General features: G+C 48.8%; 1 protein-coding gene across 1 annotated transcript; it reads right to left on the bottom strand.

The window, feature by feature from the left end:
- Window positions 1–18,974: 18,974 nt before the first annotated feature.
- On the bottom strand, window positions 18,975–36,043 carry LOC141173594 (astacin-like metalloendopeptidase). The gene is made up of 11 exons (XM_073657893.1): window positions 35,857–36,043; window positions 35,404–35,544; window positions 34,548–34,665; window positions 34,187–34,365; window positions 33,950–34,031; window positions 32,155–32,282; window positions 30,544–30,659; window positions 24,071–24,296; window positions 23,716–23,840; window positions 22,102–22,327; window positions 18,975–19,024 (listed from the first exon to the last, which is right to left on the bottom strand). The coding sequence occupies exons 1-11, from the start codon at window positions 36,041–36,043 to the stop codon at window positions 18,975–18,977; spliced, it is 1,578 nt and encodes a 525-aa protein (XP_073513994.1).
- Between the last annotated feature and the right edge of the window lie 36,046 nt (window positions 36,044–72,089).

Genomic DNA, 72,089 nt, shown 5'->3' with positions numbered 1-72,089 from the left:
TCTATCTATCTATTATCTATCTATCTATCTATCATCTATCTATCTATCATCTATCTATTATCTATCTATCTATCTATTATCTATTATCTATCTATTATCTATCTATCTATCTATCATCTATCTATCATCTATCTATTATCTGTCTATCTATCTATCTATCTATCTATCTAACTATCTATCTATCTATCTATGTATTATCTATCTATCTATTATCTATTATCTATCTATTATCTATCTATCTATCATCTATCTATGTATCATCTATCTATTATCTATCTATCTCATATCTATCTATCTCTCTATCTATCTATCATCTATCTATCATCTATCTATCATCTATCTATATATCTATCTATCTATCTATCTATTATCTATCTATCTATTATCTATCTATCAATCTATCTATTATATATATCTATTATCTATCTATTTATCGATCTATTATCTACCTATCTATTATCTATCTATCTATTATCTATCATCTATTATCTATTATCTATCTATCTATCTATCATCTATCTATTATCTATCTATTATCTATCTATCTATTATCTATCATCTATCTATCATCTATCTATCTATCTATCTATCTATCTAACTATCTATCTATCTATGTATTATCTATCTATCATCTATCTATCTATCTATCATCTATCTATCATCTATCTATATATCTATTTATCTATCTATCTATCTCATATCTATCTATCTATCTCTCTATCTATCTATCATCTATCTATCATCTATCTATCTATCTATCTATCTATCTCTCTATTATCTATCTATTATCTATCAATCTATTATCTATTTATTATCTATTTATTATCTATCTATCGATCTATCTATTATCTATCTATCATCTATCTATTATCTATCTATCTATCTATCTATTATCTATTTATTATCTATCTACAGTACAGACCAAAAGTTTGGACACACCTTCTCATTTAAAGATTTTTCTGTATTTTCATGACTATGAAAATTGTACATTCACACTGAAGGCATCAAAACTATGAATTAACACATGTGGAATTATATACTTAACAAAAAAGTGTGAAACAACTGAAAATATGTCTTATATTCTAGGTTCTTCAAAGTAGCCACCTTTTGCTTTGATGACTGCTTTGCACACTCTTGGCATTCTCTTGATGAACTTCAAGAGGTAGTCACCTGAAATGGTTTTCACTTCACAGGTGTGCCCTGTCAGGTTTAATAAGTGGGATTTCTTGCCTTATAAATGGGGTTGTGACCATCAGTTGTGTTGTGCAGAAGTCTGGTGGATACACAGCTGATAGTCCTACTGAATAGACTGTTAGAATTTGTATTATGGCAAGAAAAAAGCAGCTAAGTAAAGAAAAACGAGTGGCCATCATTGCTTTAAGAAATGAAGGTCAGTCAGTCCGAAAAATTGGGAAAACTTTGAAAGTGTTCCCAAGTGCAGTTGCAAAAACCATCAAGCGCTACAAAGAAACTGGCTCACATGAGGACCGCCCCAGGAAAGGAAGACCAAGAGTCACCTCTGCTTCTGAGGATAAGTTTATCCGAGTCACCAGCCTCAGAAATCGCAGGTTAACAGCAGCTCAGATTAGAGACCAGATCAATGCCACACAGAGTTCTAGCAGCAGACACATCTCTACAACAACTGTTAAGAGGAGACTTTGTGCAGCAGGCCTTCATGGTAAAATAGCTGCTAGGAAACCACAGCTAAGGACAGGCAACAAGCAGAAGAGACTTGTTTGGGCTAAAGAACACAAGGAATGGATATTAGACCAGTGGAAATCTGTGCTTTGGTCTGATGAGTCCAAATTTGAGATCTTTGGTTCGAACCACCGTGTCTTTGTGCGACACAGAAAAGGTGAACGGATGGACTCTACATGCCTGGTTCCCACCGTGTAGCATGGAGGAGGAGGTGTGATGGTGTGGGGGAGCTTTGCTGGTGACACTGTTGGGGATTTATTCAAAACTGAAGGCATACTGAACCAGCATGGCTACCACAGCATCTTGCAGCAGCATGCTATTCCATCCGGTTTGCGTTTAGTTGGACCATCATTTATTTTTCAACAGGACAATGACCCCAAACACACCTCCAGGCTGTGTAAGGGCTATTTGACCAAGAAGGAGAGTGATGGGGTGCTACGCCAGATGACCTGACCTCCACAGTCACCAGACCTGAACCCAATCGAGATGGTTTGGGGTGAGCTGGACCGCAGAGTGAAGGCAAAAGGGCCAACAAGTGCTAAGCATCTCTGGGAACTCCTTCAAGATTGTTGGAAGACCATTTCCGGTGACTACCTCTTAAAACTCATCAAGAGAATGCCAAGAATGTGAAAAGCAGTAATCAAAGCAAAAGGTGGCTACTTTGAAGAACCTAGAATATAAGACATATTTTCAGTTGTTTCACACTTTTTTGTTAAGTATATAATTCCACATGTGATAATTCATAGTTTTGATGCCTTCAGTGTAAATGTACAATTTTCATAGTAATGAAAATACAGAAAAATCTTTAAATGAGAAGGTGTGTCCAAACTTTTGGTCTGTACTGTATCTATTATCTATCTATCTATCTATCTATTATCTATTTATTATCTATCTATCTATTATCTATCTATCTATCTATTATCTATCTATATATTATCTATCATCTATTATCTATCTATTATTTATCAATCTATTATCTATCATCTATCTATCTATTATCTATCTATTATCTATCATCTATCTATTATCTATCATCTATCTATCTATCTATCTATCTAACTATCTATCTATCTATTATCTATCTATCTATTATCTATCTATTATCTATCTATCTATCTATCTATCATCTATCTATGTATCATCTATCTATTATCTATCTATCTCATATCTATCTATCTCTCTATCTATCTATCATCTATCTATCATCTATCTATATATCTATCTATCTATCTCTCTATCTATCTATTATCTATCTATCTATTATCTGTCTATCGATCTATCTATTATATATATCTATTATCTATCTATTTATCGATCTATTATCTACCTATCTATTATCTATTATCTATCTATTATCTATCAATCTATTATCTATTTATTATCTATTTATTATCTATCTATCGATCTATCTATTATCTATCTATTATCTATCTATCTATTATCTATTTATTATCTATCTATCTATTATCTATCTATTATCTATCATCTATTATCTATCTATCTATTATCTATTTATTATCTATCTATCTATTATCTATCTATCTATCTATCTACCATCTATCTATCTATCATCTATCTATCTATTATCTATCTATTATCTATCATCTATCTATCTATTATCTATCAATCTATCTATTATCTATCATCTATCTATCTATCTATCTATCTATCTATTATCTATCTATCTATTATCTATCTATCTATCTATCTATTATCTATCAATCTATCTATTATCTATCTATCTATCATCTATCTATCTATCTATTATCTATTTATTATCTATCACTTTGTGTTTCAATTCTTCGCCAATTTCAAACCTTCTTCTTGCTGACAATGAATGGACACTCTTATTTACACTCACAGACTGTTCTCCCTCCAGTCCTTGGTCCCAATTCATCATCATCTACATTTGTTTTAGGGTTCGCTCACACGAGCGTATAAAAAAAAAATCGGTCCCTTTCTCATGCAGGATAGTCGGCCAATTTTTTCTCACTTGTCAAAAGTATACAATCCACTTTTTTACTCAACAATAGTGATGAGCGAACGAGCTCGCCACTACTCGGTACTCGCCCGAGCATCATGGTGCTCGACAAGCTCGGCACTCGGCGAGTATTTCTGGGTTGCTCGGCGGGAGCTTGGGTCTCCGCCCTGCATGTTTGGCGCTCTTTACAGAGCCAATGAACATGCAGGGATTGCCTGCCACTCACTGCAATGCTGTAGCCATGTTGGTTGTGGCATTACAGTGATTGGCTGGCCGCACAGCGTCATCAGGTGTATATCAGACCTGGCGCCATGCTCGTCACAGTCACTCCGGAATCAGACAGTGTAGGGAAAGGTGCTGCTGAGCGAGGGAGAGATTTGCTTGTGTATTAAGTAGTGGAGGGAGAAAAACCGTACATTACACATATCCATCTTAACAAACAGTCCTTCTGAGGACTAATCCATCTGCAGAGATATCCAGCAGGCAGTGTATATAGGCAGGCAGGGTGTATAGGCAGGCAGTGTATATAGGCAGGCAGGGTGTATAGGCAGGCAGTGTATATAGGCAGGCAGGGTGTATAGGCAGGCAGTGTATATAGGCAGGCAGTGTATATAGCAGACGGCAGTGCACATAACACAAGAGGCTCCATTACAGTTTTGTCTGCTGCTGCTGTTAGATATTTCTATACAAAGGCCCAGGTCTCAGGGGCCAGGAATACTTTTTTTTGCATCTTAATCCTCATAATTTGCAATCCAGAGAACACGGTTTTTCTGCTCCATTTGCTTGTTGGCACTGCAGAATACAGCCAGGTCCTTTCCATATTACAGCGCTAGAAATCCAGCTATTTAAAACTGTGTTTTCTCCATCACATGGATCACATATAATTGCGCTGAAAATACTGCCATTTCTGGCCTCCATTAAAAATTTTTTTCAGTGTGTCAGTGAAGCAATTCACACCAGATTGCTGTTCAAAATAGTTACCTACAGGCCAGGTATTTAAAACTGTGGTTTCTCCATCACACGGCTCACATATAAGTTCGCTCCAAACTCAGTCATTTGTAGTGAGCGTGGAAGATATTGTCCTCCATTTAAAATGGGCAAGGCACGTGGCAATGGACGGGGAACTGGACGTGATGGTAATGGTGCATGCAGAGGCCGAGGACATGGCTGTGGGCAAGCCGAAATTGTGCCACAACAAACACCCACATCGTCTCGCCCGACCTTCCTGTCCCAATTTCTAGGGGACCGCAGCACACCACTATTGAACCCAGAGCAGTGTCAAAAGGTTGTTGGTTGGATAGCGGATAATGCTTCCAGTCACTTAGCCACCACCACCCTGTCTTCCACACGATCAAGTCTCAGTAGCCGTGAGTCGGGACCGCATATTCCTCACCCTGATGCTCCTTCCTCCCACCATGCCGAGTACCCAGAGACAACTGATCCCACACTTGGACACTCTGAAGAACTGTTCACTTTTCCATTTATAGATTCGGGCCTCTCGCCCGGTCCACTTGAAGCGGGGCAAGAGGAGATCGCGGTAGCGATGCCCAAATATTTGAGCAGTCACGGTCACACGAAGGCGACTGTGGGAAAGTGTCACAAGAGGTGGACGATGATGAGACACAATTGCCAGAAAGTCAGGAGGCGGACCAGGGTGCTGAAGTGGAAGACGAGGTGGTGGATGATCTAGTAACTGATCCAACCTGGCAGGAGGACATGCAGAGCGAGGACAGCAGCACACAGGGGGAGGGAGGCATAGCACCCCAACGGGCAGGAAGAAGCAGTGTGGTGGCCGCAGACAGAAGGCAGGCAACCATTCCCCATAACACCAACACGAAGGAAGTTGCCAGTACAACTGTTAGGTCTTCCCGAGTCTGGTTGTTTTTTAAAGACTGACGATAACCCCAAAAAGGCCATTTGCACCACCTGCCAGGCCATCATCAGCAGGTGTGGCAAAACGACCAGCCTGACCACCACCAGCATAATCAGGCACATGGCAGAAAAGCACCCGACTTTGTGGGCCGAACCCCAGGGGCCAGGAACAGTGTCTGCGGGTGGCACCATTGCTTCTTCCGCTGTTGTGCATGGAAGCCAATCCCCTGTCCATGGTGCATGCAAAGATGCCTCCTGCCCTGCACCTGTCGTTGCACACTCTCAAGTAGCAGCATCAGGAAGCACGTCCATGTCCTTGTCCCAGCGCAGCGTTCAGTTGTCCATACCCCAGTCCTTGGAACGCAAGCGCAAATATGCAGCCAACGCCCCACAGGCCACACTACTAAATTCTCACATTTCAAGACTGCTTGCGCTCGAAATGTTGCCTTTTAGGCTCGTGGAGATGGAAGCAATCCGCAACCTGATGACGGCAGCCGTCCCTCGGTACTCGGTCCCCAGCCGCCACTATTTCTCCCCGTGTGCCGTCCCCGCATTACACAAGCATGTGTCCCAAAACATTAGCCATGCTCTCAACAGCGCAGTTACTGGTAAAGTCCACCTAACCATGGACACGTGGACAAGTGCTTGTGGGCAGGGACGGTACATCTCACTGACGGCACACTGGGTTAACATAGTGGAAGCCGGGACCCAGTCGGACCTTGGGACGGAACACGTCCTCCCGACCCCAAGGATTGTGGGCCCTAGGTCAATCAGGGTTGCCCCTGCGGTCTACAGCTCCTGCACCTCATCCTCCTCAGCCTCCTCCTCCTCTTCAGCCTCCATCTCCGAAATGACCACATCAGTCACAAGCTGGAAGCACTGCAGCACTGCCTCGGCCAAGCGGCAACAGGCTGTGCTGAAGCTAATATGCTTAGGTGAAAAACCGCACAATGCTGAAGAGTTGTGGACAGCTCTGAAAGAGCAGACAGATCTGTGGCTCACACCGCTGAGCCTACAGCCAGGCATGGTGGTGTGTGACAATGGCCGGAACCTGGTGGCGGCTCTGAGGTGAGGCGAGCTCACACACGTACCATGCCTGGCCCATGTGCTTAACCTCGTGGTTCAGCGGTTTCTCAAATCCTACCCGGAGCTGCTGGATCTGCTTGTTAAAGTACGCCGCCTGTGTGCCCATTTTAGAAAGTCAGCTACAGCTTCCACCACCCTTGCAGTGTTTCAGCAGCGTTTGCAGCTTCCAGCTCACAGACTGGTGTGTGATGTCCCCATGCGTTGGACCTCTACACTGCAGATGTTGGGAAGGATTTGTGAGCTGAAGAGGGCAGTTGTTGAGTACCAGCATCAACAAGGCCGTCAGTATTCAGTTCAGACTCCACACATAAGACCTCAGGAGTCGACATGGATGTCAGACATATATACCATCCTCCAAAACTTTGAGGACTCCACCAAGATGGTGAGCGGCGATGACGCCAAAATTAGCGTCACCATCCCGCTCCTCTGTCTTCTGAAATACTCTCTGCTCACAATCAAAGAGGATGAATTGCAGGCGGAGCACCATGAGATTGAGCAAGGAACTGTGACGCCCTGCTGCGCTTGGTATCACAGATCCTAGAGGGGTGCATTGGCGGATTCCTCCACAAAAGGCCCTCATAAGCATTCACACACCTCCACCTTCCACCTCAGACCACCAGAGGGAGCCCCGTTAGGGATATATAAAGGGAAGGTGGAGCCAGGCAGCCTAGAAAGAGATTCAGCAGTTTCCTGCTCAGACACAGAAGGACTCAGTGCAGTCGAGCCAGAGCCTAGAAGTTCCTGCAGAAAGAGTTCAGTATAGTGTAGAGTGAGTCCAGACTAGAACTCACAGAGCTCAGGATAGAGAGCGGCGAAGAAGAGCAGTGTCCCGGCTGCAGTGTGTGCATAGCCTAGTGAGGGCCCGAGTAGGCCAAAGGCGAGTGGAGAGTTAGTACATAGGGGGGAGAGGAGCTTAACTAGCTCACCCCGAAACATTTACCGGACACCGGGTCCGAAGTTTACACGGATCTCTAAGACCCAGTAATATATAACTGGAATCCCTGGAGAACTACAAGTCCCAGGATCGCTAAAGTGCTGATACGTAACAGAGCCAGGAGACACATAGGCCCGCAGCTAAGGTGCGTGTTCTCCAAGAAAAGGCCCTACCACAAGGTCAGCCAGTGCAGGACAGAGATAAAGTTAGGCCTAGCTCCAGGCAGGTCAGAAACTTACTACGCAGAAGCCAGAAACAGGAGGCTCAAAACCCGCTCATTGGGGAGGATCCTGACATGCACCCTTCACCCTACAGTGCTCCGGGATGTGCCTGAATTTCCATCAGTAAAAGGTACTGAAGTGAATATCGTGTCTGTCCCTGTTCTTGCTCTGACCCGGCTGGGTCTCGCCTGTCCTGCATCCCCCTTCATACGCTGCCCTGAGGCCTAGCTCCACCTGTGGGGAGCTATACCATCGAGCTGCCTTATCATCGGCCTCAGTGGACGGCGCAGCGCTGGTGATCCTCACCAGAAGCCACAGGTGGCGTCACGAACTCTTTGTTAAAATTAATAAATATCCACCCTTTTAAAGAGAGACCCCAGGGTACGGGCCCGGGAGCCGACCACCGCAACATCTCCAACGCAAAGGCCCGGGTACCGAGTCATCCCCATTTCCCTGGGCTAGTCAGAACCATACAGGGTGATTACACACAGCCAAGCCTCATCTCATCCCAACGTGAATTGGGTGGCAATGAGGAAGAGGAGGAGGAGGAGGAGGAACGAAAGGAGCTAGTTTCATGCACTATAGACGGTACTACCTGCACAGCTGTCATACCGTCTGTTCAGTGTGGATGGCCAGAGGACAGAGAGGAGGAGGAGGAGAGCATGGTAAGTCATCCTCTTGGTGAGGACACGGAAGTCTTGCCTGTTAGTAGTTTGGCACGCATGGCTGAGTTTATGTTACGCTGCCTTTCCCATGACCCTTGCGTTCTCAAAATTTTAGGTGACAGCCATTACTGGTTGGTGACACTTCTAGACCCACGCTACAAGGAGAACTTTATATCTCTTATTCCTGAGACGGACAGGTCTACAAAAATGGGGCTGTACCAGAAGGCCCTTGTTGCGGAACTATTAAAACAATTCCCATCTGAAAACGATGGTGGCAGAGGGCATACTTCGTTGGACAACCAAGGAGTACAGGTGAGAGAGACACAACTTCAATCCAGCAGAGGCAGGGGAACACTGTCAAACTTCTGGGAGAGTTTTGTCAGACCCTCCCATCGGACAGACCCTGAGGCGCGGGGTACTCTCACAAGGAGTGCAAAGTTTGGGAAGATGCTGAGGAAGTACCTTGCCAACCGTACCAACGTCCTCCGTGATTCCGCTGTGCCTTATAATTATTGGGTATCCAAGCTGGATATGTGGAATGAACTGGCTCTCTATGTCTTGGAGGTCCTGGCCTGTCCTGCCGCCAGCGTTTTATCAGAGTGGATTTTTAGTGCTGTTGGTGGAATTATAACTGATAAGAGCATCCGCCTGTCAACTGAAAATGCTGACAGGCTGACTCTTATAAAAATGAACAAGGGCTGGATTGGGCCAGACTTCTCAACACCACCGAATGATAGCAGCGTAACATAAACTCCAATCCAGTGTCTTTTCTTGAGAGGTGTATTCCCATGCACCTTTTCACACCCACACATGGGTATACGCTTCCTGATTTTGGCTATTTGCTCTTGTCCTCATCCTTCTCCTCATCCCCCACCACCATATCACCAGGGTGACCGTGGTCCGTGATGCAACACCTACCAAATTTTTTTAAGGGTGTTTATGATGCCCGTAAAAAAATTTTTGCTACAGTATGTTCATGTATACCCCCCAGGGGTAAATGTTTGTCAGCCCATACACTTAGTGCATGGGCATTACAAGTATAGGAGGCCCGCTCCTTTCTAATGGGAACATTTTTTTATGAGGTACTCTTCCATGTCTCTTCCAAGGGGCATTGAAGTGCCTCCAAATTTTTGGCAGCCCTTGCATTCACTGCATAGGCCAACACTATGGGAGACTCTCTCCTTTCTAATGGGAATTTGTCGTTACTGTGGCCCTGATCTATGTGTCTTTAAATTCTTAGTGAGGTTTTTCCTAAAATTGTCAGCCGTTGGACTCACTGCATACCCTATAACTGTATAGCATACTCTCTCCTTTCTAATGGGAACATGTCGTACCTTGTTACTGTGGCCCTGCTCTGTGTGTCTTTAAATTCTTAGTGGGGTTTTTCCTAAAATTGGTCAGCTGTTGGACTCACTGCATACCCTATAACTGTATAGCAGACTCTCTCCTTTCTAATGGGAACATGTCGTACCTTGTTACTGTGGCCCTGCTCCGAGTGTCTTTAAATTCTTAGTGGGGTTTTTCCTAAAATTGGTCAGCCGTTGGACTCACTGCATAACCTATAACTGTATAGCAGACTCTCTTCTTTCCAATGGGAACATGTCGTACCTTGTTACTGTGGCCCTGCTCTATGTGTCTTTAAATTCTTAGTGGGGTTTTTCCCAAATTTTGGCAGCCCTTGCAGTCACAGCATGGGCAATACCACTTATCGGAGACCCGCTCCTTTATAATGTGAACATTTTTTTTACTGAGACCCTCCTCTATGTCTCTTCAAAGGGGTATTGGGTTGCGTCCAAATTTTTGGCAGCCTTTGCAGTCACTGGATACGCAATAACAGTATAGGAGACCCACTTGTTAATAATGGGAACAACAAAGCATAGCTGGCTGATGGCTCTCTAACAATAGCGAGGGCCGACTGCTGGCCTTTTAAGAATAGTAAGGGCCATCTGATGTCCCTATAAAAATAGGCTTTATGACTTTCAGAGTCCCTGCATCATAAATAAAACAGGATGTGTCTGATGATGTGTCACACACCACATTGTCAGCTAAGGTTGTAAAATGTTAAAATGACATTTCCTGGTGAATGCATTTGTCTTAAAAAAAAACTTAAAAAAAACAAAACAAAAGGATCTTTCTTTAGTATAAAAAACAGCATCACCAATTTAACAACAATGTAATCACATTGCTCAGATAATGCCACTTCCTCCACAATCTCCGAAATGACCACATCAGTCACAAGCTGACATCACTGCAGCACTGCCTTGGCGAAGCGGCAACAGGCTGTGCTGAAGATAACATGCTTAATGCTTAATTGACAAACCGCCCAGCGCTGCAGAGTTGTTGAAAGCTGTAACACAGCAGCCTGATCTATGGCTCTCACCGCTGAACATACAGCCAGGCATGGTCGTGTGTGACAATGGGCAGAACCTGTTGACGGAGAAATGACAGCCGGGGTAGATACGGTTTCCCGCTATGCCAGTCCTTTCACCGAGCTAAAGAATATGGCTGTGGTGAAATGCAACTCCCACTGAGAATCTGTTTCAGATTGAAAAACATTGTGCCCACCAGAGGATTTGATTCTGAGGGTTAACCTTTTTCCCCCGCTCAAGAGCCCCATAGCAGCTGCAAAGTTAGCGCTATCATGAACTTTCCTGAGGTAGAAGCCAAGGCACACCAGAGGATTCTCTGGTGGGACCGTCCAACCCTACCGAGAAGCAGCCCTGGCTAAGAAAAGTGTGTGGAAAGATTCCCGGACACTCTATGGCTGCTTTTTTAAAGTGGATCGGCCATGCTTATACATGTTATTTCTCAAACCGCATTACAGATCAGGCCATTGTCCAACTCTGTATTCAAGAAATTAAATGCGCAAAGAAAGATGTGTGTGTGTCCAAGCCCCACCGACAAGGGCGAGTTGATGTTAGACGGGCTGCCATTGCTTCTGCAACAAACTGCATTACAGGACTTCCTGTGAGAAATGACATGCAGGGTAGATACGGTTTCCCTCTATGCCAGTCCTTTCACCGAGCTAAATACAACTGTCAGCAAAAAAAAGTTGTGGACTGGCTCCGTACCGTCCCTGGCCACATTCACCTCTACACGTGTTTGTGGTTAGGCGGTCCTTCCCAGTAAGTGCACTGGGGAGTGCACGGGTAATGCTGTGGGACCTGTGCTTGTGGAAGGCGGAGGCGATACCGGGAAATATATTGGCGGCTGGGGACCAAGTATGGACACCCGGCCGCCGCCAGCATGAGGTTGTGAAAAGCTTCCGCCTCCACGAGCTTAAAAGGCCATATTTCAAGTGCAAAAAGCTGCCCAGAAATCTGACAGTTTAGTGTTGTAGCCTGTGGGCGGGTGGGTGGGTGGCTGGCTGCATACTTGCGCTTGCATTCCAAGGGATGTGTAGCATCGGCGTCTCTGCCCCCTGCTAGGCAGAGACGCCGTCCCTCTGACCTTCCTGCTCCGGGCGCGGCGTCCTCCAGAGCTCCTTCCCTCGCTGCTGCCGGCGCGCGCTCCTTCCCGGGCACTGTGCTTAGGGCGCGCGCGCGCGCTCCCCCTCTCTGAAAGGGACCGCGCGCGCGGTCCTAAGGAGTCCCCGGCCAGTTGTTGCAAAGCATACTCACCTCTGCTTCAGCCCTCAGGTCCCGTTGCCAGCCTGACTTCCAGTTCTGTCTGCCTGCTTGTCTTCCCTTCAGCCCGACAGTCTGTCTCCTGCATCCGCCAGTCTGTCTATGGGCAAGTCCACCCGCGGAACAGGAAGCACCTGCCAGTTACCTGCCTGCTACCTGCCGTACCTGCTAGCCCGCTCACCTGGGAGCGCTCACCTGCTACCCGCCTGCTAGCCTACCTGGAGGTTCCGCCGTCACTTGCCGTGACCACCTGCCTGCCAGCCAAGAGACTCTTACTCGCTCACCTGGGAGCGCTCACCTGCTACCCGCCTGCTAGCCTACCTGGAGGCTCCGCCGTCACTTGCCGTGACCACCTGCCTGCCTGCCAAGAGACTCTTACCCGCTCAGCCGTCACTTGCTGTGACCACCGGCCTGCCAGCCAAGAGACTCTTACCTGCTCTTCCGTCACTTCCCGTGACCACCCGCCTGCTCACCCAGAGACTGTTGTGTCCACCCGCTACTCCGGTCAGTCCCAGATATCTGACCCGTGGGAGCCACCTGCACTCTACAAGGTCATCCCCAGAGTAACTTCTGGGTCCCCCCTTGCACCGCGGCACAGAGGTTCCACCACCCGGACCCGTTACAGTTTGCTCGGGCCATGGAACCCGGTGGCACACAAGCTCCCTCGCTCTGACTTATTCCATGAAGTCTCCCGTCAGAGATCCCAACAGGAATCCATCCTGAATCACCTGCGTAATGTCAACTCCCGCCTGGACACATTGACTGCTCCTTCGGGACCTGCCTCCAGTCGCATGACCCACGCCTCGGCAGCGCCGCTGCCCATCAATACCATGGTACCCGGCCCTGGTCCCCGGCTTTCTGCACCGCCCCGTTTTGGTGGAGATCCCGCCTTGGCTCGAGGCTTTATTAACCAGTGCACCCTGCACTTTGAACTCTTGGCACATAATTTTACCTCCGACAGGGCCAAAGTGGCCTTCATCATGTCCCATCTCACTGGGGAAGCATTGGCCTGGCTAAATCCCCTGTGGGAGAGAGGGGATCCCCTGGTATCCAACTTGCCGGCTTTCCTCACTGCTTTCCGGAAAGTCTTTGATGAACCGGGAAGAAAGGCCTCATCAGCCTCCTCTCTGCTACGTCTCCGCCAAGGGAGTCTCACCGTGGGCCAATATGCCATACGGTTCCGTACCCTCGCTTCTGAGCTTGCCTGGGATAATGAGGCCCTGGTGTCCGTCTTCTGGGAGGACCTTTCCGGTCGGATTAAAGACGAACTTGCCGGCCGGGACGTTCCTACCACCTTGGATGACTTGGTGACTCTAGCTACCCGGATTGATATCCGGTTCCAGGAACGTACGAGGGAGACCACCCGTGAGAGGAGGTTTCCCCGCCTTGCTCCTACTTTCCAGAGACCTGTCTCCTCATCTGTCCCCGGGCGCACTCACCCGAGCCCATGCAGATCGACCAGACCAAGATGGTCAAAACTCACCAAGAGTCACGCTGAGCCGAGGGGAGCTGTTTCTACTGTGGCAGTAAGGAGCACCTGATCCGTTCCTGCCCAGAGAAGCCGGGAAACTCCAGTGTCTAGGACCGCTCGGAGAGGTCCTCTTAGACAAAAGTAAACCCTCTCCATCTCTAACCTTGTCTCTCTCTATCTCCTGGGGAGAAAATCGGCACTTTGAAATTGCCCACCTGGACTCTGGAGCTGCTGGAAACCTCATCTCCCAGTCTCTGGTAGAGAAATACCGTATTCCCACCAAACCCCTGGCTGAACCATTGTCTGTTGCCTCTGTGGATGGAAGACTCTTTCCAGTGACCATCCTGCTCGTCACTGAACTCTTAACCTTGCAGGTGGGAATGCTGCACTCTGAGAAAATCTCTTTCCATGTGCTGTCCGGACTCTCTCACTCCCTGTTGCTAGGTCTACCCTGGCTCCAGACACATGAACCCGTATTGAACTGGCGATCCGGTGAAGTACTCCGGTGGGGTCCAGACTGCCATAAGACCTGTCTGGTTCCGGTCCGCCCAGCTCGCCCTCCGCCTACTCCAGCTAATTTACCCAGTCTTCCGGCTCCTTACTGGCCCTATGCGGTTGTCTTCGGTAAAAAGGAAGCAGACACGTTGCCACCCCATAGGCCATATGATTGCCCTATCAACCTGGTACCTGGCGCCACTCCACCCTGTGGGCATATTTACCCGTTGTCAGCGGCCGAAACCCGGGCCATGTCTGAGTACATTGAAGAGAATCTGGCTAAGGGGTTTATCCAAAAATCTACCTCCCCGGCTGGGGCCGGATTCTTCTTTGTCAAAAAGAAAGATGGCTCGCTTCGTCCCTGTATTGATTATAGAGTACTTAATCAGATTACGGTAAAAAACAAATACCCCCTGCCACTCATCTCTGAGTTGTTTGATCGCCTCAAAGGCGCCAGGATCTTCTCCAAACTAGATCTTCGTGGTGCATATAACCTGGTCCGTATCCGTCAAGGAGACGAGTGGAAGACAGCATTCAATACTCGGGACGGTCACTATGAGTACCGTGTGATGTCCTTCGGTCTCTGCAATGCTCCCGCCGTCTTCCAAGAACTGGTCAACGACATCTTCCGTGACCTCCTTTACTCCTGCGTGGTGGTATACCTGGACGATATCTTGGTCTTCTCTCCGGATTTGCCCACACACCGGAGGGATGTTCGTCAGGTCCTGCTTAGGCTCAGGCAGAACCACCTTTATGCCAAATACGAGAAGTGCCTCTTCGAACAGACCTCCCTTCTATTCTTGGGCTATGTTATCTCCCGGACAGGCCTGCGAATGGATCCCGAGAAGCTCTCTGCTGTCCTAAAGTGGCCCCGTCCAGAGGGGTTGAAGGCGATACAGCGATTTCTGGGTTTCGCCAATTACTATCGTCTCTTCATCCCACACTTCTCGTCCCGGACTGCTCCCATATCTGCGCTCACCCATAAGGGGGCAAATCCCAAGGTGTGGCCGCCCGAAGCCGAGGAAGCCTTTCTTTCCTTAAAGCAAGCCTTCGCCTCCGCCCCAGTCCTGCACCGTCCAGACTGCAATAAACAATTATACCTGGAGGTTGATGCCTCCTCCTCCGGAGCCGGAGCGGTACATCTTCTTCCGGGAGAATGGTAACCTGTGGCTTCTTCTCCAAAATCTTCTCCTCTTCTGAGCGCAACTACTCCATAGGAGACCGCGAATTGCTAGCCATCAAATTGGCACTGGTGGAGTGGCGCTATCTGCTTGAAGGGGCTCTTTACCCGGTGATCATCTACATGGATCACAAAAATCTGGCATATCTCCAAAATGCCCAGAGACTTAATCCGCGTCAGGCCCGATGGTCCTTGTTTTTTGCCCGCTTCGACTTCATCCTACATTTCCGCCCGGTGGACAAGAATGTCAAAGCTGATGCCTTGTCCCGATCCTTCCTGTTTTCCGATCAAGAGGAGGAGCCTATGCACATCATCGACCCCTCCAAGGTGATGAATGTGGCCCCCTTGGATCTGACTCGTCTTCCACCCGGAAAAACGTTTGTAGCAGTTCCTGATCGTGAGAAGGTTCTTCACTGGGGTCATTCTTCTAAACTAGCTGGCCATGCTGGCTAAATGAAGACCTTCCTGCTCATTACCCGGCATTACTGGTGGCCTACCCTGCATAAGGATGTAGTAGACTTCGTCACGGCCTGTTCTTGTTGTGCCCGCAACAAAGTTCCCAGACATCTACCAGCCGGCCATCTCCTGCCCCTTCCCGTACCTGCAGCTCCATGGCAGCACATAGCAATGGACTTTATCACCGATCTTCCTGTTTCTGCCGGGTGTACGGTCATTTGGGTGGTCGCTGACCGCTTTTCTAAGATGGCCCACTTTATTCCCCTGCCTGGTCTCCCATCTGCACCCGAGCTGGCTAAAGACTTTATCTGTCACATCTTCCGTCTCCATGGCCTACCCCTCCACATCATGTCGGATCGTGGGGTTCAGTTCACCTCTCGCTTCTGGAGAGCCACATGTAAGCTGCTAGATGTCACCCTGGATTTCTCCTCCGCTTACCACCCACAGTCCAATGGTCAAGTGGAGCGGATCAATCAGATTCTTACTAGCTACCTCCGGCACTTCGTTAATGCCCACCATTCCGATTGGGTGGATCTCCTACTATGGGCCGAGTTCTCTTACAATAACCATGAGAGCGAATCCTCTTCCAAATCCCCGTTCTTTATAGTCTGTGGCCAACATCCCCGGATTTCGGTTCCCGTCTCCGCTTCTGAGGACAGCCCTGTCGCGGAGTCTCTTGTCAGCGAATTTTCTACCATTTGGGAGAGTACTAGGTCCACTCTTCTTCAGTCCTCCAAGCGGATGAAGAGATATGTTGATAAGAGGCGCCTGGATCCGCCGCAATTCCGTCCCGGAGACAAGGTTTGGCTCTCCTCCAAACATGTGTGGCTCAAAGTACCCTCCTACAAGTTGGGCCCTCGATTCATTGGACCCTTCGAAGTCCTCAGTCAAATTAACCCTGTAGCCTACAAATTAAAACTCTCGGCCACCCTGCGCATTCCCAACTCCTTCCACGTATCCTTCCTCAAACCCGTTGTCCTTAACATTTTTTCCAACAATCCAGGTACTCCTCCTGCTCCGGTTTCTGCTGAGGACGTCTTTGAGGTAGAGAGTATTCTGGCCACCAAGAGGGTAAGAGGGAGAACCTTTTTTCTGGTGGATTGGAAGGGGTTTGGTCCTGAGGAAAGAACTTGGGAACCCAGGGAGAACATCAACGCCCCACTTCTCCTTGAGAAATTTCTCTCTTGCCTGAAAAAGGGGGGGGCCTAAAGGGGGGGTACTGTAGCATCGGCGTCTCTGCCCCCTGCTAGGCAGAGACACCGTCCCTCTCACCTTCCTGCTCCGGGCGCGGCGTCCTCCAGCGCTCCTTCCCTCGCTGCTGCCGGCGCGCGCTCCTTCCCGGGCACAGTGATTAGGGCGCGCGCGCTCCCCCTCTCTTAAAGGGACCGCACGCGCTGTCCTAAGGAGTCCCCAGCCAATTGCCGGAGGACCTCCCATATTTAAGGCACCTCCTCCAAAATGGAGGTGCCCGAGCAAAGTTGTTGCAAAGCATACTCACCTCTGCTTCAGCCCTCAGGTCCCGTTGCCAGCCAGACTTCCAGTTCTGTCTGCCTGCTTGTCTTCCCTTCAGCCCGACAGTCTGTCTCCTGCATCCGCCAGTCTGTCTATGGGCAAGTCCACCAGCGGAACAGGAAGCACCTGCCATTTACCTGCCTGCTACCTGTCGTACCTGCTAGCCCGCTCACCTGGGAGCGCTCACCTGCTACCCGCCTGCTAGCCTACCTGGAGGCTCCGCCGTCACTTGCCGCGACCACCTGCCTGCCTGCCAAGAGACTCTTACCCGCTCAGCCGTCACTTGCCGTGACCACCTGCCTGCTCACCTAGAGACTGCTACCTACCTGTTGTGTCCACCCGCTACTCCGGTCAGTCCCAGCTATCTGACCCGTGGGAGCCACCTGCACTCTACAAGGTCGTCCCCAGAGTAACTTCAGGGTCCCCCCTTGCACCGCGGCACAGAGGTTCCACCACCCGGACCCGTTACAGGATGGAGTAGGGACAACTAAACGCTGCAGTGGGACAAGGATGTGGACGGTGATTGTTGCAAGTCTGCAACGACAGGTGCATGGCGGGAGGCATCTTCGCATGCGCCAAGGATCACTTATGCTGGGCACACTTTTAGGCAGTGAACTGGGAGTCAGAGATGCTTCCAGAGGTCTTCCCCATGTTGTTCCCATGTCTTTTCAGCACTGTATGCATGTGTCTAATGACGTGTCACACACCACATGGCCAGATAAGGTTGTAAAATGTTAAAATTACATTTCCTGGTGAATGCATTTGTCTTGGTTGAAAGCAATGCAAAAGTTCAAAAAAGCATCAAAAACCAACGTGTGAACATAGTCCAAGGTGTGGAGGAGTATTTTTGGTTTGGTTATTTATTTTGCCTTCTAGACAAGTCATTACCCTGGAAAGGATGTTCCTTAACATATTTCCCAGGAATATCCATTTTGGTTTAGTTTTTGTATGTTTTATTGTGAGTCCGTAAAAGTGGCGTAATACTCTGACAACGTTGTTGACAGCAGTGACCTGGGAGTCAGAAATACTTCCAGGGGTCTTCCCCATGCTGTTCCCATGTAATTTGAGCACTGTTCCCATCGATTTGGGCAATTTTTAGGCCCTCTGCAGACCGCCGGGGGTGCCGCCGCAAAAATGCTCGAGTTTCCCATAGACTTACATTGGGCTCGTTGCTCGGGTCGAGCACCTGAGTATTCCAATATGCTTGACCCGAGCAACGAGTACCCGAGCATTTTAGTGCTCGCTCATCACTCTTCAACAGCTATTAATCTTTTACAGAACCATTTACAGTTTCCTGTGCTACAGAATTATAATGTATCTGTTAAAATCAGACGTTATACTGCATCCTGCAATTTTTTTCTTATGCCAAATATAGCTGAGAAAAAATCCGCAGATCCACACGGCATCGCGGAATAACATTGGTTCCAGTGTTGTCCAATTTTTTATCGGATTGCACTCATCCGAGTTATATACTAGTATGAGCGAGCTCTAAAAGTCATTTTTCTTGTCAAGGTATCTAGGTGAGAGCATCCACATTGTGCCTTAACACTTCCAGCAGGTGGCGCTGTTGGTCAGTGTGTATCTAAAACATTTGGTCCCCAGATCGGTACTGAAAGCGACTAACACCCCAAGAAATCATCCACCAGACAGATCAATATTTATCTAATATTTTATAATCTGCAAGAACAGGTCAATAACGTTCTATAACACAACACGCACAATGTGTAACACTGTCGCTTTAAATAATCAAAATAATAGTTGAATGATAATGATGATATCATTGAATTTCTCTGAAGTTTTCATCTTCATTCACGGACCTAGCTTGAACTGAAACAGAAAAAAAATGAAGGAAAAAATGATTAGGACGATGTATGGTGAAAATGACGCAAATTGTGACAAGTGGATCAACATGGTGCACATGGCCTGAAACATATCACCCAAATCTGCGCACGTCATATGTCTTACATAGCTACTATACATTAGCATATTCTGCAAAAGAATAGACTGGAGCCATCTATCATTTTTGCACTTTGGATTTTAGTTTTATTTGTGTGTTGATACATCCACAAAATATAATGGACGAGTTGTCCTGGAAACTGGGAAAAAATTCCCAGTGCAGGGAAATGATCAAAATATAAATATACTTTATCTAATCTAATCTATCTACCCATCTATAGGCGCAACTAAACTCCGATGGGCCCCGATGCAAAACTTGGACCTGGGCCCCTGCCTGCATATTGGTCAGCTCTATGGGCCCTTGTAGCATTCTAGATCCTATAAAGACATACGCGTTAACCCCTCATGTAATAATGTCCCTTGTCCTGGCCCCTTCTTATAATAATCTCCCCCATCCTAGGCCCCTTCTAGTAATAATGCCCCCCATCCTGGTATATTGTCCCCCATTTTGGGATAATGTCCCTTATTCTGGAATAATGTCCTCATCCTGGTATAATGTCCTCCATCCTGGTATAATGTTCCCCATTCTTGTATAATGTACCCCATCCTGGTATAATATCCCCCATCCTGGTATAATGTTCCCCATCCTGGTATATAGTCTCCCATCCTGGTATATAGTCCCCTTTCTGGTATAATGTCCCCATTCTGGTGTAATGTCCCTTATCCTGGTATAACATCCCCCATCCTGGTATAATGTCCCCCTTTCTGGTATATTGTCCCTCATCCTGGTATAATGCCCCCCATCCTGGTATAATGTCCCCCATTTTTGTATAGTGTCCCCCATCTTGGTATATTGTCCCCCATTCTGGGATAATGTCCCTTATTCTGGTATAATGTCCCTTATCCTGGTATAACATCCCTCATCCTGGTATAATGTCCCCCTTTCTGGTATATTGTCCCCCATCCTGGTATAATGCCCCCCATCCTGGTATAATGTCCCCCATTCTTGTATAATGTCCGCCATCCTGATATATTGTCCCCCATTCTGGGATAATGTCCCTTATTCTGGTATAATGTCCCTTATCCTGGTATAACATCCCCCATCCTGGTATAATGTCCCCTATTCTGTTATAGGTGGGACACTCTTTTTTAATGTATCCCATCCAGGCATAATGTCCGCCATCCAGGTATAATGTCCCTTATTCTGGTATAATGTTCTCATCCTTGGTTATATGTTGTCCTCCATCCTGGTATAATGTCTCCCATCCTGGTATATTGTCCCCAATGCTGGTATACTGTCCCCCATTCTGAAATAATGTCCTCACCCTGTTTTAATGTCTCCCATCCTGGTATATTAACCCCCAATCTACTATACTGTTCCCCATTCTGGTATAATGTTCTCATCTTGGCATACTGTCCCCCATCCTGGTATATTGACCCCCATTCTGCTATAATGTTCCCCATTCTGCTATAATGTTCCCCATTCTGGTATAATGTCCTCATCTTGGTATAATGTCCCCCATCACGTTATATTGTCCCCCATCCTGGTATATAGTCCCCCATTCTGAAATAATGTCCTCATCCTGTTTTAATGTCTTCCATCCTGGTATATTGACCCCCATTCTGCTATAATGTTCCCCATTCTGGAATAATGTCCTCATCCTGGTACAACGTCCCCCATCCTGGTATGTCCCCCATCCTGGTATAATGTCTCCCATGATGGTATAATGTCTCCAATCCTGGTATATTGTCCCCCATCCGGGTATATTGTCCCCCATTCTGAAATAATGTCCCCCATTCTGCTATAATGTTCCCCATTCTGGAATAATGTCCTCATCCTGGTACAACGTCCCCTATCCTGGTATAATGTCCCACATCCTAGTATAATGTTCCCTATTTTGGTATAACGCCCCCCATCCTGATATAATGTTCCCAATTTTGTTATATTGTCCCCCATTCTGGTATAATGTCCCCCATTCTTGTATAATGTCCTCATCCTGTTTTAATGTCCCCCATACTAGTATAATGTTCCCCATTTTGCTATAATGTCCCCCATCCTGGTATAATGTTCCCCATTTTGATATAATATCCCACATCATTTCTTCTTAATCATCCAGACATCTAAGTTCAGTAGGCCAGGAGAAATACACTATTATCTTTATGTTGACTTTTGAATTTATGTTCTTTTCTTTGTGTTGATGAAGGACAGTGACTGAGGGGCATTGAACAATGGATGTTTGCTAATATGCTAATTACATATTGAACCAGGCCAGATAGATTGTTGATCTGCAGACAAACTATGCAAATTTATTAAATGATCAAACAATGAGACATGAGCCCGTGCCCTGTGAATAATGAGAAACACCTTTACAAAATTACAACTATGAGAGACTCTTCCGATTCAGAGACTCTTCAGGACAGCAACCAGGATATATGGCTCAATCAAGAGGGACATAGATTTAAACACTACAGGATGTCAGCTTAAGGGACCACGGCTTCAGCTGCAAGAATACAGATCTGCTCCATTGACCATTGCTGAACTCTCAGAGATGTTATGAAGAAATCTGGGTTGGGGCAATCAGGTCATCTGACCACATAAATCACTGGTCTAGTCCCAGCTGGCCATTGGAAGGGTGAGACTCTGTAACTTGCACTATCTTGTGTATTTGCTGGGACTGTTCTATATGTTTATTGTCTGTTTGGTGGTTCAATAAAGTATTGCCACACTGTTTTACCCTCATCCTGTGTTGTCTGAGTAGTATTGCGCCCACAGGAGACCCTGTGTCTCCACATCCCCCATCCTGGTATAATGTCCCCAATCCTGGTATAATGTCCCCCATTCTGGTATAATGTTCCCGATCCTGGTATAATGTCCCCCCCATACAGAGCCCCTGTGTGAGAAGACACAGGTAGAAGTATAAATGGGTTGGTGGGAGTTGAACCCCTGTTACATATTGACATTGGGGCTCAGAAGCTTCGCGTTTTGTCTGTGTTTATTCACATCTTACACAAAGAGTATGTCGCCAGGAATCCGGTGCTCTCTACTTCAGCGTCACTTAGTAAGTGAAGGAGCAGGCCATTCCTGGAGGAAGTCACAGGCTGGATTGAGGCAGAGCCACAGTGGACATCGCCCATGAGTGGTGAAGAGGAAAATACCCCATCTCTGATCGTCAGGGAATCATAGATGCACGAGGAACTGGTCTCCAAACTGAAGTTAGAGAAAGTCAGCGCCACCTGCAGTATAAAAAGGCAACAACTGAATCATCCTGTGAAAGAGCAGAAGATCTGACAAGATCTTTACAGTGGTCAGACCTCTGTGACCCTCATACAAATCCAGATCCCCTGCATAGTGAGTAATACATTCTATGTTCTCACAGTGACCACTAGAGAGAGCTGACGAGCTTACGGTATACAGGTGAGGAGGTAAGCTGTGACATCACCTATTGTGGATTCTGTATTATCTACTGTATATAGAGGTGTTATCAGTCATTGTACAGGAGGAGGAGGAGGTGATCTGTGACATCACCTATTGTGAATGGTCCATCCTGTGTTATCTACTGTATATAGAGGTGTTATCAGTCATTGTACAGGAGGAGGAGGAGGAGGTGATCTGTGACATCACCTATTGTGAATGGTGGATCCTGTGTTATCTACTGTATATAGAGGAGTTATCAGTCATTGTACAGGAGGAGGAGGAAACTGCTGTACTGCCTTTGAAAAAGACAGTATGAGTCTAAAATAGTCCATTGGCCAGTGAGAAGCTTGCAAGATTCTTAATTCAGTTTTTTTTCTTTTTTAGTAAAGATCATAATATTGAATAAACACAAAAACAAACATCAACAACTTAAAAAAATCTCTGTAATAGAAAAAAAATGATTTTTAGCAATAGATAATTTTCAGATAAAAGTTTCCCTGCAGTAACCGGACCTCGGGCCGGGAGGCTCCAACCAGGTGTGCTCAGTCTACAGGTGGATGAGGCCGGGAAGCTCCAACCAGGTGTGCTCAGTGTACAGGTGGATGAGGCCAGGAGGCTCCAACCAGGTGTGCTCAGTGTACAGGTGGATGAGGCCGGGAGGCTCCAACCAGGTGTGCTCAGTCTACAGGTGGATGAGGCCAGGAGGCTCCAACCAGGTGTGCTCAGTGTACAGGTGGATGAGGCTGGGAGGCTCCAACCACGAGTGCTCAGTCTACAGGTGGATGAGGCCGGGAGGCTCCAACCAGGTGTGCTCAGTCTACAGGATGAGGCCGGGAGGCTCCAAACACAAGTGCACAGTCTAAAGGTGGATGAGGCCGGGAGCCTCCAACCACGAGTACTCAGTCTACAGGTGGATGAGGCTGGGAGGCTCCAACCAGGTGTGCTCAGTCTACAGGTGGATAAGGCCGGAGGCTCCAACCACGAGCGCTTAGTCTGCAGGTGGATGAGGCCGGGAGGCTTTAAACACGAGTGTTCAGTCTACAGGCGGATGAGGCCGGGAGGCTCCAACCAGGTGTGCTCAGTCTACAGGTGGATGAGGCCGGAGGCTCCAACCACGAGCGCTCAGCCTACAGGTGGATGAGGCCGGAGGCTGCAGAGCCTCGTGTCCATGTCTCACTTTACAGGATTTAGAAGTGATTGTACTCACTCTGTAGCCCACCGGGGCCAGGATTGTCCAGGTGCAGTTACAAAATGGGGGGTATTTTTGGTGTTGATCATATCCTGGACTGAATACGCTCCCGGTGGGCGCCGTGTATGTTCCTCCACACTCCACTAAAATTGAAAAAAAAAATACAAATATTACAGATTACAATATAGGACTGAAACAGCGCCACTCCTGTCCATAAATCATATTGCAGCGCAGCCCCATTAATTCCAATAAAGTGGAACTGCAATACCAGACAAGGCCTATGAATAGGAGTGGCGCTGTGTCTTAAAAAAAAAAATTACATTTAGTACAATGGTTCTGGATGGTGTGTGCACCCAGAAATGCCTGATGGTACCTTTGCTGTAGGAGGCTTTGAAGCCGGTCGTGGTGACAGAACTGTCAGTGACAAACTCCAGCAGCATGGTGGTACCGGAGGACACAAGTGATGGCATCTGTCCCGTTCCACATGCCCTGTCCAGAAGCAGAGGGGACGCCCGGCTGGCGCCATCATACGCTCTGATGTAATCTGCGGAGCAGCCAGCGGAGGATTGTACATCAAAGACCTGAAACTGCAGGAGAATCTAGGGAGAGAGATGGAAAAGCATCAGCAGGAGCTGCGTACCTAATCTACCACCTATTAAAGGGCCACTAACCCTAATGTGAGCGTCCTATAACAGTGCAGGAGCCATATGCAATGAGCAGCTATTACCAAAGACAAAGCAGTGCAGGAGATATGGGGCAAAAAAGGGAAATGTTACCATTTAAAGGGGTAATTAACATCTTATATGGAAGTTAGCAGATGGATTACCCTTTAAGGGACCATGCCACCTTTTCCGCCATATGCATTTTGCTTTAAGGTTCTTTTTTGGTGGCTTCTCATGAATTTGTCCCATGGACCAAGCTATGGAATAATTTAGGAACCATAGGGTGTTATTATCGGGTGTAATGCACACGCCCGGGCTGAGCGGCGTGTGCGTGTGATTCCACTGGACCGTGCCGGAGAGTGAATGCCTGGAGGGGCGTAACTAGGTATTCACCCGATCCGACCAGGGTCGCACGACGGCATACGACGCCAGTGCACCAAGGAGGAACCGAGCAGAGGGACCAGGTGCTACTCCAGGACAGACCCCGGACACGGCTGTTGACCCACACAGGGGAATACAGGAACAGACTGGTAGGCTGGCACACAGACTGGTGGGAATAGGCAGGCACGACTGGTATGCAGGCAGGCGGGTATGCAGGCAGGGGGGTACAGGCAAGCACGGCTAGAGTGCAGACAGGGAGGCACTAGCAGGTAGGAACACAGGGGGAATAGGACCCAGTACACACTGGGACTCAGGAACAGAACCACAGATGTGGCGGACAAACACAGCAGAGTGAGGCCGCCCAGAGAGGTGAGCGAGAGCAGGGCAGGACAAGGCCGCCTGGAGCGGTGAGCAAAGGGTCAGAGCTGAGCGAGACTGCCGGAGCAGTGAGCAAAGGAGTCAGAGCAGGCTAGAACCGCCGGAGCGGTGAGCAAAGGAGTCAGAGCAGGCTAGAACCGCCGGAGCGGTGAGCAAAGGAGTCAGAGCAGGCTAGAACCGCCGGAGCGGTGAGCAAAGGAGTCAGAGCAGGCTAGAACCGCCGGAGCGGTGAGCAAAGGAGTCAGAGCAGGCTAGAACCGCCGGAGCGGTGAGCAAAGGAGTCAGAGCAGGCTAGAACCGCCGGAGCGGTGAGCAAAGGAGTCAGAGCAGGCTAGAACCGCCGGAGCGGTGAGCAAAGGAGTCAGAGCAGGCTAGAACCGCCGGAGCGGTGAGCAAAGGAGTCAGAGCAGGCTAGAACCGCCGGAGCGGTGAGCAAAGGAGTCAGAGCAGGCTAGAATCGCCGGAGCGGTGAGCAAAGGAGTCAGAGCAGGCTAGAACCGCCGGAGCAGTGAGCAAAGGAGTCAGAGCAGGCTAGGCTGAGCAGGGGGGACAGGGCTCTGTTCACACGGAACAGACAGGAAGGGAAAGGCAGAGCCAGATACCCACAGGGTACTTGCAGTGAAGTAGCGAGTGGACCACAAACTCACAAACGGGAGTACAGAGACAACAAGCAGGAGTTAGGTACAAGTTCAGACTCTGCAGAAAAAGGAAAGGAACGGACATAGAGAAAAAACAGGTAAAAGATAGGAGAGAGTGCAGACTGGAACTGAGTGTACGGAGGAGACCGACACTGCAGCGGGATACAGGAGCGGGTCTGGGAATACGGCCCCCAGAGAGGCGGGACGAAGAGGCAAGGAGCGTGTTCAGACAGGACAGACAAGATACAGGAGCGGGTCTAGGTAATCGGCCCCTAGAAGGCAGGAGGGACAGGCTAGGAGCGTGTTCAGACAGGGCAGACAAGATACAGGAGCAGGTCTAGGTAATCGGCCCCTAGAAGGCGAGAGGAACAGGCTAGGAGCGTGTTCAGACAGGCCTGGAAATACAGCCTCCAGGATAGGCAGACAAGAGAACACAGAACGGGACCTGGCACCTTCAGAGTGCAAGCACACACTGAATGAAACACTATGCTCAGGCAGGGATTGATTGGAGCAGCTGGGTTATATACCAGGTGACAGACAGCAATAGGCTGAGGACGCACAAGGGGTGTGACCCACGGCAGGTACAAAAAGCAGGAAGTGATCGGGCGCCACCCTTAAGCAGCAGAAACAGACACAAACAGACAGCATGGAGGGAAGCCAGAGAGACATTCTGGACTGGAGATCAAGTGCGCGCTCTTGCACAGTGGGAGATGGACCACTATGCAAGGACGCCGCCAGGTATGTTACAGTACCCCCCCTTACGCCCCCTCTTCTTCAGGCCTGCCAGAATCTTCCGCAGGGAATTCGAGGGCCAATCCTTCACTTCAAGGAGATCACTTCCACTGTCCACAGGAAAAACTGATCTCATCTGGTTAGCTAGGATGCTACCTCCTATCCAGCCATCCTCAGCAACAGACGAAATGGGTGGAGTACCAGGAACAGCACACAAGGAAGTCTCTCTCCACATATTTTCAGGTGGCACCCCAGAGGGTACAGGAGACAACTGGAAGTCCTCCACCGGGTTGGAGGGGAGCAGAGACTTGGGGGTAATCTCTGCTTCGAGGTACATCTTGTCAAATTCACAGGAAGAAATAGACGGGTTATCAGGTACAGGGTGAGAAAAAGTCACTGTCTCTTTGTTATCTGGTGGTACCCCGGAGGAGTCATGAAACAACTGGACGTCCTCTGCCGGGTCAGAAGAGTGCAGAGGCTCGGGGAAAACATCTGCTTCAGAGTACACTAGGTCGGACTCACTGGACGAAGCAGGCAAGGTATCGTGTACCGAGTATTGGAAAGTCTCTGTCCATTCACCACCAGGTGGCACCCCGAAGGGTTCTGGAGACAACTGGAGGTCCTCCGCCTGGTCAGAGGGGTGTAGAGACTCATGGGTAACCTCTGCTTCAGAGTACACTAGGTCGGACTCACTGGACGAAGCAAGCGAGGTATCAGATCCAGGATATAGGAAAGTCTCTGTCCATTCACGACCAGGTGGCACCCCAAAGGGTTTTGGAGACAACTGGAGGTCCTCCGCCTGGTCGGAGGGGTGTAGAGACTCGGGAGTAACCTCTGCTTCGGAGTACACTAGGTAGGACTCACTGGACGAAGCGAGCAAGGTATCAGGTACAGAGTATAGGAGCGTCTCTGTCCTTTCGCTACCAGGTAGCACCCCGAAGGGCTCAGGAGACAACTGGAGGTCCTCCGCCAGGTCGGAGGGGTGACGAGACTCATCGGTAACCTCTGCTTCAGAGTACACTAGGTCGGACTCACTGGATGAAGCAGCCGAGGTATCAGGTACCGAGTATAGGAAAGTCTCTGTCCATTCGCTACCAGGTAGCACCCCGAAGGGTTCAGGAGACAACTGGAGATCCTCCGCCTCATCGGAGGGGTGTAGAGACTCAGGGGTAACCTCTGCTTCGGAGAACACTAGGTCGGACTCACTGGACGAAGCGGGCGAGGTATCAGGTGCAGGGTATAGGGAAGTCTCTCTCCAATTGTCCTCAAGTGGTATCCCGGGGGATTCAGGAGGCAACAGGAGGTCCTCCGGTGTGAATTCTGGGTGGGCAGCAGTCTCTTCGGGCAGGAGAACTGGTGCACTCCCCACGCACATTACCCGTTGGGGCTTCTCCGGGATACAGGGAGATGAAGCTTCAGTAGGGACTTCAAGGTTGGGGTCAGGAGGTCTCAGGGAGGACAGACCCTGGTGTGACGGCTTGCCTCTACGTCTAGCACGTCTGGACTGCCTCTTGAGGTTGGGAGAAGTATTCCGGAGAGTGTAGTCACCCTGTGAGGATTCTGGGTGGGCAGTAGTCTCATTGGGCTGGAGGACTATTGCGCTACCCACACACATTACCCATGGGGGCTGCTCCGGGATACTGGGAAGTGAAGCTTCAGCAGGAGCCTCCGGGTTAGGATCATCGAAGACCATTAGAAAGGCCACCAGGAAGGCCATTATGTCTAGGACGATAGGATCCTGTGCGTCCCATAGGGGAATGATCCAATTCAAGGCATCACCCGCTAGGTAAGACATCATGAATCCCACCTTAACCCGATCTGTGGGAAAACATAGAGGGTAGAACTTGAAGGGTAGCATGCATTGCTCCACAAATGCACGACTCTGTCTTGGATCCCCATAGTAACGTGGCGGATCCGCAGGATCGAGAGCTGATAGATCCATCTGGACGGGTGCGTAATTCGCCTGGAACTCAGCTAAGGAAAAAATTTTTTTATTTATTTATTTTTAATGCATGTATTCACTAGAAAACGTCTCAGAGAGCGAAGGCCGTGGGGCTCAACGGGAACCATGGCCTGAGCATGCTGTAATGCACACGCCCGGGCTGAGCGGCGTGTGCGTGTGATTCCACTGGACCGTGCCGGAGAGTGAATGCCTGGAGGGGCGTAACTAGGTATTCACCCGATCCGACCAGGGTCGCACGACGGCATACGACGCCAGTGCACCAAGGAGGAACCGAGCAGAGGGACCAGGTGCTACTCCAGGACAGACCCCGGACACGGCTGTTGACCCACACAGGGGAATACAGGAACAGACTGGTAGGCTGGCACACAGACTGGTGGGAATAGGCAGGCACGACTGGTATGCAGGCAGGCGGGTATGAAGGCAGGGGGGTACAGGCAAGCACGGCTAGAGTGCAGACAGGGAGGCACTAGCAGGTAGGAACACAGGGGGAATAGGACCCAGTACACACTGGGACTCAGGAACAGAACCACAGATGTGGCGGACAAACACAGCAGAGTGAGGCCGCCCAGAGAGGTGAGCGAGAGCAGGGCAGGACAAGGCCGCCTGGAGCGGTGAGCAAAGGGTCAGAGCTGAGCGAGACTGCCGGAGCAGTGAGCAAAGGAGTCAGAGCAGGCTAGAACCGCCGGAGCGGTGAGCAAAGGAGTCAGAGCAGGCTAGAACCGCCGGAGCGGTGAGCAAAGGAGTCAGAGCAGGCTAGAACCGCCGGAGCGGTGAGCAAAGGAGTCAGAGCAGGCTAGAACCGCCGGAGCGGTGAGCAAAGGAGTCAGAGCAGGCTAGAACCGCCGGAGCGGTGAGCAAAGGAGTCAGAGCAGGCTAGAATCGCCGGAGCGGTGAGCAAAGGAGTCAGAGCAGGCTAGAACCGCCGGAGCAGTGAGCAAAGGAGTCAGAGCAGGCTAGGCTGAGCAGGGGGGACAGGGCTCTGTTCACACGGAACAGACAGGAAGGGAAAGGCAGAGCCAGATACCCACAGGGTACTTGCAGTGAAGTAGTGAGTGGACCACAAACTCACAAACGGGAGTACAGAGACAACAAGCAGGAGTTAGGTACAAGTTCAGACTCTGCAGAAAAAGGAAAGGAACGGACATAGAGAAAAAACAGGTAAAAGATAGGAGAGAGTGCAGACTGGAACTGAGTGTACGGAGGAGACCGACACTGCAGCGGGATACAGGAGCGGGTCTGGGAATACGGCCCCCAGAGAGGCGGGACAAAGAGGCAAGGAGCGTGTTCAGACAGGACAGACAAGATACAGGAGCGGGTCTAGGTAATCGGCCCCTAGAAGGCAGGAGGAACAGGCTAGGAGCGTGTTCAGACAGGGCAGACAAGATACAGGAGCAGGTCTAGGTAATCGGCCCCTAGAAGGCGAGAGGAACAGGCTAGGAGCGTGTTCAGACAGGCCTGGAAATACAGCCTCCAGGATAGGCAGACAAGAGAACACAGAACGGGACCTGGCACCTTCAGAGTGCAAGCACACACTGAATGAAACACTATGCTCAGGCAGGGATTGATTGGAGCAGCTGGGTTATATACCAGGTGACAGACAGCAATAGGCTGAGGACGCACAAGGGGTGTGACCCACGGCAGGTACAAAAAGCAGGAAGTGATCGGGCGCCGCCCTTAAGCAGCAGAAACAGACACAAACAGACAGCATGGAGGGAAGCCAGAGAGACATTCTGGACTGGAGATCAAGTGCGCGCTCTTGCACAGTGGGAGATGGACCACTATGCAAGGACGCCGCCAGGTATGTTACATCGGGTGACTATATAGCGTTGGTTGCTGTATGGCGCTATTATATAGGCACTGTATGGAAACTGCAGGACATTCATAAAAACAGGACTATCCCCATCAGAATTGAGGGGTGAGCTCCACTGACCCATTTTCTCCATCTCCGGTGGTCCCATAGAGAATAGATGGAGCATGCATGGCCACCGTTCGATTTCGATGGGGCATATTTGAGCTCCAGATCGGTGCTGGTGGGGTCCCAATATCATTTGGTCTATATTACATACCCCACTCATCGTCTTATGTATTTTACCTGTTGATTTGTGATCCGGATGAGCCAAGAGCAGTTGTAATTATTTGGGTAATTTGAAGAGTTTGATGCGGAGGCGAAGACCCCACTATCAGCGGAGAGCAAAGTGGAGCAAACATCTGGAGGAGGAATAAGAAAAGTCATACGTGGCGCTAAGGAAGGTGTGCAGCTAAGAAATAACCCTGACCGGACATAAATTACAAAATGTTACAGGAGTTCATGTACCAATTTGTCCAATGGCATGAAAATAGCCCAACGTACACCAGATATGACGACATGATACAACATGTCAACCTCTTACTCTGCTTCTTGACTTCATAGACGGTGCAAGAGATGAGAAACTGAACTTGCAATACTTTACAAATGCTTAACATCAATGTTATCATTGGTACCACTACAAAAATATCAATAGCTTATGAGCAGCAGACTGACACTGTTATATTACAGATGATTTAGTCATTGATTGTCACGGGTGTTTCAGAAGTGACAGACAGTCGCCATGCAGTTGGTTGCAGGAGATCTCTTCGTTTGGCATTACAGACATCTTCTTGAAGCTGTCTCTCTAAGACCCAGTGGCTACCTTCCTCTGGCTAATTAGCTCCCTGGCCTGGGTGTATAAATACCTGCTGTGTGCCAGAGGGAGGTGTCGGCGATATTCACATTATCCCTTGTGAAAGCTTGAGCAAGAGCAATACTTCTACTTCTCTGGTGCTAGAGGACATGTGCGCATTTGTCTGTTTTCATCTAAAGCAAGCTAAGCGATTTTCCCTTGTTTATCCCACCTTGTTGTCTGTAGTGGTCAGTGGGGATCGACTAGCGCTCGTCTCCTCCCTTCCCTAGCCAGGGCCCAACGCCAGGGAAAGACAGGGCAAGGTATGCATGCGGCGATTGGTGAAGAACCAATATAGGGATGTTAGTGGAGACAGGGTGAGATTAGATCTACCTAGGAGGTCTCCACTCTCCCCTTTCCCTAGAGTCTGGGCTCCCTTTCTCTTTTCTCTTTGTATTGCACTTAGTCTTTCCTTCACCTTGCATGCCATTGATGCTGGAGCCGGAGTGGCAATAGGTGGGTGGCCAGTTATGGATTTTGCATAAGCTTCAACAATCCTCAAGTTATAGTCCAAATGATAGCCGGCACTCACACCTTCTTAAAATAGTTGCTTTATTGATCCAGTAGTATAAAAGGCACAAAAAATGGTTGAACACAACAGAACAAAAATTAGAAAGGCAGAAAAGAAATATCCCCTGCATGGTCCTTTGTCATGCCTATGTAGGTGTGAAACATGTTGCCTGGGAGCGCAGCGAATATGTCTTTTCTGCCTTTCTAATTTTTGTTCTGTTGTGTTCAACCATTTTTTGTGCCTTTTATGCTACTGGATCAATAAAGCAATTCTTTTAAGAATATGTAAGTGCCGACTATCGTTTGGACAGTTGCTATTACTGCAGTATTTCGCCATGCACCTGGACAGGTGAGCTGATTGCTCCTTTTTCACAATCCTCAAGTTACATATGGTCCAGCGTCTCGGTGAGGCACGGTTAGCCTCATGCCTCACTGGATTCTCAGTTTATAGGCTGTACTCTAATATCTCGGGATTCAGCGTTGGGAGCACTTACTGCAGTTGTAAAGTATGTTTATTTTTGCTACGTCCAGGTTGCTCAGTCCTATTCTCTGCCCGATGTTGATTTGGTTATTGGGAATTGGCTGAATGGTCGGTCTGAAGTAATTGATGGCGAATGCAAATCTGTGAGAGATAAAAATAAAACTTAGTATAGAAAGAGAAATTTCAAATTTACTAATTTAGAGCCCAACTTAAAGAAAAATCTCATGGCAAATATAATTCATAGATTTTGCAAAGCTGTTTTAATTATTTAGAAAGAAAAAACAACTTTTCTGCACTTGGCATAGATCGGCTTTGATCTTCAGGTCACATATATCCCAATATGAGCATGGTATGAATTTGCACCGAGGCCATGTACAGCCCATATCTTTAGGTTTGGATCATACATTGTAGCTGCACAGCAGCTAAAGTACTGGTAAAGCTGCGGCGATTTACAGAATTGTGCAGTTGGTTGGTAAAGAGAAGAAGCCGCGTGGCCATAAAAACAAAAAATGGTCAAAACTCTGTGCAGCCTCAACATGAAAACTTAGCCCAAGGCAATGGGCACACGAGGAGGTCAAAAAACAAAGAGTTTTCCAGAGGAAACTGCTTTACGAAATGCTTTTTTGCTCAGTTTTTTTGCAGAATTTTTCGTCTCCTGAAGTGGTACTGAATTGTTTTTGTACAGTTTTTTACCTGATGCTTTCTGATTGGAGAGTGCCTAGTTTGGAGCCGATTCCATCAGAAAGTTATGTCTTTTTCCCACCAAGCAGAAAAAAGACGCTGAAAAGACTGAACATAAGACTCGCAGAGTAGGTTTACAATAGAAACGAACAGGAAGAGTCTTTTATCCATTTTTTTTTGCAATTTTTCAGGTTTTTAGTCTCCCCAAAAAACTTAGTGTGCAGTTAGGTTTTAAAAGGGTTAATGCACCGGGGCTGAATGCGGCAGCATCTACTTGCGTCTCCATACTCAACATGATGAATATTGACTCACCAGAGATCCATAAAGGAAGACCAAGGAGAAAAAGATCTACACAGGCCTTTTTTTTTTGGAGCCAAAGATTGTGCTTTCCAATGGATTGTGCAAAAAAGTTGAGAAGTGCCACGTAAAAATAAGTGCAGGCTATCGCAGCTCACTTCAAAAGAAGAGACCCCAATAAATCGTTCTTTGCCTCTCCAAACCAGAAGAACACAGCGAGGATCAGGGAATGATAGCGTCCCCTCTCCAAATCTTGGGGAGAGCTCATCGAGCTCCCTTGCCGGAGAAGAAGTAGAATGGAGTTGTAAGGGGGGGGGGAACCTGATGGCCACACACTCCCTAGACTATTCAGGAGGGAACCACATCCCCAAGAAGTTTTTGTGATGGACACAGTGAAGAAAATAAAGAAATAGTGAAGGCTTTATAGTGTAACACTTGCTCGACCTTCAGCTGGGAAATTACATATTCTGCGTTCTAGCCAGAGGTCAAGAACAAGGGTGCCATCACTCGAGAGGGGTCCCACACTTAGTAAGTTCAGGCAACCCAAGGTCACCTCTTCTGCATCTCGGGCTTTCAAACTACTTATCCCATGGCTTTGGTCTTGAGAGGTCGGGGGTCTCCGGATTGGATGACTATATTAGCCAAATGGTGTACACCCCAAAGCTTTCTCCCAATGTGTCTACTCTACTTCAGCAGACCAGCCCAAACCCGCTGATAAAAACAGATACTACAATTGATCTTAGAAAAAAGGACAAAGGTGGATAAATCATATGCAAAAGTAACAGTCCGAGTGGTCCTTTTAGAAGTCATATTCCATCAGAGGTACTTACTTTCCATAATGCATCACAGATGTGTAGTCATATTCCAGACCCAGGTTGTTGGTGTTGCTTTTTTGAAAACTTGCATTATATCCTGGGAGAAAGAAAAACATGGATTGGCAAAATGTAGGATACTATAGAACAGCAGTCTGCACTCTGCGGATGTCAGACACCATGCAGAGCCCAACGTATAAGTCCTTGATGGCCATGATGAGATTGACTGTGGAATAGAGGAACTGTTATATTTACCAGGAACTATATTTTCCCACAGGATCTTGATGTAGGAATCACGATCGCTCCTGCTGTGCTCATGCTCGAAGCCGACGGCGTGGTTGAGCTCATGTTGTATAACGCCATGTATCATACATCCTTCCCTGTCCACAGACACATACTGGGGTCCTCCTGAGCGGCCCAACATTGACCAACATCTGAAAAAAAGCCAAAATCTGGAAGCTAAATAACCAAGAGATTACTTGACAGAACCTCAAGTATCAAGATTAAGTTTCGATGTTTAACCCTACAGTTTCCATGTCACTTGAGAGGTTTCATGCGGTTATGATTTCCTTCGTAAGATAGTGGATTTTGGAGAGCCTGACTCCCAAGTACTCACCCAATATCGGAAATAATATTTAGGTAATCGGCTTCTCTGGTACGTGGCACAAAACGGACGCAGGTCATTGTGGAGAATTCCAACATGGCTTTGAGAATATCTGCTTGGTCGTCATTTGCTGATTGAAAGAAATAGAAGGGAAATATTTAGGTTTTGCATAAATATAGGAGTAGATTGAGAGGTTTGAGATATAGATAATGTCCAGCAGTTTGACAACGTAATGGCTCGCATTCACTCTTTATGCTATAATTACCATTGGCAGCCATGGACACACATCCGTTCAATTGGTAGAGCATCTCAGATCAATGACAATACTAGTTTAAGACGTACGATCCTCAGCTATCCCCAACTCTGGATGGAAGGGATTAATGGAGTATTTGAGGTCCACACATTACATAATATAAAACTTGACCAAAATAATGAGACAGCTCGTTTGGCCAAAGGCAATCTTGCCTGACCTCGTACTTTCATGTTTAGCTAGAGAGGAGTAAGCAACATGTCCATCATGGGACTGTATGGAGTCCACCGTACACATTACATCGTTAGCCTATTCCACCAAGGCTGATGGGTTTGGTCGACTATAATCTCCTATGTATGACCATCTTGTCTATAATCTGGTCAGTTTCTTGTCAAAGTTTTGGTAGCTGTTGTCTGGACTTCCAATTTTTTGCCTTCAGACTCACGTTCGTTGTGGTTGTTGTCTTAATGGAATTTCTCTGCCCTTCAAAATTTCTTTGAAGGGAGCAAAACCTCCGGAGAAACAACTATCACCAAAAATGGAGGTAGGGGTGCCAGAAAAATGAGCCTGATAGTCTATTAATACTAAGTCATATGAGTTACGACAGAGGTCACTTACTGAACTGAGGATCCAATGTGTAAGGTATTGAGACCAAACCATCACCTGCCTTAGGCCAGAAACAATTCCCGGTGGTGCAGGTAATGGCACTGCGCCCGTCCTTCACTACAATGTCACCTTGGTGCAGGACCCTTTTCTTTGCTAGATAGGGGATATATAACATGAACATGGTTGGCTCATACTCATTAATAGCCTATGTAACCGTTATGCATCTGAAGTAAATGGATTTTCAGCTCTGGTTGACACCATCCTTCTTAAATTTGGACATGTGCAACACCTTGAGCAACCAGCTCCATAGCCATGCTTCCTTCCTCCACTGGAGGGGATGTTGAACAAGCTCCGAAGCTTTATGTCCAAGGTGAGAAGATTTGCCAAACCAAGAACAAGACAAGACAGGATGTTAATTTTATTTAGAACTTTTGGTGACCAGGAGTTTTTTCTTTGATTAGTTACCTTTGTTGACCCTTTCTATGGTGCTGAAAACATCTTCTGGTGGAGGGCTTGATTTGAAAGGTGGCCCTAAATATTGAGAGAAGAAACTACAGATCAACCACATAGATGCAAGACCCAAGATCAGGAGCACCGACCTGGGTAATGAAAAGCCACCAAACAGAAGGGCAAGAACCAATATGATGTCCATGCTGCTCTTTTCTTCTGCAATCAATAGGGAAGCAGTTGGAAGCAAACAAGCTTAAGACCCTTTCCATGTCCTAGATGGGGGTTGAGGTTGTATATGGGAAGCAGAGCAGAGTATACATGCCCCTTTTTTCATTTTATTACTTTTGATAGATTAGGCATCTCATGGGATCAGAGAGAATAAACAGTGCAGTAAAGGGGAGGAGCGAGCAGAGACTATGCATTGCTAAGAAGCCTGGGCGACTCTGTGACTATGTGCTTGCTTTATAGGCACAGAACCCCAAACATCCCAAAAAATAACAAGCATAAAAAAACAGGCAAACACATAAAATAGACTTCAAAAAGGTGAAAATTAAAAGAATAAGATTCAAATTAAAACCAGGAGAAAAAAAAATAAGTGTAATCATTTAGACTCATTGTGTTTTCTCACCTTGTATTTGGAAACTAGGAAGAACAGGTAGCTGAAAAAAAGATGAATTATGATTAGTGCTGTAGGGAAGGCATTAGGTAGCGTTTCTCTGCAGCTACAACACTCAGACTGCTCAGCTTCCCTAGCTGACGCAGGCAGTTTCCATTCAGAGAGAGACCTTGTCTTATCTCTCTCACATTTTGGCTGGTCACTCACCAGCAGCACACTTGACTCTTCTTCATTCAGCAGACTGACCCCACTAGTGAACATAGGCCCTGGTTCTAGTAAAAAGCTAGGCAGGTGCACCTAATCAAATCCTGCAGAGCTAGGACTTAACCCTGTCATACCTGCTTTTGCTGCAATATAATTTGGCAAGGCTATCAATATACTGCAAATTTTCAGGATGCATTCACTGTCGATATGTCAATGGTGGAACTATTTCTAGCAAACATTTATCTTTAACATTGACCTGAATCCTGACCCAATGATCAGATGAAGCTTTACTCAACAGGTAAAGGTGAAAGATCACCAATTGTAATTAAAGGACAAAATAGATATGCATTGATTAAACAGGCACCAGGTCACACTGATACCATCAAAATGGCCAATATAAGGGGCTCTCAGTGCTAAAAACACCTGTTTAGAAATGAGCAAATTTCCCAAAATTCATTCCTGGCAAATTCGCTTGAATTTGCCAGGAATGAAATAGTATTTATCCAAATAGAAATGGCAATAAAAATACAAAATAAATGCAGGGTTGGGAAAGGGTTAAAATAAATAAAAGCTTACACTCACCTGTCCTACACCTGCTCCTTACCTGTCCAGGTGCTCCAACTCCCCGCCGCCTCCTAATCCTCATGCCCCACGTGACCCCATGTGAAGTAGTCGCATACGCCGGTGTCTTACCTGCAGTGGCGCGCTGTGGACTTGGAAGAAGACACACCACAGAAGAGGTGACAGCCATCTACTTGCCATGGTCTCCTCAGCCTTCTCGTCTCCTGTAAAACTGCAGTAATGGGCACGCCATGGTCTGCTTTTATGCACATTTGTTGGGATGGACGTCTGGGATATTTCAGTGTCTTCCCCGGAACTAATTCCAATCTGTACACTTCTTAGCAAGAATGGATTTCATAGAAATTAACCTTTGGGGCTTATAGTGCATCTCTCCACAGCCTGTCCAGTGCATGATGGCAGGACACTAGAGTTGGTGCAAATCAATTTACAGGATCTGCTCCATTGGCCACAACAGAACTATGTTGCCATTGGACGGGAGTCCTCAAGCCGGCTCCTACCTGACGGCATCCGCGGCTCTGCTTTTTATTAGCCATCATTTTGGCGTGACATACATGCGACTTCACGCCAGTCAAGGCTTATTGAAAGAAGCCCCAGGCATACCTTCAGGCAAGAGGGCTCCTGTCTAGTGGCCAAAAAGTACTGACATGGTCAAATTGATATGCACCAACTGTCCATGACACCTTCTACATCACTGAGTTGGAGCAACTTTACTTATCACCTGCTGTCACCTGTGCCACCTCAAAAGCCACCGTCTGGCACATCATTGACCTGCCCTAGAGTGCAGAAAGATAGATAATATTACTAGTGATGAGCGAGCACTAAAATGCTCGGATACTCGTTGCTCGGGTCGAGCAAATTGGAATAGTCGGGTGCTCGACCCAAGCAACGAGCCCAATGTAAGTCTATGGGAAACTCGAGCATTTTTCAGACGGCTCCAACCGGCGGTCTGCAGAGGGCCTAAAAATTGCCCAATTCTATGGCAACAGTGCTCAAATGACATGGGAACAGCATGGGGAAGACCCCTGGAAGCATCTCTGACTCCCAGGTCACTGCTGTTGTCAGAGTATTACGCCACTTTTATGGAATCACAATAAAACATACAAAAACAAAACCAAAATGCATTTTCCTGGGAAATATATGAAGGAACATAATTTCCAGGGTAATGACTTGTATATAAGGCAAAATAAATAACCAAAACCAAAAATACTCCTCCACACCTTGGGCTACGTTCACACGTAGCATTTTTGATGCGTTTTTGCACTTTTGCATTGCTTTCAACAAAGACAAATGCATTCACTGGGAAATGTCATTTTAACATTTTACAACCTTATCTGGCCATGTGGTGTGTGACATATCATCAGACACATGCATACAGTGCTGAAAAGACATGGGAACAGCATGGGGAAGACCTCTGGAAGCATCTCTGACTCCCAGGTCACTGCCTAAAAGTGTGCCCATCATAAGTGATCCTTGGCGCATGCGAAGATGCCTCCCGCCATGCACCTGTCATTGCAGACTTGCAACAATCACCGTCCACGTCCTTGTCCCAGTGCAGCGTTCAGTTGTCCCTACCCCATTCCTTGGAATGCAAGCGCAAGTATGCAGCCAGCCACCCACCCACAGGCTGCAATACTATACTGCCAAATTTTTGACAGCTGCTTGCACTTAAAATGTGGCCTTTTAGGCTCATGGAGGCGGAAGCTTTTCACAACTTCATGCCGGCGGAGGCCGGGTGTCCATACTTGGTCCCCAGCCGCCACTGTTTCTCCCGGTGTCGTCTTCGCCTTCCACATTCAGGGGTCCCACAACATTACCCGTGCCCTCCCCAGTGCACTTACTGGGAAGGACTGCCTAACCACAAACACGTGGACAGGTGAATGTGGCCAGGGACTGTACGGAGCCAGTCCACAGCTTTTATTGCTGAGAGTTGTATTTAGCTCAGTAAAAGGACTAGCATAGAGGGAAACCATATCGACTCCGGCTGTCATTTCTTCGTCACCAGGTTCTGCCCATTGTCACACATGACCATGCAAGGCTGTATGTTCAGCAGTGAGAGCCACATCATGCTGCTGTGTTACAGCTTTCAACAACTCTGCAGCGCTGGGCGGTTTGTCAATTAAGCATTAAGCATGTTATCTTCAGCACAGCCTGTTGCCACTTGGCCAAGGCAGTGCTGCAGTGCTGTCAGTTTGTGACTGATGTGATCATTTCGGAGATGGAGGAGGAGGTGCAGGAGCTGAACAATGTGATTACATAGTTGTTAAATTGGTGACGCTGTTTTTTATACTAAGGAAAGATCCTATTGTTTTTTTTTTTTTTTTTACGTTATTTTTTAAGACAAATGCATTCACCGGGAAATGTAATTTTAACATTTTACAACCTTATCTGGCAATGTGGTGTGTGACACATCATCAGACACATCCTGTTTTATTTATGATGGAGGGACTCTGAAAGTCATAAAGCCTATTTTTATAGGGACATCAGACGGCCCTTACTATTCTTAAAAGGCCAGCAGTCGGCCCTCGCTATTATTAGAGAGCCATCAGCCGGCTATGCTTTGTTGTTCCCATTATTAACAAGTGGGTCTCCTATACTGTTATTGCGTATCCATTGACTGCAAAGGCTGCCAAAAATTTGGACGCAACCCAATACCCCTTTGAAGAGACATAGAGGAGGGTCTCAGTAAAAAAAATGTTCCCATTATAAAGGAGCGGATCTCCTATAGTGGTAATGCCCATGCTGTGACTGCAAGGGCTGCCAAAATTTGGGAAAAACCCCACTAAGAATTTAAAGACACACATAGCAGGGCCACAGTAACGAGTACGACATGTTCCCATTAAAAAGGAGAGAGTCTGCTATACAGTTATAGGTTATGCAGTGAGTCCAACGGTTGAACAATTTTAGGAAAAGCCTCACAAAGAATTTAAAGACACATAGAGCAGGGCCACAGTAACGAGTACGACATGTTCCCATTAGAAAGGAGAGAGTCTGTTATACCATTATAGGGTATGCAGTGAGTCCAACGGCTGAACAATTTTAGGAAAAATCCCACTAAGAATTTAAAGACACACAGAGCAGGGCCACAGTAACAAGGTACGACATGTTCCCATTAGAAAGGAGAGGGTCTGCTATACAGTTATAGGGTATGCAGTGAGTCCAACAGCTGAACAAATGTAGGAAAAACCCCACTAAGAAATTAAAGACACATAGAGCAGGGCCACAGTAACGACAAATTCTCGTTAGAAAGGAGAGGGTCTGCTATACAGTTATAGGGTATGCAGTGAGTCCAACGGCTGACCAATTTTAGGAAAACCCCCACTAAGAAATTAAAGATTCATAGAGCAGGGCCACAGTAACAAGGTACGACATGTTCCCATTAGAAAGGAGAGGGTCTGCTATACAGTTGTAGGGTATGCAGTGAGTCCAACGGCTGACCAAATTTAGGAAAAACCCCACTAAGAATTTAAAGACACACAGAGCAGGGCCACAGTAACAAGAATGACATGTTCCCATTAGAAAGGAGAGTCTCCCATAGTGTTGGCCTATACAGCGAATGCAAGGGCTGCCAAAAATTTGGAGGCACTTCAATGCCCCTTGGAAGAGACATGGAGGAGGGCCTCATAAAAAAATGTTCCCATTAGAAAGGAGCGGGCCTCCTATACTTGTAATGACCATGCACTAAGTGTATGGGCTGACAAACACTTACCCCTGGGGGGTATACATGAACATACTGTATAAATATTTTTTTTACGGGCATCATAAACACCCTTTAAAAAAATTATGTGGGTGTTGCATCACGGACTACGGTCACCCTGGTGATATGGTTGTTGAGGATGAGGAGAAGGAGGACAAGAGCAAATAGCCAAAATCAGGAAGCGTATACCCATGTGTGGGTGTGAAAAGATGCAAGGGAATACACCTCCCAAGAAAAGACAATGGATTTGAGTTTATGTTACGCTGCTATCATTTGGTGGTGTTGAGAAGTCTGGCCCAATCCAGCCCTTGTTAATTTTTATAAGATTCAGCCTGTCAGAATTTTCAGTTGACAGGCGGATGCGCTTATCAGTTATAATTCCACCAGCGGCACTAAAAACCCACTCTGATAAAAAGCCAGCGTCAGGGCAGGCCAGGACCTCCAAGGCATAGAGAGCCAGTTCATTCTACGTATCCAGCTTGGATACCCAATAATTATAAGGCACAGAGGAATCACGGAGGACGTTGGTACGGTCGGCAAGGTACTCCCTCAGCATCTTCCCAAACTTTGCACTTCTTGTGAGAGTACCCCGTGCCTCAGGGCCTGTGTGATGGGAGGGTCGGAGAAAACTCTCCCAGAAGTTTGACAGTGTTCCCCTGCCTCTGCTCGACACTGCTCGGTACTCGCTCGAGCATCATGCTACTCGGGATGTTCTGCGAGCACCGAGCATTTCCGGGTTACTTGGGCGGGAGCTCGGGTCTCCGCCCTGCATGTTTGGCGCTCTTTCAAGAGCCAATGAACATGCAGGGATTGCCAGCCAGTCACTGTAATGCTGCAGCCATGTTGGTTGTGGGCATTACAGTGATTGGCTGGCCGCACAGCGTCACCTCAAGTATTTAAAACGGGGCGCCGCCATCTTGGACACAGTCACTCCGGATTAGACAGTGTAGGGACAGCGCTGCTGATTTAGGGAGAGATATAAACTGCGAAATAGTTAGTGTAGGGTCTGTAAAGGCTGCCAGAACAAACAAACAGTCCTTTTCAGGACTAATATCCATCCCAGATACCAGGCAGGCAGGCTGTATAGGAGACACAGTGGTTATACCAGCAAACGCTGCATTACAGTCCTGTGTGCTCCTGTTGCTGAAATTGCTGGACTTAGCACCAGGTGTCGTGGGCCAGGAAAAATCCTTTTTTTTCATCTAAATCCTCCTTTTTTTTCCCTCCTTCACACTGTACAAATACCCGTCTTATTAACCTTTTGGTGTCCCCCCCCCCCCAAAAAAAAGCGTGTCTCTGATTTTTCAGACACAAATATAACTGTTGAAAATAGTCTGGTGTAGGCTAGAGAAACAGAAGTGTTGTTTTGCACTTCCACGGTTCAAACCTCTGTATTATTCATTTTGGGCCATTTGTATCTAAAAAAAAAAAATGTTTGAGTGTGTCGCTCACTGTTCAGCCGCAAATATCTCTATTTAAAAAAGTGTGGTATACCCCAGTAAACAATAACTGTGGTTTTGCCATCCCACGGTAAAAAATCTCTATTATTCAGCTTTTGGTAGTTTTTTCCGTAAAGAAAAACAGTAGTGTCTCCTGACTGTTGTGACACAAAAATATATCTGTTGAAAATAGTCTTGTGTAGGCCCGACATCCCAGTGTGGTTTCGCAGTTCCACGGGTCAAATCGCTGTACTATCCAGTTTTGGGCCTTTGGTATCTAAAAAAAAAGCAGTTTGAGTGTGTCGCTCACTGTTCAGCCGCAAATATCTCTATTTAAAAAAAGTGTGGTATACCCCAGTAAACAATAACTGTGGTTTTGCCATCCCACGGTAAAAAATCTCTATTATTCAGCTTTTGGTAGTTTTTTCCGTAAAGAAAAACAGTAGTGTCTCCTGACTGTTGTGACACAAAAATATATCTGTTGAAAATAGTCTTGTGTAGGCCCGACATCCCAGTGTGGTTTCGCAGTTCCACGGGTCAAATCGCTGTACTATCCAGTTTTGGGCCTTTGGTATCTAAAAAAAAAGCAGTTTGAGTGTGTCGCTCACTGTTCAGCCGCAAATATCTCTATTTAAAAAAAGTGTGGTATACCCCAGTAAACAATAACTGTGGTTTTGCCATCCCACGGTAAAAAATCTCTATTATTCAGCTTTTGGTAGTTTTTTCCGTAAAGAAAAACAGTAGTGTCTCCTGACTGTTGTGACACAAAAATATATCTGTTGAAAATAGTCTTGTGTAGGCCCGACATCCCAGTGTGATTTCGCAGTTCCACGGGTCAAATCGCTGTACTATCCAGTTTTGGGCCTTTGGTATCTAAAAAAAAAGCAGTTTGAGTGTGTCGCTCACTGTTCAGTCGCAAATATCTCTATTTAAAAAAGTGTGGTATACCCCAGTAAACAATAACTGTGGTTTTGCCATCCCACGGTAAAAAATCTCTATTATTCAGCTTTTGGTAGTTTTTTCCCTAAAGAAAAACAGTAGTGTCTCCTGACTGTTGTGACACAAAAATATATCTGTTGAAAATAGTCTTGTGTAGGCCCGACATCCCAGTGTGGTTTCGCAGTTCCATGGGTCAAATCGCTGTACTATCCAGTTTTGGGCCTTTGGTATCTAAAAAAAAAGCAGTTTGAGTGTGTCGCTCACTGTTCAGCCGTAAATATCTCTATTTAAAAAAGTGTGGTATACCCCAGTAAACAATAACTGTGGTTTTCCTCTTCCACGGTTCTAATCTACTCTTTATTACCCTTTTTCCATTAATAGTGCAAGTGTAAGCTATTTTACTTCATTTACAATGGGCAAGGCGCGTGGCAAGGGACGTGGAAGTGGACGTTCTGGTGATGGTTCGTGCTGAGGACGGGGCCGTGGCCAAGGTGAAAATGTGCCACAACCAACAGCCACATCTTCTCGCTCCCACTTCTTGACCGAATTACTAGGGAAGCACAGAACAACACCAGTATTGAGAACTGATCAGTGTGAACAGGTTATTAATTGGATAGCAGATAATACTTCCAGTTACCTGGGCACCACCACCTCCGGTCTGTCTTCCACACGGTCAACTCTTAGTAGCCGTGAGTCTCGACCGCATACTCCTCCTCAACCTGATGCTCCTTCCTCCCACCATGCCGAGTGTCGTCAGACAGCAACTGATCCCACACTTGGACACTCTGAAGAGCTGTTCACTGGTCCATTTCCATATTTGGGCCCCTCGCCTGATACGCTTGAAGTGGTGGAAGAGGAGATCCCATGTTGCGATGCCCAAATATTTGAACAGCCACGGCCACAGGAAGTCGACGTTGTCAATCTGTCACAAGAGGTGGACGATGACGAGACCTGATGATGTCCGACCTGTCGTCTTTCCTCACTGCTTTCCGAAGGGTCTTCGATGAACCGGGACGAAAGACCTCATCTGCCTCCTCTTTGCTACGTCTCCGCCAAGGGAGTCTCACCGTGGGCCAATATGCCATACGGTTCCGCACCATCGCTTCTGAGCTTGCCTGGGATAATGAGGCCCTGGTGTCCGTCTTCTGGGAGGGCCTTTCCGGTCAGATTAAAGATGAGCTCGCCGGTCGGGACATTCCTACCACCCTGAATGACCTGGTGTCTCTGGCTACCCGGATTGACATCCGGTTTCAAGAACGTACTAAAGAGACCACCCGTGAGAGAAGGTTTCCCCGCCTAGCTCCTACTTTCCAGAAACCTGTCTCCTCTTCTGTCACTCCCCGGGCGCACTCACCCGAGTCCATGCAGATCGACCAGACCAAGTTGGTCAAATCTCGCCAAGAGTCACGCCGAGCCGAGGGGAGCTGCTTCTATTGTGGCAGTAAGGAGCACCTGATTCGTTCCTACCCGGAGAGGCCGGGAAACTCCAGTGTCTAGGACCGCTCGGAGAGGTCGCCCTAGACAAAAATAAGTCCTCTCCAACCCTGACTTTGTCTGTATCTATCTCCTGGGGAGAGAACCGTCACTTTGAACTCGCCCACCTGGACTCTGGATCCGCTGGAAACCTCATCTCTCAGTCCCTGGTTGAGAAATACCGTATTCCCACCAAGTCTCTGGCTGAACCTTTGTCAGTCGCCTCCGTGGATGGAAGACTCCTTCCGGTGACCATCCTGCTCGTCACGGAACCCATAACCCTGCAGGTGGGAATGCTGCACTCTGAGGTAATCTCCTTCCATGTGTTGTCCGGACTCTCCCACTCCCTATTGCTAGGTCTACCTTGGCTCCAGACACATGAACCCGTGTTGAACTGGCATTCCAGTGAAGTACTCCGGTGGGGGTCGGCCTGCCATAAGACCTGCCTGGTTCCGGTTCGTCCGGTTCGTCCTCCACTTATCCCAGCTAATTTACCCGGTCTTCCGGCTCCTTACTGGCCCTATGCTGACGTCTTCGGTAAGAAGGAAGCAGAGACATTGCCTCCTCATAGGCCATATGACTGCCCGATCGACCTGGTACCCGGTGCCACTCCACCCCGTGGGCGTATTTATCCGTTGTCTGTGGCAGAAACCCGGGCCATGTCTGAGTACATAGAGGAGAATCTGGCCAGGGGATTCAGCCGGAAGTCTACTTCCCCGGCTGGAGCCGGATTCTTCTTTGTCAAAAAAAAAGATGGCTCGCTTCGCCCCTGTATTGACTATAGAGGACTCAATCAGATCACGGTTAAAAATAAATACCCCCTTCCGCTCATCTCTGAGTTATTTGATCGTCGTAAAGGCGCCAGGATCTTCTCCAAGCTGGATCTACGCGGAGCATATAGCCTGGTCCGTATCCGTCAGGGAGACGAGTGGAAAACAGCATTTAATACCTGGGACGGACACTATGAGTACCGTGTGATGCCCTTCGGTCTCTGCAATGCTCCCGCCATCTTCCAAGAACTGGTCAACGACATCTTCCGTGACCTTCTTTACTCCTGCGTGGTGGTATACCTGGACGACATCTTGGTCTTCTCTCCGGATCTTCCCACACACCGGAGGGATGTTCGTCAGGTCCTGCTTAGGCTCAGGCAGAACCACCTCTATGCTAAATACGAGAAGTGCCTTTTTGAGCAGACCTCTCTTCCTTTCCTGGGCTATGTTATCTCCCAGACAGGCTTGCGAATGGATCCCGAGAAGCTCTCTGCTGTCCTAAAGTGGCCCCGTCTGGAGGGCTTGAAGGTGATACAGCGATTCCTGGGCTTCGCTAATTACTATCGTCTCTTTATTCCTCACTTCTCGTCACGGACTGCGCCCATATCTGTGCTCACCCGTAAGGGAGCAAATCCCAAGGTATGGTCATCCGAAGCTGAGGAGGCCTTCCTTTCCCTGAAACAAGCCTTCTCCTCTGCCCCTGTGCTGCACCGTCCGGACTGCAACAAACAGTTCTACCTGGAGGTTGATGCCTCCTCCTCTGGAGCCGGAGTGGTGCTCACCCAAAAGTCTTCCTCCGGGAAAATGGTAACCTGCGGCTTTTTCTCTAAAATCTTCTCCTCCTCTGAGCGCAATTACTCCATAGGAGACCGAGAACTGCTTGCCGTTAAATTGGCGCTGGAGGAATGGCATTACCTGCTTGAAGGGGCTCTATACCCGGTGATCATCTACACGGATCACAAGAACCTGGCATATCTCCAAAATGCCCAGAGACTTAATCCACGTCAGGCCCGGTGGTCTTTGTTTTTTGCCCGCTTCGATTTCATCCTTCATTTCCGCCCGGCGGACAAAAATGTCAAAGCTGATGCCTTGTCCCGATCCTTCCTGTCCTCCGACCAAGAAGAGGAGCCTATGCACATTATCGACCCCTCCAAGGTGATGAATGTGGCCCCCTTGGATTTGACTCGTCTTCCACCCGGCAAGACGTTCGTGGCGCCTCCAGACCGTGAGAGGGTTCTTCGCTGGGGTCATTCTTCTAAACTAGCTGGCCATGCCGGCCAAAAGAAGACCTTCCTACTCATTTCCCGACATTACTGGTGGTCTACCCTGCGTAAGGATGTGGTAGACTTCGTCTCTGCCTGTTCATCTTGTGGCCGCAACAAAGTTCCCAGACACTTACCAGCTGGTCATCTCCTGCCGCTTCCCATACCTGTTGCCCCGTGGCCACACATCGCTATGGACTTCATTACCGATCTTCCTGTCTCTGCCGGGTGTACTATCATTTGGGTGGTCGCGGACCGCTTCTCTAAAATGGCCCACTTCATTCCCCTGCCTGGTCTTCCGTCTGCACCTGAGCTGGCTTAGGACTTTATTCGCCATATCTTCCGTCTCCATGGCCTACCCCTCCACATCGTGTCGGATCGAGGGGTTCAGTTTACCTCACGCTTCTGGAGAGCCACATGTAAACTGCTGGACGTCACCCTGGACTTCTCCTCCGCTTACCACCCTCAGTCCAATGGTCAAGTGGAGCGGATCAATCAGATCCTTATCAGCTATCTCCGGCACTTTGTTAATGCCCACCATTCTGATTGGGTGGACCTCCTTCCTTGGGCCGAGTTCTCTTATAATAACCACGAGAGCGAATCCTCTTCCAAGTCCCCGTTCTTTATTGTCTATGGCCAGCACCCCCGGATTCCGTTTCCCGTCTCCGCCTCTGTGGACAACCCTGCCGCGCAGTCTCTTGTCAGCGAGTTTTCTACCATTTGGGAGAGTACTAGGTCTGCACTTCTTCAGTCCTCCGAGCTGATGAAGCGATATGCTGATAAGAGACGTCTGGATCCGCCTCAATTCTGTCCGGGAGACAAGGTTTGGCTCTCTTCCAAACATGTACGGCTCAAGATACCCTCCTACAAGTTAGGTCCTCGCTTCATCGGTCCTTTCAAAATCCTCAGGCAAATTAATCCAGTGGCCTACAAATTAAAACTCCTGGCCACCTTACGGATTCCCAACTCCTTCCACGTATCTCTCCTCAAACCCGTTGTCTTTAACTCTTTTTCCAACAATCCAGGTACTCCTCCTGCTCCGGTTTCCGCTGAAGACGTCTTTAAGGTAGAGAGTATTCTGGCCACTAAGAGGGTAAGAGGAAAGATCTTTTTTTTGGTAGATTGGAAGGGGTTTGGTCCTGAGGAGAGAACATGGGAGCCCCGGGAGAACATCCATGCCCCTCTCATCCTTGCTAAATTTCTCTCTGGCCTAAAAAAGGGGGGGCCTAAAGGGGGGGGTACTGTAGCGTCGGCGTCCCTGCCCCCTGCTAGGCAGGGACGCTGTTCCCCTCACCTCTCCGCTCCGTGCCCGGCGGCTTCCTCCCGCTCTGCTGGCAGCGCGCGCTGCCTCCCGGCCTCTGTGCTTAGGGCGCACGCGTGCGTGCTCCCCCTCTCTTAAAGGGGCCGCGCGCGCCGTCCTAAGGAGTCCCCGGCCAATGGCCGGAGGACCTCTCCATATATAAGGCACCTCCTCCAAAATGGAGGTGCCCGAGCAATGTTGTTGCAAAGCCTTCACTCTGCTTCAGCCCTCAGGTCCCGTTACCAGTCACCTGCCAGTCACCTGCCAGAATCCTGCTTGTTACCTGCCAGTCACCTGCCAGATTCCTGCCTGTTACCTGCCAGTCACCTGCCAGATTCCTGCTTGATACCTGCCTGATATCCGCTTACCTGCTTGCAAGCCTGCGGTCCGACGGTCTGCCTTCCGACACCTGTCAGTCTGTCTATGGACCAGCCTGCTCGCTCACCTGGGAGCGCTCACCTGCTACCTGCCTGCTAGCCTACCTGGAGGCTCTGCCGTCACTTGCCGTGACCACCTGCCTGTCCAGAGACTCTTGCCCGCTCACCTGGGAGCGCTCACCTGCTACCTGCCTGCTAGCCTACCTGGAGGCTCTGCCGTCACTTGCCGTGACCACCTGCCTGTCCAGAGACTCTTGCCCGCTCACCTGCTACCTGCCTGCTAGCCTACCTGGAGGCTCTGCCGTCACTTGCCGTGACCACCTGCCTGTCCAGAGACTCTTGCTCGCTCACCTGGGAGCGTCCACCTGCTACCTGTCTGCTAGTCTACCTGGAGGTTCTGCCGTCACTTGCCGTGACCACCTGCCTGTCCAGAGACTCTCACTCGCTCACCTGGGAGCACTCACCAGCCACCAGTCTGCTGTCCCTCTACCCAGAGGCTGTCCCTGTCACTTGCCATGACTACCTGCCCTTCTACCCAGAGACTGTCCATGTCACTTGCCGTGACTGCCTGCCCTTCTACCCAGAGACTGTCCCTGTCACTTGCCGTGACTACCTGCCCTTCTTCCCTGGGAGCCACCCGCTTACTTACAAGGACCGCCCCCTTGTATAGTTGCTCAGAGGTTCCACCTCCCAGACCCGTTACAAATTGTCCATATCCCAGACCTTTGAACGAAAGCGGAAATTCGCAGCTAACGCCCCACAGGCCACAGTCCTAAATTCGCACATTTCACGACTGCTTGCATTGGAAATGCTGCCTTTTAGGCTGGTGGAGACGGAATCCTTCCGCAATCTTATGGCGGTGGCCGTCCCTCGGTACTCGGTCCCCAGCCGACACTATTTTGCCCGGTGTGCCATCCCCGCACTACACAAGCACGTGTCCCAAAGCATCTGCCGTGCCCTCACCAACGCAGTTACTGAGAGAGTCCACCTGACAACGGACACGTGGACAAGTGCTTGTGGCCAGGGACGGTACATCTCTCTGATGGCACACTGGGTAAACATAGTGGAAGCCGGGACCCAGTCGGACCTTGGGACAGAACACATCCTCCCCACACCGAGGATTGCGGGCCCTATGTCAGTCATAGTTGCCCCCACAGTGTACAGCTCCTGCGCATCCTCCTCCTCCTCCTCCTCATGTTCAGCCTCCATCTCAGATATCACCACATCAGTTACAAGCTGGAAGCATTGCAGTACTGCCTCCGCCAAGCGGCAACAGGCTGTGCTGAAACTCATAAGCTTAGGTGATAAACCTCACACTGCTTGTGAGTTGTGGACAGCTTTGAAAGAGCAGGCAGATCTGTGGCTGAGACCGCTGAACCTACATCCCGGCATGGTCGTGTGTGACAATGGCCGTAACCTGGTGGCGGCTCTGAGGCGAGGTGAGATCACACACGTACCATGCCTGACTCATGTGCTTAACCTCGTGGTTCAGCGGTTTCTTAAATCGTACCCCGAGTTGCCAGATCTGCTCGTCAAAGTACGCCGCCTGTCAGCTCATTTTCGCAAGTCGGCTACAGCTTCCGCCGCCCCTGCTGTGTTGCAGCAGCGTTTGCAGCTTCCGGCACACCGACTGGTGTGTGATGTCCCCACACGTTGGAACTCTACCCTCCACATGTTGCAAAGGATTTGTGACCAGAAGAGAGCAGTTGTGGAGTACCAGCTGCAACAAGGCCGTCGATATTCAGGTCAGACTCCACACATAAGACCTCAGGAGTGGACCTGCATGTCTGACATATGTACCATCCTGACAAACTTTGAGGAGGCCACCAAGATGGTGAGTGGCGATGACGCCATCATTAGTGTCAGCATCCCACTTGTCTGTCTTTTGCAACGCTCTCTGCAGAGAATTAAAGAGGAGGCATTGCAGCCAGAGTATGATGAGATGGATCAAGAAGCCGTAGCGGGCGATTACACACAGCCCAGCCTCATCTCATCCCAAAGTGCATTGGGGGACAATGAGGGAGAGGAGGAGGAGGAGGAGGAGAAAGAACAGGAGCTGCTATCATGCGTTGTAGACGGTAGTACCTGTACAAGTGTCATACCGTCGGTTCAGCGTGGGTGGCCTGAGGACAGGGGGGAGGAGGAAGAGGAGGAGGAGGAGAGTGTAGCACCCTGAGGATTCGGCTGCTACAGGGGTATTGCACCTCAACCCAGAGGTGTGATATTCCACTCCCGGGTAAGGATGGAGTGTGGACCTGAGCTCGGTAGGCTGCATGCACTACACACATCCCATTTCCGAGGAACAGACCAACGGTACTCCCACTTAGAAATGTGCAGGTACGACCGAGTCTGTTCCTGGCTGGAGTGGGAGGGGGGTGGTACATCCCAAGTAGTGTAGGGGCAGATAGGGGGAGCAGCCTGGGTAAAGATAGGAGCTCATTGGGTGCTGGTCACCTGAGCTCACACATAGAGGGAGTGTATAAGGTGGGCACCATCAAAGATCAGGGTCAGTCTGTCAGAGTCAGTAAGAAGCAGAGGTCCAGATGAGCCTGCAGAGAGAGAGTGGAGCAGAGAAGGAAAGACCCAGGGAGGGAAAAAGAAAGGACTCTGAGAACCCAAATTTAATCCCCGGGTGAAGAGTCGGCAATAGGGTACCGGATCCCAAACTGGTGGGGGCAAAAGCACACCCTAGCCAGAGACCGGAGGCCGTGGGCAGGATCTGCCACGGCCACCCACCACATCCACCCCGAAGGCAAACCACGTGGAGGGTCAGGGAACCCAAGGCCAAGGGTCTCCCAACAGAAGGCCCGAGGGAGCTGGACCTAGGTGGATCACTAGTGGGGACGGCCAGAGGAAAGGACAGAAGGAGAGCTCAGGGTCACTCTCCGGACTTGTTTGGGGGTTTGCTGAATCCAGGACCTGGTGGACGCAGCACGGCTCGGGTGGTCACTTGAAGCTGGAGTGACCGGAACATCAGCAGTGAGTAAATACCTTAAACTGCACAACCCGACTCTGTCTTCACTTAACATCTATGCTGCACCACCACAACCCCCATCCTCTGCACCTGACCCCCTGAGGCTATACCCCACCCGTTGGGGGTTATACTACCAAAAGCTGCACCAGCACCATCAGCCTCAGCGGACCCTGCTGCAGCGGCGGCCATAGTGACCGCAATACAACGGGTGGCGTAGTCGACATTAAGAACTTTATAACATCTGTAGGACTGCCACATACTCTGAGCTTGACACCCTGGGCACGGACCGGGTCACAGCCACTCGGAAGACTACAACTCCCATCTGATCCGGCTCCGGATATTCCCCTAAAGAATATGGCCCAGGGGGCGCGTCAACTTTGGCGTAGCCGGCAGGATTACGTGCCCACAACAACCGGGTACTGCGTGCCTGAAGAAAAGAACGAGTTTACCTCAAAAAGAAGTCTCCTGCCGGTTCCGGAGGGTCCCCGCCATCGGACTCCATCACAGGTCGATTCCCGCCGGTTGTCCGCCATTAACAGCTTTTTCCCGCCATTTGCAGAGTTTCCCGCCACTGGGAGACGATTCCCGCCATTTCCAAAGGTTTCCCGCCTTGGAAGAGCGGACGCCATTATGGGCGTGCCAGAGGGTGGTAAGAGGCCGCCTCCCATCGTGGGCCAGGACCGAAAATGGCGCCAAAAGTGGAAACCGCCCCCACCAACAGAGACTGTGATGCTAGAGGTGTCTGTCAGCGTGAAAGAACTGCCCCTGGAGCTGACAATCACCAAGTGGCCCCAGGACCGCCCTCGAAGTGGGAGGACTGAGAAAGGGAGAACAAAGATGGGTGTCGCTTGGAGCAGTCTGGAGCGAGCGCACCCGGAGGCAAGAAGCCTGGAGAAGAGTATCGGAGGAGCTTACCCGGAGATGGCGAGAAAGCAGAGCAGCACCGGCCCGTTGGCCAGGAGCCTGCTAGAAACAGAGGAGGGAGAGCAGAGCAGCACCGGCCAGCTGGCCAGGAGCCTGCTGGAAACAACAGAAGGAGAGCAGAGCAGCACCGACCCGTTGGTCAGGAGCCTGCTGGAAGCAACGACCCCACTAGGCCTAGTGGAGGTCCTAGCACAGCTCCCCCGAGACCGGGAGTGTGCACAGACCGCTCTGGAGGGCCTCGCAAGGAGGATGGCCCGGGTGCAACGAGAGACGTTGGCGCAGTGGAGCCGAGAGATGGCCCAGCGGACCGAGATTCGTCAGCGGAGCACGCCACCCGAGACGAGGAGACAGACCGCCTCTGAGGATGGCGCAGGAGGACTGAAGGCCGGAGACGGCGCCGAGAAGGGAGCCGAACGAAGGGAGGCAGGTAAAGGGGACGTCTCTACCCCAAGCCGGGAAACCGCGTGCCTGCCCCAGCTCCCCGTCGCAGAGCCCGAAGTACCCCCTGCTGTGCCCGTAACCGCAACGTCACCGCCACAGACTAGGCCTCAACCGGAAGCCGCAGCCGCGACCCCTGTGACGTCACACGCCTCGACCCCGAGTGTGACCAAGCAGGAAGTACCACCAGCCTGGTCGCAAGGCCTAGTACCCCCGGGCGCCGCAATACCAACAGCGCCCCCTACCTCCGCGGAGCCCCCGGCCTGGTCGCAGGGCCAAGTAGCCCAGGGCGCCGCCGTCCTTACGGTGCCCTTCACCTTCCAGATACCCCAGGCCTGGCCGCAAGGCCCAGGCAACCCGGGCGCCACCACCATCGCGCCCATAAAACCAAGAGTGCCGCATCTGGGAGAAGATCTGTTCTGAAGCTAAAGGTAACCACAAAGAAAGAGCAGGAGGACGCCGTCGTTAAGTACAGTAGAGTACAAGCTGTATATAGTTGCCCGTCGGGGCACAGTGAACTGCTGATAATATAGTCCCCGTTGGGACCAGCAAGTGTGAACTGTTTACCCGTTTATCCCTTAAATCCCACTGACCGAGGACTGAGAGCGGCCATATCCCTTGTAAATAGTTGCGCGTCCTAAAGCGCCCCCTACCGGTTTTATAGGAAAGCCACGAGTTCCGAAGACTGTCGCACTTTACCCGGTCACACGTTGCACAGTGACCGGAGGAGGAGCAGAGGCGACGAGAATGTTATTTGTATGAAAAGTTTTCTGATATATATATGATATTTTATATGTTTTTACTATGTTGTTTATATGAAAAAAAAATTTGTATGTTTTATGGTGTTTTGTTCTTACAGCCCGAGGACGTGCTGTGATTTACCAGGGGGGAATGTAGCACCCTGAGGATTCGGCTGCTACAGGGGTATTGCACCTCAACCCAGAGGTGTGATATTCCACTCCCGGGTAAGGATGGAGTGTGGACCTGAGCTCGGTAGGCTGCATGCACTACACACATCCCATTTCCGAGGAACAGACCAACGGTACTCCCACTTAGAAATGTGCAGGTACGACCGAGTCTGTTCCTGGCTGGAGTGGGAGGGGGGTGGTACATCCCAAGTAGTGTAGGGGCAGATAGGGGGAGCAGCCTGGGTAAAGATAGGAGCTCATTGGGTGCTGGTCACCTGAGCTCACACATAGAGGGAGTATATAAGGTGGGCACCATCAAAGATCAGGGTCAGTCTGTCAGAGTCAGTAAGAAGCAGAGGTCCAGATGAGCCTGCAGAGAGAGAGTGGAGCAGAGAAGGAAAGACCCAGGGAGGGAAAAAGAAAGGACTCTGAGAACCCAAATTCAATCCCCGGGTGAAGAGTCGGCAATAGGGTACCGGATCCCAAACTGGTGGGGGCAAAAGCACACCCTAGCCAGAGACCGGAGGCCGTGGGCAGGATCTGCCACGGCCACCCACCACATCCACCCCGAAGGCAAACCACGTGGAGGGTCAGGGAACCCAAGGCCAAGGGTCTCCCAACAGAAGGCCCGAGGGAGCTGGACCTAGGTGGATCACTAGTGGGGACGGCCAGAGGAAAGGACAGAAGGAGAGCTCAGGGTCACGCTCCGGACTTGTTTGGGGGTTTGCTGAATCCAGGACCTGGTGGACGCAGCACGGCTCGGGTGGTCACTTGAAGCTGGAGTGACCGGAACATCAGCAGTGAGTAAATACCTTAAACTGCACAACCCGACTCTGTCTTCACTTAACATCTATGCTGCACCACCACAACCCCCATCCTCTGCACCTGACCCCCTGAGGCTATACCCCACCCGTTGGGGGTTATACTACCAAAAGCTGCACCAACACCATCAGCCTCAGCGGACCCTGCTGCAGCGGCGGCCATAGTGACCGCAATACAACGGGTGGCGTAGTCGACATTAAGAACTTTATAACATCTGTAGGACTGCCACATACTCTGAGCTTGACACCCTGGGCACGGACCGGGTCACAGCCACTCGGAAGACTACAACTCCCATCTGATCCGGCTCCGGATATTCCCCTAAAGAATATGGCCCAGGGGGCGCGTCAAGAGCATGGTCAGTCATCATCTTGGTGAGGACACGGAAATCTTGCCCGTTACCAGTCTGGCACGCATGGCTGACTTTATGTTACGCTGCCTTAACCGTGACCCTCGTGTTGTCAAAATGTTGGGTGACAGTCATTACTGGTTGGTGACACTTGTAGACCCCCGCTACAAGGAGAACTTTCACTCTCTTATTCCTGAGGTGGAGAGGTCTACAAAAATGGGGCAATACCAGAAGGCCCTTGCTGCTGAACTCTTAAAAAAATTCCCATCTGAACACGCTAGCGGCAAAGGTCACAGTTCGTTGCCCAACCAAGGCGTACAGGCGAGAGAGATGCAACTCCAATCCAGCAGAGGCAGGGGAACACTGTCAATGTTCTGGGACAGTTTTCTGACACCCGCCCAGCTTACAGGCCCTGAGGCGCGGGGTACTCTCACAAGGAGTGGAAAGTTTCAAAAGATGGTGAGGGAGTACCTTGCCGATCGTACCAGCGTCCTCCGTGATTCCTCTGTGCCTTTTAATTATTGGGTATCCAAGCTGGACACTTGGAATGAACTCGCTCTGTACGCCTTGGAGGTCCTGGCCTGCCCTGCCGCTAGCGTGTTATCGGAGCGTGTTTTTAGTGCCGCTGGGGGAATTATAACTGATAAGCGCACTCGCCTGTCAACTGACAATGCTGACAAGCTGACCCTTATCAAAATGAACAAGGACTGGATTGGGCCAGACTTCTCATCACCACCAAATGACAGCAGAGTAACATAAAGTCAAATCCACTGTGTTATTTCGGGAGGTGTATTCACATGCATCGCTTCACACCCACACATGGATATACGCTTCCTCGTTTCGGCTGTTTAATCTTCTTCTCCTTATCCTCAGCCTCCACCACCACTATACCACCAGGGTGCCAGCATTGCAAGTTCCTCTGTCCTTATTTTTGGCAGCTTTTGCTTGCAAGGCATAAGCAAATACTATGGGACACCCCCTCCCCAATAATGGGACTTATGTTTGTAATATGCTGTACTGCATGGCTCTTGTAAGGGGCATTGCAAGTTGCTCCGTCCTAATTTTTGGCAGCTTTTGCTGGGAAAGCATAAGCAAATACTATGGGACACCCACTCCCCAATAATGGGACTTATGTTTGTAATATGCTGTACTGCATGGCTCTTGTAAGGGGCATTGCAAGTTGCTCCGTCCTAATTTTTGGCAGCTTTTGCTTGGAAAGCATAAGCAAATACCATGGGACACCCACTCCCCAATAATGGGACTTATGTTTGTAATATGCTGTACTGCATGTGACGCGCCCCCTGGGCCGTGTGTACACGTGTGTGGGATACCCGGTGCCGGGTCTCTGGGGTCTGTAGTCTCCGTGGCGACCCGGTTCCGTGGCTCAGGCTGGTCAAACCAGTGGCAGTCTTTCTTAGGTTTTGAGGTTAATTGTCCGACTGCGCCACCCGTGGATTGCGGTCAGGGAGTACCACCGCTGCGAGGCAGACCGCTGAGGCTGGTGTTGTGTGCGCAGCATAGAATGGGATAACTCCCCTCGGGAGGAGTATAGCCTCAGGGCAGTGAGTGTGGATGATGGGGGTGATGGTGCACGAGCGCCGCAGGAATGACTCAGAGTCTTTGCAGTGCAGTTCAGGGTCTTTACTGATGATTATAAGGTAGACCCTCCCGGGAGTACTGGCTAGCATAAGAGGCCTGGTCAGTCTGTGAGCAAGCAGGAGTTCCCCTGGCCAGGTGGAGTTGTAGGCCTCCCCGTCTGTCTGCACTCTTCCTGGCTACCTTGCTGTAAGCGGGTAGAAGTAGCCCACGTCCCTGAGTGTACCGTGTAGTGCTCACCCGTATGGCTGGTGACTTGGGGCCTTCTGTTAGCCTCCGCTCCACGACACGACAGCGGTGCTGGTCCCTTGCTTGTGACAGAGGACCTGAAATCCGCTGCCGGCTGGTTTCTGCTGCTGGATATATAAGTCCTCACAGCTTCGGACTCCTGTGTCCGGTTCCTATTGTCTTCTGCCAGGGCGAGCTCTGCTCAGCTTCCAGCCCCTGGTCTTTAGCTCCTAGCTCCTACAGAGCTCCTTGCTGTTACTTTCCCTTGCTCTCACTCTGACTCTGACTGTTCTCTGACTCACTCAACCCCGCCCCAGATCCAGTTTATAAGGGCAGAATTCTCCCCTCCCAGGATTGGGGCAGGAGGATGTTGCATGTTTAAGGGATCCTGACCAGGAAACCTCCCACTTGCTCTCCGACGTAATATCTCTATTACTGTGGTGACCAGACCCCTGGGGTGCCACACATGGCTCTTGTAAGGGGCATTGCTGTTCCTCATAATTTTTGGAAAGCCTTCCATTCACTGCTTAGGCCAACAGTGCACGGGAGACCCAGTTGCTATAAATGGAAAAAAAGGTTTAGTTAACGCCCTCTGACCTCCATGTCATTTCCAAGGGGCATTGGAGTGGCTCGAAATTTTTGGTAGTCATTGCACTCACTGTATGCCCTATAACTGTGTAGCCGAACCGCTCCTTTTGTTACAGAAACATATCCTACAAGACATATCTGGTTGACTGGCCTGATATTGATGTGAATGGTCCCTGTCCCTCCTGCTCTTTCTCCTTTGCCACTACCTCATTCATCATTTATCACCTGAAGCTTTGTTTTAACGGTAGTCATAGAACTTGGATAGTAGCAGGAAAACATCCAGCAATCCTCGGAGGAGGTAGGATATGCGCCAAAACGCTAACCACCTCAGGCCTAGCCGCTACTACATACATGCGCTTGCATTACAACAAAACAAAGCAGATGCTAACTTCTATCATCCTCATCATGCTCCTCACCTTGGCACTCTCAACTCCCCTGATGGAGAAGCCAGGGCCCACCGGAGGAGTCTGATAGTCCGGTGGGCTCGGCCAATGCTGCCCTAAAGCAGGCCAGGCTAAGAAAAGTGTGGGAAAGGTTACCGGGACAAATAGGGGTGGCTGGGGACCGAGTATGGACACCCGGCCACCCCCTGGAGGCTGGGGAGCAAGCGGGGACACCCGGCCACCAGGCGGCTGGGGACTAAGTGTGGATACCAGGCCGCCGACACAGCCATGGCGTGGTGGCCAGATTCCGCCTCCACATGCCTAAAAGGCCCAATTTAAAGTGCAAGCAAGCAAGCAGTATGGTATTGCAGCCTGGGGGTGGGTGGGTGGCAGGCTGCATACTTGCGCTTGCATTACAAGGAATGGGAGAGGTACAATTGAACACTGCCCTGGGACAAGGACTTGAATGGGGATAGTTGCAAGTCTGCAATGACAGGTGCAAGGTGGGAGGCATCTTCGCATGTACCATGAACAGGGGTTTGGCATGCACACACTACAGCGGAATAGGCTCTCCTTCCCACTAAATGCACTGGGGAGGGCACAGGTAATGTTTTGGTATACGCGCTTAATCTTATGTATAAGGCACACCAGGACAAATATGGGCGGCTGGGGACTGAGTATGGATACCTCGCTCCTGAAGCAGCCATAAGGTAGTGGCCAGCTTCGGCCTCCTCCAAACTAAAAGGCCCCATTTCAAGTGCAAGCTAGCAGTATGGAATTGCAGTCTGGGGGTGGGTGGGTGGCAGGCTGCACACTTACACTTGCATTAAAAGAAAACATAGCAGATGCTAACTTCTGTCATCATCATCATGCTCCTCACCTTGGCACTCTCAACTCCACCGATGGAGAAGTCAGGGACCACCGGAGGAGTCTGGTTCTCTGGTGGGCTCGTCCAATGCTGCCTAAAGCAGGCCGGGCTAAGAAAAGTGTGTGGGGGGATGTTCCAAGGAGAAATAGGGGCGGCTGGGGACCGTTTATGGACACCCGGCTGCCCCCAGGTGGCTGGGAACCGTGTGTGGACACCCGGCCGTGGGGCGGCTGGGGACCGAGTATGGACACCCGGCCGCCGGGCGGCTGGGGACTGAATATGGATTCCAGGCCGCCAACACAGCCATGACGTGGTGGCCAGATTCCGCCTCCACATGCCTAAAAGGCCCAATTTCAAGTTCATGCAAGCAAGCAGTATGGTATTGCAGCCTGGGGGTGGGTGGGTGGCAGGCTGCATACTTGAGCTTGTATTGCAAGGAATGGGGGAGGTACAATTGAACACTGCCCTGGGACTAGAACTTGCATGGGGATAGTTGCAAGTCTGCATCTTCTGATGCGGTAAGGATCACTTATGATGGGCACACTTTTAGACAGTGACCTGGGAGTCAGAGATGCTTCCAGGGGTCTTCCCCATGCTGTTCCCTTGTCTTTTCAGCACTTTATGCATGTGTCACACAGCACATGGCCAGATAAGGTTGTAAAATGTTAAAATGACATTTCACGGTGAATGCATTTGTCATAGTTGAAAGCAATACAAAAGTGCAAAAACGCATAAAAAATGCTACTTGTGAACATAGCAGAAGGTGTGGAGGAGTATTTTTGTTTTTGGTCATTTATTTTAACTTATACACAAGTCTTTACCTTGGAAAGGATGTTCCTTAACATATTTCACAGGAAAAAAGTTTCACTTTAGTTTTTGAACATTTTATTGTGAGCCTGTAAAAGTGGCTTAATACCTCTGACCACGTTGTTGACAGCAGTGACCTGGGGGTCAGAAATGCTTCCTGGGGCGATCCTCATGCTGTCCCCATGTCATTTGAGCACTGTCACTATCGTTTTGGGCACTTGTTAGGCTTTTAAAAGACTGCCGGGGGTGCCACCGCAAAAATGCTCGAGTCTCCCCTAGACTAACATGGGGCTCGTTGCTCGGGTCGAGCACCCGAGTATCACGGTGAGCTCGGCCCGAGCTTCGAGCACCCGAGCATTTTAGCGCTCGCTCAACACTAGTGGGGACATCACACACCAGTCTGAGAGCCGGAATCTGCAAACGCTGCTGAAACACGGCAAGGGCGGCGGAAGCTGTAGGTGACTTTCTAAAATGGGCACACAGGCGGCGTACTTTAACAAGCAGATCCGGCAGCTCCGGGTAGGATTTGAGAAACCGCTGAACCACGAGATTAAGCACATGGGCCAGGCATGGTACGTGTGTGAGCTGGCCTCGCCTCAGAGCCGCCACCAGGTTCCGGCCATTGTCACACACGACCATGTCTGGCTGTAGGTTCAGCGGTGTGAGCCACAGATCTGCCTGCTCTTTCAGAGCTGTCTACAACTCTTCAGCATTGTGCGGTTTGTCACCTAAGCATATTAGCTTCAGCACAGCCTGTTGCCGCTTGGCCGAGGCAGTGCTGCAGTGCTTCCAGCTTGTGACTGATGTGGTCATTTCTGAGATGGAGGCTGAAGAGGAGGAGGCTCAGGAGAATGAGGTGCAGGAGCTGTAGACCATGGGGGCAACCCTGATTGACCTAGGGCCCGCAATCCTTGGCATAGGGAGGACGTGTTCCGTACCAAGGTCCGACTGGGTCCTGGCTTCCACTATGTTAACCCAGTGTGCCGTCAGCGAGATGTACCATCCCTGCCCACAAGCACTTGTCCATGTGTCCATGGTTAGGTGGACTTTCCAGGTAACTGCGTTGTTGAGGGCACGGCTAATGTTTTGGGACACGTGCTTGTGTAATGCGGGGACAGCACACCGGGAGAAATAGTGGTGGCTGGGGACCGAGTACCGAGGGACGGCCGCCGCCATCAGGTTGCGGAATGCTTCCGTCTCCGCGAGCCTAAAAGGCAACATTTCGAGCGCAAGCAGTCGTGAAATGTGAGAATTTAGTAGTGTGGCCTGTGGGGTATTGGCTGCGTATTTGCGCTTGCGTTCCAAGGACTGGGGTATGGATAACTGAACGCTGCGCTGAGACAAGGACATGGACTTGCTTCCTGATGCTGCTACTTGAGAGTGTGCAATGATAGGTGCAGGGCAGGAGGCATCTTCGCATGCACCATGGACAGGGGATTGGCTTGCATGCACATCAGCGGAAGAAGCAATGGTGCCACCTGCAGACACTGTTCCTGGACCCTGGGGTTTGGCCTACAAAGTCGGGTGCTTTGCTGCCATGTGCCGGATCATGCTGGTGGTGGTCAGGCTGCTAGTTTTGCCACCCCTGCTGATGCTGGACTGGCAGGTGGTGCAAATGGCCTTTTTGGGGTTATCGTCAGAGTCTTTAAAAAACAACCAGACTCGGGAAGACCTAACAGTTGTACTGGCAACTTCCTTCATGTTGGTGTTACGGGGAATGGTTGCCTACCTTCTGTCTGTGGCCACGACACTTCTTCTTCCTGCCTGTTGGGGTGCTCTGCCTCCCTCCCCCTGTGTGCTGCTGTCCTCGCTCTGCATGTCCTCCTGCCAGGTTGGGTCAGTTACTATGTCATCCACCACCTCGTCTTCCACTTCCGCACCCTGGTTCTCCTCCTGACTTTCTGGCAATTGTGTCTCATCATCGTCCACCTCTTGTGACACTTTCCCACCGTCACCTTCATGTGACCGTGACTGCTCAAATGTTTGGGCATCGCTACACGCGATCTCCTCTTGCCCCGCTTCAAGTGGACCGAGCGAGAGGCCCGAATATATAAATGGAAAAGTGAACAGCTCTTCAGAGTGTCCAAGTGTGGGATCATTTGTCTCCGAGCACTCGGCATGGTGGGAGGAAGGAGGATCAGGGTGAGGAATATGCGGTCCAGACTCACGGCTACTGAGACTTGACCTTGTGGAAGACAGGGTGGTGGTGATGATGGTGGCTAAGTGACTGGAAGCATTATCCGCTATCCAACCAACAACCTTTACACACTGCTCTGGGTTCAATAGTGGTGTGCTGCGGTCCCCTAGAAATTGGGACAGGAAGGTCAGGCGAGAAGATGTGGGTGTTTGTTGTAGCACAATTTCAGCTTGCCCACGGCCTTCTCCTCGGCCTCTGGATCCCTGTCCCTTGCCACGTGCCTTAAATGGAGGACAGTATCTTCCACGCTCACTACAAATGACTGAGTTTGGAGCGAACTTATATGTGATCCGTGTGACGGAGAAAACAGAGTTTTAAATACCTGGCCTGTAGGTAAGTTGTTTGAACAGCAAACTGGTGTGAATTGCTTCACTGACACACTGAAGGAAATTTTTAATGGAGGCCAGAAATGGCAGTATTTTCTGACAACGTATATGTGATCCATTTGACGAAGAAGCACAGTTTTAAATAGCTGGATTTCTAGCACTGTAATATGGAAAGAACCAGACTGTATTCTGCAGTGCCAACAAGCAAATGGCTCAGAAAAACCGTGTTCTCTGGATTGCTTTTTAAGCAAATAATGAGGATTAAGATCTAAAAAAAAGTATTCCTGGCCCCTGAGACCTGGGCCTTTGTATAGAAATATCTAACAGCAGCAGAAGGCTGAATTGGAATGGACCCTTTTGCTATATGCACTGCAGTCTGCTATATATCCTGACTGCCTGCCTATATACACTGCCTGCCGGATATCTCTGCAGATGGATTAGTCCTCAGAAGGACTGTTTGTTAAGATGGATATGTGTAATGTGCGGTTTTTCTCCCTACACTACCTAATACACAAGCAAATCTCTCCCTGACACAGCAGCACCTCTCCCTACACTGTCTGATCCGGAGTGACTGTGACGAGCATGGCGGCGCCAGGTCTGATATAGACCTGATGACGCTGGGCGGCCAGCCAATCACTGTAATGCCACAACCAACATGGCTACGGCATTACAGTGAGTGGCAGGCAATCCCTGAATGTTGATTGGCTCTCTAAAGAGCGCCAAACATGCAGGGAGGGGACCCGAGCTCCCGCCGATCAACCCCGGAAATACTCGGCGAGCACCGAGCATCTCGAGCCGTGAGATGCTCGGGCGAGCATCGAGCAGTATCGAGCATGCTCGCTCATCACTAAGTATTACCATTAACTCCTGCAATGGTTGAGATGCTAAATGTAAGGATGAGTGGATCTGTGGATGTTTGGGTTCATTGAGTTTGAGAGAACTTTAGTGCAAAGTTTGGTTTGGGTACCAGAACTCTACCAGAACTTGAAGCCGAACCACATAGAAGTCAATGGTGACCCGATCTTTGGTGCCATAAAATGTCATAGTAAGGGCTAGGGGGCTGCGGAAGTCTCTCTCTCCCATGTGCCGCATGTATAGTATAGCTACCAACCAATCAAAGCTCAGCCTTCATTATACCGAAGAAGTGAATGGAATGACTGAGTCCATCGTCTCCTTTCTATTGGTCGTGTTTCTCTGCGGAGGGCAGTATTGTTGTGCATCCAACATGTTGTGATAGTGGAGGTCGATGTACACACAGACTCCTTCGCATAAATACACCACTGTGCTGCTGGGTAATGACCGGACTTTCCCATTCCAGCAAAGACCGGAAGCGATGTAACACAGAATCCATGAACAATGCAAAAAAAGTAAAAATAAACACTGCACTATCAATGTTGCAGATTTCCAGGAGAGGAATATGAGAAGGTGAAGGAAATTCACACAAAAATGATGCGAAAGAGGAAAAACATAAGCGTGCTGGATATGGTTGAAGAACGTCATTTGGACACGTTACAAAACATCATGTCAAATGAAAAGCGGTTTTATATAATCGAGTGTGGTGATAAACAGATCAGTATGTCCAGGTGCAAACAGGTATGTGGATGCAACAGCGCAGAGCATGAGGACTCAGAAGTAACTTAACAAACATATATTTGTTTGATTACCACGGATATGTGTGGTGTCTACGGCGCAATATGGAAGGGGAAAGCAAACAATGGAAATACAGTCAATTATTATACAATGAGAATACAGCAATTCGAACGAATGACTATGATTGTCCGGAATGTCTTGGACCTAATACATCGACCAGAAGTGTGTCACACTACTATTGGGCCCGTCACCGTCGTCACTCTCTTTTTCTCTTAGGCAAAACGAATCGTCGTACAGGCCCTGACGGGAGTCCATGTTACTATGCCATTAGGCCGCAAGTCCCTTATCAATCAGTCTCTTTGCACACCCGTTGCCCTGGCCGCCGTAGTTTCCTGAAGCACGGCCCTAGTCCCCCTTGTATGCCTACACCGGAAGTCACACCTCACATGAACGTCCCTCTTCTGTGGCCTGGTCATCTTCCTCTGCCCTGGTTCTGCGATCTCAGCTCTGGTCTCTTGTCTCTGGATCTGGTCACTCAGTTCTGGTGACTCGGATCCTCACTCGGATCTGGTTATTCATAATGGCGGCTATAAGCCAACTCTGCTGCCACAGGTCCAGCCGCAGACTCTTCCCCTTCTCTGCCCTCCTGGGCCTTTTAATCACTGCGCCACAGCTGTAATCTGACCTAGTGTCTCCTCCAATCTCTTCCCTCAGGAAACATGTACTTCACCCTATAGTTCCTGCCGATGCAGTTCTTGTTACTTTCTCTTGTCTTGCGAAATTTGACCAGCAGATGGCGGTGCTTGCTTGCCAACACTCTATTAGGCCTCAAACTGTGGAAATCTCTCATTCGTTGATCTCCTTACACAGACACACAGAGGATTCATGTGAATTGCACCAACATCCACTTCATGAAGCAAAAGTTGATGACGCTTATGGCTTCAGTCATTTTTCTCAAGTTTTCTTTAGCAAGAAACAAGGTCATGCTTTTTGGGGGACACCATGTATACATGCTAGTACATTATGTGGTCTTTTGCTGCCAGGTGAAATGTGGCACTGCGACAATTAGTAGGAACGATGCCTGAGTTGCCTGTACCTCACAAGATGCCGCTGATAATATTTTAGAGTAGTAAGGTGTCGCTCAGTAGTAGCAAGAGTTGTGCTATATTCTTGTGTGAGCTGATGCATTGATGAGGGTGACAAATCTAAGATAAAGTGCAGCATGGAAATGTGCACCTATGACCCTGCAGTGTGATATAGTCCATAGAGGTGGACAGCAGACACATGCAGACAGAGAGAGAGCTGTGCAGTCTAGCAGAAAGTGTCTGCGTCATAGCTAGCTAGAAGTAGGGGTGAGTAACAATAGCAATATATGGTGGCTTCCTCAGTGCCATAGTAAGGATGAGGATCCAGTGAAGGTCACTAGTCCACCTGCATGAGAGTACTGCCCATAAAAGAGAGAGGTCAAAGATTACTACCAGAGAGGAAAGCATAGTGACTGGGAGTGAAAAGTAAAGCAAAAATCAGCTGCACACAAGGTACGAGAGGAACAATGGAAGTCTTCAAACAGAGGCCGGACAGACATCTGTCTGAGATAGTTTACTGACTCCTGCATTGAGCAGGGGGTTGGACATGATGACCCTGGAGGTCCCTTCCAACTCTAACATTCTATGATCACCACACCAGACAGAGTCTGTATGACGATGTCTGTGAGTGATGGCATGTAGCGTGTTGCCTGAGTGCAAGAGACTGATATGTGGTAACTGAGAGTAGACCACTGGAGTGTGCAAGACCGCGAGACGAGAGGGAACTGCAGGGCAGGACTGTAAAGAGAGGCGGCCAAAAAAGGTGACCAGGAAAGAGTGTTGGCTGTGCAGTAAAGAGACTGCGGCAGAGGAGCCGTCAGCCGGTTGTGTGAAGGACTGGAATCATCGAGCTCTTTGACTCTTTGTCAGTGAAGCTATCTGTCTCCAGCTCTCCCTGTGTGGGGGCACAAGACACCGGTCTGTCACTCACAGCCATTGTATCCTGCATTATATTTAAAGGAGCTCTCCACCACCTGTCAGGCAAAATGTAGTTTTGTCCTAGTTTTAAAAATGAGAGATGTCTTAAATCTCCACCCCCTGCTCATTTGGAAGAGGCTACATAGAACTCACTCTTGCTTTCCCCCTAACAAGGAATTTTTATTACCGCCATAAAACGTCAGCAAGCATACTGGTATACCCTGGATTTTCCCTCCAAAATCCTATTGTCTAACTGTGCAAACTTTTAATGTTGATTTTAATAATGCCCATGACTGTCACAAACACAGGGACCACATTTTTGAGATGTTCACCTTTTTCCAATTCTGATGTTGTGGTTTTCTTGGCTGGAAGACCACCAAGAACCTGGGAAATGGGTTCTGAGCTTCTGAGCATCATAGAGATATCATATTTGATATCCATCTTCATGAATATTGGTGACGGCAAACATGATGTCTCCATCTTGGATGTGGAACACCCCCATACCAAGATATGAAATCTGAAGGATTTTTATGTCTTATGCAGCTGGGTGGGTTCACAAAACCGAGCCCCCATGTGAGGTAAACAACATGGGTGTCTCCTAGTGTTTTGGCCCCTTTACTAAAAACCAGAACGGCCATTTTACTTCATTCTTACCCGGGACGTCAGACGCATGCACTCCTCGCTGCGTGGAAGAATCACATTTAATTTCCGGGGAGCCGTCCCCCCACAGAATCTGAGATCATCACCTCGTGGCGCAGGTTTTGCTATTACTTATCCCTTTTATTTTAATAACTGTTTTATGCATACATGTAAATTGTCTCTTTTATAATATCTTGTATATCTTTTGTAAACACTGCCCACTTTCGGGAGTAAATCATTATTATTTACCAGCTTCGTTCTTCTTGTCCTATGTCGAGCAAACACGTTCCTCACCCGTTAATTCACGTTACCTAACGGGTACCCGATCCACCTGTTAAGCGATCGGTGGTGGCAGTATACCAGTATTTATGTGATATTGTGGTTTGAGGGTGGCTGGACGGAGGTATATATACGTTCCTGGAAGGAACTGGTGGTATATATACAGTGCTGGCCAAAAGTATTGGCACCCCTGCAATTCTGTCAGATAATACTCAGTTTCTTCCTGAAAATGATTGCAATCACAAATTCTTTGGTCTTATTATCTTCATTTAATTGGCTTGCAAAGAAAAAACACAAAAGAGAATGAAGCAAAAATCAAATCATTGATCATTTCACACAAAACTCCAAAAATGGGCCAGACAAAAGTATCGGCACCCTCAGCCTAATACTTGGTTGCACAACCTTTAGCCAAAATAACTGCGAACAACCGCTTCAGGTAACCATCAATGAGTTTCTTACAATGCTCTGCTGGAATTGTAGACCATTCTTCTTTGGCAAACGGCTCTAGGTCCCTGATATTTGAAGGGTGCCTTCTCCAAACTGCCATTTTGAGATCTCTCCACTGGTGTTCTATGGGATTCAGGTCTGGACTCATTGCTGGCCACCTTAGAAGTCTCCAGTGCTTTCTCTCAAACCATTTTATAGTGCTTTTGGAAGTGTGTTTTGGGTCATTGTCCTGCTGGAAGACTCATGACCTCTGAGGGAGACCCAGCTTTCTCACACTGGGCCCTACATTATGCTGCAAAATTTGTTGGTAGTCTTCAGACTTCATAATGCCATGCACACGGTCAAGCAGTCCAGTGCCAGAGGCAGCAAAGCAACCCCAAAACATCAGGGAACCTCCGACATGTTTGACTGTAGGGACCGTGTTCTTTTCTTTGAATGCCTCTTTTTTTTTCCTGTACACTCTATGTTGATGCTTTTTCCCAAAAAGCTCTACTTTTGTCTCATCTGACCAGAGAACATTCTTCCAAAACATTTTAGGCTTTCTCAGGTAAGTTTTGGCAAACTCCAGCCTGGCTTTTTTATGTCTCGGGGTAAGAAGTGGGGTCTTCCTGGGTATCATACCATACACTCTATTTTCATTCAGACGCCGACGGATAGTACGGGTTGACACTGTTGTACCCTCGGACTGCAGGGCAGCTTGAACTTGTTTGGATGTTAGTCGAGGTTCTTTATCCACCATCCGCACAATCTTGCGTTGAAATCTCTCGTCAATTTTTCTTTTCCGTCCACATCTAGGGAGGTTAGCCACAGTGCCATGGGCTTTACACTTCTTGATGACACTGCGCACGGAAGACACAGGAACATTCAGGTCTTTGGAGATGGACTTGTAGCCTTGAGATTGCTCATGCTTCCTCACAATTTGGTTTCTCAAGTCCTCAGACAGTTCTTTGGTCTTCTTTCTTTTCTCCATGCTCAATGTGGTACACACAAGGACACAGGACAGAGGTTGAGTCAACTTTAATCCATGTTAACTGGCTGCAAGTGTGATTTAGTTATTGCCAACACCTGTTAGGTGCCACAGGTAAGTTACAGGTGCTGTTAATTACACCAATTAGAGAAGCATCACATGATTTTTCAAACAGTGCCAATACTTTTGTCCACCCCCTGTTTTAGGTTTGGTGTGGAATTATATCCAATTTGGTTTTAGGACAATTCTTTTTGTGTTTTTTTATTGAAGACAAATTATATGAAGATAATAAGACCAAAGAATTTGTGATTGCAATCATTTTCAGGAAGAAACTAAGTATTATCTGACAGAATTGCAGGGGTGCCAATACTTTTGGCCACCACTGTACGTCTTGTCACATCATGTGCCACAATAGACGACATAAATGAGAGCAGCTGCGCCCTGTTGCTTATCCTCAGTCAATACCGTGTTTGACCAGCAGGATAAGGGGGCGCCAGAGGGCTGCAAGGTCTGACCAAGTGTGTTTTCGTGACACCACCCATTACACAAATGCCCTTTTACATGAGGAATGTTGGGTACTCACATAGAATTACTTTGTATGTGATCTATGGAGGAGTGAAGGTTCTCCACACTAAATGGTGAAAAGTCTTGGACACAAATCTTAATCACTGAAATTCCTCATTCAGCCCCATTGTCTCTTGTATATAACATCTGACCCCGGGCGTATAACATTCAGACCCTCGCACCCCCGATATAAAACATCCGCCCCCCCGTGATGCCGCCTGTATGATACAATAAGGAGCCCCGCTATTAGCAGGTGCTATCAGGTTGTACTGTGCAGAGGGTACAGGTTACTTTAGTTAATTTGCTAATTACGTGTTAATGTAGAAGACATTGGGACGCTCCTCCCAGGAATAAAAGGATTGTCCTGGTTATTGTGGATGGACAGGATTAAAACTGCTGTGACTATAAGGTGTAATGATGAGGACAGGTGAACTGCACCATGCAAAACAGCGCTGGATCCCCCAGGGAAACAAGTGCACATAGTTAAATAATAGATAGATAATAGATAGATAGATAAATAATAGATAGATAATAGATAGATAATAGATAGACAGATAGATGATAGATAGAGAATAGATAGATAATAGATAGATAGATAGATAGATAGATAGATAATAGATAGATAGATAATAGATAGATAGATAGATAGATAGATAGAAGGATAGATAGATAGAAACAGTTCAGAAATTGGGTGCAAAAAATGCCTTTCAGGCAAAACCAAACCTCATAATATCCAAAAAATGACAAAAGCAGCACTCCATAGTCCAATAAGTGATTGTCATTTTTTGGATAGATATATGGATAGATAGATAGACAGATGATGGGTAATAGATAGATAGATAGATAATAGATAGATAGATAATAGATAGATAGATAGATGATAGATAGATGATAGATAGATAGATAGATAGATAATAGATAGATAGATAGATAGATAATAGATAGATAATAGATAGATAGATAGATAATAGATAGATAATAGATAGATAGATAATAGATAGATAATAGATAGATGGATATTATATAGATACAGGATAGATAGAAAAGGAGGATAGATAATAGATAATAGATAGATAATACACTGCTCAAAAAAATAAAGGGAGCACTCAAATAACCCATCCTAGATCTGAATGAATGAAATATTCTCATTGAATACTTTGTTCTGTACAAAGTTGAATGTGCTGACAACAAAATCACACAAAAATCATCAATGGAAATCACATTTATTAACCAATGGAGGCCTGGATTTGGAGTCACCCCCAAAATTAAAGTGGAAAAACACACTACAGGCTGATCCAACTTTGATGTAAAGTCCTTAAAAAAAGTCAAAATGAGTCTCAGTATTGTGTGTGGCCTCCACGTGCCTGTATGACCTCCCTACAATGCCTGGGCATGCTCCTGATGAGGCTCAGTATTGTGTGTGGCCTCCACGTGCCTGTATGACCTCCCTACCACGCCTGGGCATGCTCCTGATGAGGTTGCAGATGGTCTCCTGTGGGATCGCCTCCCAGACCTGGACTAAAGCATCCGCCAACTCCTGGACAGTCTGTGCTGCAACGTGACGTTGGTGGATGGAGCGAGACATGATGTCCCAGATGTGCTCAATCGGATTCAGGTCTGGGGAACGGGCGGGCCAGTCCATAGCTTCAATGCCTTCATCTTGCAGGAACTGCTGACACACTCCAGCCACATGAGGTCTGGCATTGTCCGGCATTAGGAGGAACCCACGGCCAACCGCACCAGCATATGGTCTCACAAGGGGTCTGAGAATCTCATCTCGGTACCTAATGGCAGTCAGGCTACCTCTGGCGAGCACATGGAGGGCTGTGCGGTCCTCCAAAGAAATGCCCCCCCACACCATTACTGACCCACTGCCAAACCGGTCATGCTGAAGGATGTTGCAGGCAGCAGATCGCTCTCCACGGAGTCTCCAGACTCTGTCACGTCTGTCACATGTGCTCAGTGTGAACCTGCTTTCATCTGTGAAGAGCACAGGGTGCCAGTGGTTGACCAGCCCAGGGGATAGGGATGACTCGGTACCTGGGCCTTTTGCCTGGCCTTGGGGATGTCGTGGTGGTCGGCTCACGGCCCGTACCCTGGGGTCTCTCTTTAAAAAGGGGATAATAGGTTTCTTAGTTTTATAACAGTTTGTGACGCCACCTGTGACTTCTGGTGAGAATCACCAGCGCTGCGCAGTCCACTGAGGCTGATGATAAGGCAGCTCGATGGTATAGCTCCCCACAGGTGGAGCTGGGCCTCAGGGCAGCGTATGCAGAGGGGATGCAGGAGAGGCGATACCCAGCCGGGTCGGAACAAGAACAGGGACAGACACGATAGTCACTTCAGTACCTTTTACTGATGGAAATTCAGGCACGTCCCGGAGCACTGTAGGGTGAAGGGTGCATATCAGGATCCTCCCCAATGAGCGGGTGTAGGGCCTCCTGCTTCTTGCCTCTGCGTAGTAAGTTTCTGACCAGCCTGGAGCTAGGCCTAACTTTGTCTCTGTCCTACGCTGGCTGACTTTGTGGTAGGGCCTTCTCTTGGAGTACACGCTCCTCAGCTTGCGGGGCCTATGTGTCTCCCGGCTCTGTTAAGTATCAGCACTTTAGCGATCCTGGGACTTGTAATTCTCCAGGGATTCCGGTTATGCCTTACTGGGTCATAGAGATCCCGGTAAGCTTCGGACCCGGTGTCCGGTAAAATCTTCGGGGTGAGCTAGTTAAGCTCCTCTGCCCCCTATGTACTAACTCTCCACTCGCCTTCGGCCTCCTCGGGCCCTCACTAGGCTATACACACTAACGGCAGCTTGCCGCGCTTCACCGCTCTTATGGCGCCGGCACACCTAAAGCTCACTATCCTGAGCTACGACTCCACTGAGCTCGACTCTGTATTCAGATGTATACTAACTGAACTCTCCAGAGGAACTACTGAATCACTGAGCTCCACTGCAGACTGACCTCTCTTTGGCTCATCTCCTGCAGGAACTGCACTGCCTGGCTCCACCTTCCCTATTTATATCCCTAGCGGGCTCCCTCTGCTGGTCTGAGGGGGAAGGTGGAGATGTGTGAATGTTTATGGGGGCCTCTTGTGGAGGAATCCATCAATGCACTCTTCCAGGATCTGTGATACCAAGCGCAGCTGGGCGTCACATTCCCCCCTAGCAAAGCTCAGCACTCCCGGGCTGAAGTACATTTTATAAAACAATAGGAAACATGAACAATGCATTAACAATCTTCCCTTTATGGGAGGCACCAAGCTTAAACGTTGCATAACAATATAACTAACTACAAAATGTCCTCAGAATTCAAGTCTCTTGTGGTGAGGTTCCCAGACAGGATGTCCATCTCACAGGGTAGAGTACTTGGTGGTTTTGAGGGACCTGTCCCAACCCTCAACGTAGGCCCTGGGGTGGCTGCAGGGCATGAAGATCCCGAGTTGGACCTCCAAGAGAGCCACTCCAGACAGGTTTTACTTCTGAGGTCACCTAAAAGGGCACTCCAGGGAGTGCAATTATATACAAAAGCAGTTTTTGGACTGCACACAGTCCTCAGCCACGAAGTTCTTAGGTATATAAAGAAGGAAGTCATTAGGTAAAACACAAAGTAATATACATTTAAATGAAAACACACAGTAATACAGTACCTTTCAATTTAATACCCCAAAGGTAACTATCTACATTTTCAGAAATTTGACTACTT

This window comes from Phyllobates terribilis, unplaced genomic scaffold (assembly GCF_046119375.1).
Source record: "Phyllobates terribilis strain yellow unplaced genomic scaffold, ASM4611937v1 Scaffold_13__5_contigs__length_258822181, whole genome shotgun sequence".
In the NCBI taxonomy this organism is placed as follows: Eukaryota; Metazoa; Chordata; class Amphibia; order Anura; family Dendrobatidae; genus Phyllobates; species Phyllobates terribilis.
This window is presented reverse-complemented; position numbering and strand designations above follow the sequence as displayed.

What these genes read in the sequence shown, in the direction of transcription:
- LOC141173594 (XM_073657893.1), bottom strand. Translation starts at nt 36,043, where the DNA reads ATGGACATCATATTGGTTCTTGCCCTTCTGTTTGGTGGCTTTTCATTA. An exon ending in AAACATACTTTACAACTGCA is followed by an intron (nt 30,660 to 32,154) that starts GTAAGTGCTCCC and finishes TTCCTCCTCCAG; the next exon opens with ATGTTTGCTCCACTTTGCTC. An exon ending in TGGCCCCGGTGGGCTACAGA is followed by an intron (nt 22,328 to 23,715) that starts GTGAGTACAATC and finishes TTTATACTGCAG; the next exon opens with GTGGCGCTGACTTTCTCTAA.